Source organism: Gastrolobium bilobum, unplaced genomic scaffold, assembly GCF_033153095.1.
Source record: "Gastrolobium bilobum isolate Gb01-03AN ecotype WA unplaced genomic scaffold, APGP_CSIRO_Gbil_v1 utg2897, whole genome shotgun sequence".
Taxonomy (NCBI): domain Eukaryota; kingdom Viridiplantae; phylum Streptophyta; class Magnoliopsida; order Fabales; family Fabaceae; genus Gastrolobium; species Gastrolobium bilobum.
Window position 1 is genome coordinate 1 of NW_026895454.1, and position 67406 is coordinate 67406.

A 67406-nucleotide genomic window follows, 5' to 3' on the forward strand; every position below is an offset into this window, starting at 1 on the left:
TATGTTATGTTGTGTGCCTTGACTAGTTCGTATTGCTAGTCTTCTCTGCGCGTGGGCTTCACGCGCCACCTTCTGCCGGCGCGTGAGCACTATTGCGAGGAGGCTTCGGCCGGTCTTGGACAGAGAAGCTCGTCTTCTCCTCCTCTTTACTACTCGGATCTGTGGTTGGTTCTTTGTGAGTTACTCTAACTTTGTGTCCCGCACCTCTTCTTGATTGGTGATAAGACTCAATTTCTCTTTTATTCGGTTTGTCTCTTTGTAATTTGATGGCAGCAAACCCTCCAATTCATTCGGAGGTCAAGTCTTCATCTCCTCCTTTGAGAAATTCTCCCAATATCATCTCTACCAATATTGGGTCCATTACCTCTTCAAAATTGAAGGGATCTGTTAATTACAAGAACTGAGCCACCTCTGTTCGAGTTTGGTTCTTTGGACAAGGATATGGGAACCATCTCACAACTAAGTCTACTGATGTCCCTAAGGAGGACAAGTCTGATTGGGAAAAGATTCGACAACCAACTTCTGAGTATCCCTGGCAATCCATTGATCCGATTGTCTTGGATATCTTTTATTCATTTCAAACTTGCACTGAAGTGTGGGGGGAAGCAAAAAACCTCTACACTAATGATGTTCAGCAGCTCTATTTCATCATCTCTCAGTTTATGGAATTGAGCAAATCATCCGACAATCAGATGGAGACATATATTGGCAAGAAGTCGCTCTTTGATGCACATATTTATATGCTGCTACTGCATGCATCGGAAACAGGTGAAACGTCTCTTTATGGTTGCCACACTTTCTGGCCTTCCCGAAGAATATGATAATGTTCGTGATACTATCTTGACTAGTGGGGAGCCTAATCTATCCATAACGTATCAGCGTCTTCTGAATTTGAATAAGAAATCTGCTCCTGCATCGTCTTCTGCTGTTGATTCTACTGCTCTAGTTTCCCGTACTGATTTTCGCGGGCATATTGGAGGAGGACGTGGTCGTGGTAGAGGCCCAGGAGGCCGGGGCCCAGGAGGCCGGGGCCCAGGAGGACGTAGCCCAGGAGGTCCAGTCGGACGTGGTCAGCGACCTCGTTGTCATTACTGTCAGCAACTTGGTCATTATGAGGAACGCTGCTACACCAAGTATCCTCACATGCGACCTTCTTTTGCTGCTAATGTAGCTCAATCGGATACTGCTTCAAATGGTTCAGTCTCTCTCTCCTCTGAAGAATATGCAGCATTCCAGGCCCTTCTCAGGAAGTCCTCTCCTCAATCTCAGGCCTCTGCTTCAGAAACTGGTAATCCTGTTGCTTGTGTTTCTCATTCTGCATCACTTGGTCCTTGGATATTTGACTCAGGTGCTACTGATCACCTCTGTGGTAATAAGGAACTCTTCTCTTCCCTTACATATTCTAATAATTTACCCTCTTTTACTCTTGCTGATGGAACTACGGCCCCCGTTCATGGGATTGGACAAATCTGTCCAACCTCCTCATTGACCTTGACATCTGTCTATTACATTCCTCACATCCCTTATAATTTAATATCGGTTAGTAAATTGATCAATTCTCTTAATTGTATTGTCACATTCTCAAATCATTCTGTTTCTGTGCAGGACCCGGGTACGGGAAGATGATTGGAGTGGGCCGTGAGTCACGGGGTATGTTCTACCTTGATGTGCCGAGTCCTTCAGTTGCTTGTTCTCTCATAGAATCTCCACGGCTCATCCACAGTCGTCCCGGGCATCCTAGTCTTGCGAAATTGCAGAAGATGGTTCCTCTTTTATCCGGTCTTCAAACTTTAGATTGTCAGTCATGTCAGCAAGGAAAGCACATACGCTCCTCCTTTGCTAATCAAGTCAATAAACGAGCTGATGCTCCTTTTTCAATTATTCATTCAGATGTTTGGGGTCCTAGTCCTAGTGTGTCTATTTTAGGTTTTCGGTATTTTGTCACCTTTATTGATGATTTCTCCCGTTGTACTTGGATTTATTTAATGAAAAACCGTTCTGAGTTGTTTTCTATTTATCAAAGGTTTTCTGCTGAAATTCATACTCAATTTGGTGCTTTTAATCGTATTTTACGTAGTGATAATGCTAAGGAGTATGTTTCTGTTGACTTTTCTCACTTCTTAGCCACACAGGGTACTTTACACCAAACCACTTGTCCTCACACTCCACAACAAAATGGAGTAGCTGAACGTAAGAATAGACATCTCATTGAGATTGCAGGACTCTTCTTATTCACATGCATGTTCCTCTTCACTTCTGGGCTGATGCAGTCCTTGCTTCTTGCTTTCTCATCAACCGCATGCCTTCATCTGTGCTTAATAATGATATTCCTCATAACTTATTGTTTCCAGATGTTCCTCTCTTTCCTCTATCCCCACATGTTTTTGGTTGTACCTGTTTTGTTCATGATCTCACTCCTGGTAAGGATAAGTTAACATCCAAAGCCTTTAAATGCATTTTTCTTGGTTATTCTCGTCTTCAAAAGGGTTATCGCTGTTACTCTCCTGACCTCAAGCGTTACTTAGTTTCCGCGGATGTCACCTTTTTTGATCAACAACCCTTTAATTCTATCCCATCTTCATTGTCACAGGTTGATCATGTTCTTCCTGTTCCTTTTCTTGACTTGTCTTTGCCAGATGCAGGTGCTTCTACTCCAGATAAGCCATCACCTATTGCTCCAGTACCTAAGGACCGTCCACTTCTCACTTATCAGCGTCGTAAGACAGTACCTCCAGTCGACTCGACCCCTGCTGACTCATTGCCCTCTGCAGTTGATTCTTCCCTTCCGGATCCTTCACCAGAGGCTCTTCCCATTGCTCAAAGAAAAGGTACACGTACTACTCGTAACCCTTATCCTCTTTATACCTTCTTGAGCTATGATCGCCTTTTTGCTCCTCATTTCACCTTTGTTTCTAGTCTTTCTTCTGTTTCTATTCCTAAGACCACAGGTGAAGCATTTTCCCATCCAGGATGGCGCCAAGCGATGCTTGATGAGATGACCGCACTTCATACCAATGGCACTTGGGACCTTGTTTCTGCTCCTCCAGAGAAGTCTATAGTTGGTTGTCGCTGGGTGTTTACTGTGAAAGTTGGACCTGATGGCCATGTTGATCGTCTCAAGGCACGCCTAGTTGCCAAGGGTTTTACTCAAATCTTTGGCCTTGATTATAGCGATACATTCTCTCCAGTCGCTAAGATGGCGTCCGTCCGCCTATTTCTTGCCCTTGCTGCTGTTCGTCACTGGCCACTCCTTCAACTTGACATCAAAAATGCCTTTCTTCATGGTGATTTACAAGAAGAAGTTTACATGGAGCAACCACCTGGTTTTGTTGCTCAGGGGGAGTCTGGGAAGGTATGTCGTCTTCGAAAATCCTTATATGGTCTCAAGCAGTCTCCTCGAGCATGGTTCAGTCGCTTCAGTTCTGTTGTACAGGCGTTTGGCCTAATTCGCAGTAAAGTTGACCATTCTGTATTTTATAGGATTACATCTCCTAACAAGTGCATCTATTTGTTAGTCTATGTTGATGACATCATCCTCACCGGAAGTGATCAAGACGGAATCCATCAGTTAAAACAACATTTATTCAGTGCATTTCAAACAAAGGACCTTGGGAAGCTGCGTTACTTCTTGGGAATTGAGGTGGCGCAATCTAGACAGGGCATTTCTATCTGTCAAAGGAAGTATGCCTTGGATATCCTAGAGGAGACTGGTATGTTGGGGTGTAAACCAGTTGATACACCAATGGATCCTAATGTTAAGTTATTGCCCAGACAGGGGGAGCCGTTATCTGATCCTGGACGTTATCGAAGGCTGATTGGGAAGCTCAATTATCTTACTGTGACTAGGCCAGATATTTCTTTCGTTGTCAGTACGGCCAGTCAGTTCCTTGATTCCCCTTGTGATTCACATTGGGATGCTGCTGTGAGGATCCTCCGATACATCAAAGGAGCACCAGGAAAAGGTTTGTTGTATTCGGATCAGGGAAATACAGAAATTTGTGGTTACTCAGATGCCGATTGGGCAGGATCACCCTCGGACAGACGCTCTACTTCTGGTTATTGTGTCTTCTTCGGAGGAAACTTAATCTCATGGAAAAGCAAGAAACAACCTGTTGTTTCCCGATCTAGTGCAGAAGCTGAGTATCGTGCAATGGCAAATACTACCTGTGAGTTGATCTGGTTAAAGCAGTTGATTCAGGAGCTTCATCTTTGTGAACAGAAACAACCCATGACACTCATCTGTGATAATCAAGCTGCGCTACATATATCCTCTAATCCTGTTTTTCATGAGAGGACCAAACATATAGAGATTGATTGTCACTTCATTCGGGAAAAGATTCAGTCAGGAGAAATCAAGACAGCTTTTGTCAACTCGTCTAATCAACTAGCAGATGTTTTCACTAAAGCTCTTAGAGGTCCTCGGGTTGAATACATTTGTAACAAGCTTGGTGCTCATAATATATACGCACCAGCTTGAGGGGGAGTGTTAGAATATTAGATATGATATGATTAGATTTGATTAGATATGATTGGATTCTGTCTTATCCGTAAATAGTCTGACTGTATTCTGACTGTGTTAGGATTAGGTTTGGATTAGGTTTGGGCCTTACACTTAAGCCCATTAGGGTCTCTATATATTGTAACTCCCTGACACAGATCAATATACAACGTATTCTTTTACATTTAACTGGGAGAAAAAGAAAGCTCAAGAAAGGCAAGAAAAGCCATTGGAGCTCTCACCTTATGCAAAGATTCCATATCCGCAGAGGTTCAGCGAGGAAATCAAAAAGCAGCAGTATTCCAAGTTCCTTGATATTTTCAAGAAGCTGCAAATCAATATCCCGTTTACTGAAGCCTTGGAGAACATGCCCAATTACGCAAAGTTCATGAAAGATCTTCTATCACGAAAGCGTAAGCTACAAGAATGTGAGACAGTGACGCTGACAGAGGAATGCAGTGCCATTATCCAGAAAAAGTTGCCTCCAAAGCTTAAAGATCCAGGAAGATTCAGCATTCCATGCAACATAGGCAATATAGAAGTGAAAAATGTTCTTTGTGATCTCGGTGCCAGCATCAACGTGATGCCACTATTTATGATGAAGAAACTGAGGATCACTGAAGTAAGGCCAACCAAGACAATAGTTCAACTGGCTGACCGCTCTACAAAGCAAGCTTATGGCATTATTGAGGACATACTGGTAAAGGTTGACAAATTCATCATTCCTGTTGATTTTGTCATCCTTGATATAGAGGAAAATTCTACTATTCCTATGATCTTCGGAAGACCTTTCTTGGCAACCTCAAGAGCGCTGATTGATGTACCGAAAGGCGAGTTGATCTTACGGGTAGACGGGGAGCAAGCAATTTTCAAGTTCTTTGATAAAGAAGTTCCCTCACCTATAATTCAACCGGAAGATCAAGTCTACTATATTAGTGAAAAGAAAGGAGAAGAAGAGCACAAAGAGAATTCTTCTCAAGAAAGTAAGCCAAAGGTTAAAATGGAGAAGCTCAGGAGCAAGGGAAAACACGTAAACACAAAATTCAAAGCTATTGAGCCTACTTCATCTCACTCGTATGCACAAGAGTACTATGGGAGGACACCATTTCTGAATGATAGTGCTTGGTCATCACCAAGCCCATGCTTTGAACCACCATGAACATAAAAGAGGTACGTCAGGCTCATGACGTAAAACAAGCGCTTGTGGGAGGCAACCCAACTATATTTTTTATTTTCCAACATTTTAGTATAGTATTTTAAATTTAGTTTAGCTTATTTTAATTATTCTTAGCATAGTTTATTTTAGTCATATCATAAAAATCAAAAAAAATAAAAACATTGAGGTTAATAATCAAATTCTGTTGAGATGGGCTTTCAGGTGTAAGTGGGATTAAAGCATACACAGGTACGCAACTCTTATTCATTTATATGTTTTGTGTATGATATTGAGCAGAATTATTGAGGTGGAAGAATACACAGTAGAGATGAATGCAAGGAATAGGAAAATATGGAGAAAATTTTCTAAGTATTGAGAGCTTAAGCCCTTAAAGGAGGCTTAAGCCTCCAAAAAAGTGACATTTCTCTCGGCCCTAGCGCGCTTAAGCTCTCTGAATCGCGCTTAAGCGCGAATCACTGCGCTTAAGCGCGCTCATCTTTGACATTATGCATACTGTTAAAGTATTTCAGTTCTATATACTCATTATTATTTTCAGATGCATCTGAATATAAATCTGGGAATTGTTATGTGGAAATTGCACTAACTTTGCAAACATGTTGGATACTCGAATACTAATGCTGATATGGTTGCAGACACTACACAGGATGCTGATAGAAATGATATTGCACCCACTACTGAAATTGATGAGGATTGACCATTGTCTCAATGTTTAGATTCTTTTTTCTTTTGTTGATTTTAGTTCATGTTGATATGAGATGTATATTGAGACTGATCTTGACGTGACTATGATTTTTTTTTGGATATTACATGCTGACGTAGTTTCTTTATCTGTGACATGTGTGCAGAGTACAATATCAAATTTTTCTGATTTCCTGCTTAGGATTCTTTTAGATTTAAGTTTATTGCTGAGGACAGCAAGATTTAAATCTGGGGATGGGTACCATGCAATTCATCAGACCATAAACTTCACATGGTCGGAAGAAGAAACTCTTGATTACATGGAGTACACAGAAATATCCAAATTACAAATGCAGTTTTTCAGGGGAGTTTCTCAATATTATTTTCATATTATATGATTTTAAATATATTATTTTGATTTAGTATTAGTTTATTTTAAGGTCTTCATATATATTAGTTAGTTTAATATTTAAGTTTTTTTTTTAAATTAGTTTTAAGACCCCTTCCATCTTAGTCAATAAATAATTAGTGGATCTTAAGAGATTTTCCATTGTGCTTAATATGGATGCATAATGAATAATTACATGAAATTGGTTGATAGTTGATATCAAGGGTATAATGATGTAAATAAATTTTATTTTCGTACATAAATGAGCGTCAGTTAAGCATGCTTCATAGTTCACTGGAATAAGAGAAGAATAACTAGAGTAATCAAAGAGAGAGTGGAAAAATAAGTCTCACATCCTTAGCCGTAAACTTTTGAGCCTAAACAGAATTTTTTTTGTGGTGTGAACTTTACTGTTGAATCACACTAGAACTTGTTTTGTTTCTCTTTGAAATGGTATGTAGTATATGTAGTATACAATTGTTGAATTGATAGAGGCAGTTCTTTTTAAAAGCTAAATAGCCAAATAGCCACCCTGAAGGTTTATTCTTAGATTAAGCCCTTTTGAGCCGAGGCCTATTTGTTCATTGACAATACATTATGAATAGCCATTCCATACACATCCTCACCTGAACTGATTAATTTTCAAAATTAAATGAGGAACTGGATAGGATTGAAACAAAAAAGAGAAAATCAAACTCTAAGTGTATGGGAGAAAAAGGTGAAAAGAGGGAAATTGCCACAAAATGGTGGAAAAAGGAAATAAAAAGAAAAAGGTTGAACTGTTTATCTGTACAAAAACAGAAAAAGAAAAACAAAAGGAAGAAGGAAAAGAAATAAAAGACTTATATTATATGAATAAGTGGAAGAAGAAAAGAGGAGGAAAATAAGAGAAATCTGTTTACTATATGTTGAACAGTTAAACTAGTTCCTCTTTGAAGTTGAATTTTGATCAGTTATCTTAAGCCACTTACCCAGATGATTCCTTTCCTTTTACCTAAGCCATGTTACAACCTTAACAAAGACCTCTTGATTGACTTTGTATACTAGTAACACTGTGGAGAGTGAGAATATAAACAAGCTTATGGTAGTGTTAATTTAGTGAAGTAAGAGTGAAACACATACCCTTAAACACTGAATGTGAGTGAATAAATAAAAATCCAGTGAGAGGGTGTTGTGGAAATTAAATTGTACTACTCTTTCTTTTGAGAACGCATGTTATGATTTTATGACTGGTGAATTATGACTGTTTGCTTGAAATTGATGTGTCATTGATTTTTAATAAGTCTGAATACTTTGATATCTCATTATTGATCAGTTTTCTACCTGTTATTCATCAAGCATGACTAGCCGTCTCCAAACTTTCCCATAGTTTTATTCTAATTAATTGCTGAGGACATCAATGTTCAAATCTGGGAATTGTTTGATAAACCTTTAGTTTATCTTGTTTAATGGACTAAAATAATATGAATTATCTAGTTGAACAAGTCAAAAATTAGGGTTTTAAAATGATAATCATGAACATTATCTGATTGTTGGAACTAATTAATATATTTGTTATTTTTAAAGGGATTTGATAACAAATGATTCAAATATGAAGATTTAGATAAAGAGAGATCCAATCAGAAAAGAAGATGAATCAAGGTGAAAACAATAAGATTGAAGATCTTATCAAGTTGTTAGAAGTGGGAGCTTAAGCCCCCATTCACAAGCTTAAGCGCCCAGACAAGTCCAACTTAGGCCCATTCAAGTTTTCTACTGCAATACGAACTCTTGATCTATTTAAACACCATTGGGGACCAGAAATACATAACTTTTACATTGCTAAACAACTCTTGGGTGCTTGGAGGCTGAAGGAACGCAGAGAAACATCAGATTCATGTTCGTGAGCGGCGGAGACGGATCAACGTCAAGTGTTCACTGGAGATGTTGAAGATCCACCAATCACTTATGGAGTTTGGGGGAGCTTTTCTATTTTCTTTTGTTCTTGATTTTGCTATGTCCGGCTAGTTCTTTAAGTAGTTAGGGTTAGATGGACTTTAGTCGATTTATTATGTTTTGAACAATTCGCTGTGTTAATTTTCCTTTATATCATGAATGAAGTTATCTGTTTTTAATGCTTTATATAGGCTTGAATCTTATATAATGATCATCGGTGAATGCATGACAATAGAAATGTTGGTGTGTGATCCATATCTGATAACTTCATCGTAAACGTTATGATTCTAGGGATAGACATAGGGTTTGCGTAATCTTTAAGATTCTTGAATTTAATGCTTGCATGCTTCGGGAATAACCGGGGAACTAGGGTTCTTCCAATATTGTAAAGCTTTTAGAGTAACAAGGGATTGAGCTCTAATAACATGCGAAAGAATTGATTAGATTGATACTAAGGACAATTAACATTAAGAAGGAATTCAAACGTAATAAGGAGATTAAATGAAATCGAACCCCTAGCTACGTTTTTATTTTATTAGTTAAATCACATCTTTAATTTCTTGTCTTTAATTCTTGCAAGTAATTAGCTTCAATATTTAATATTTTAATTTTGCAATTCAAATCCTGTTTTCGAATACAACTTCGATTGTCCAACTTAAGTTGCGATAGTGAATTGGTGCTTGAACCGTAATCCTCGTGGGAACGATCTCTTACTTAATCATATATTACTTGTACGATCGGTGCACTTGCCGTGAGTAGCAACAGTAATATATGTTTCAGATCTCTTTTGCCATCCGTTGCTCTCTCAATATGTTGGGGGCTACAGATTTAGTCCTAGGGCTTCAATCCTACATCACATTGTATCAACTGTGTGCAGAGTATTGAACAGCTAACCAAACTAATCAGTGCTAAAGAGAGTACAATACTTTTGAAGTTCCCTTGGAATCATCAATTAATCCACACAGAAATGGAAGCAACTACATCACTTACTCAAGCTCTTGCCGAAGCGCATCAAACAGCTCTCTTTTGGTCTGTTTCTCAGCCCCAGGGGTGTTCAGAACCTTACTCTGTTCAGCCATCTTTATAGTAGTGTTCTTGAGCTCCTCCTGCAGAAAACAAAACACCACAAACTTACAAAATAAACTTTGCGAACATTTGAGAACTTGTAAGCCAATCACAGTAAAGTTCTAAGCAAATGGAAGAAAATTAGACACATAGACATACCATTAGAATTTAGAAAAAGTTTTGTATGCGAAATAAAAAAAAAAATTGAAAAAAAAAAAAACGGATGGTAGAATAGAAAGTACATTAGCTTTGAGCTGGTTGATGATCTTCAATCTGAGGGCATCAATTGTGCCGTCGTTCATCAGCGACTCCAACACATCTTCAGGAGTGATTACCGAGGAAGAAGCCATACGTAAATGTCGAACCGTAACTGTCGATGTCTTATCGATTTTACGCGTGATCGAACCGGTTTTAAAACGCAATAATGTATTGATGGGTGTACTGTGAGTTTGAGGAAACGAGGACAAACCGAAACTCTGAAAACCCTAATCGATGGACGAAGGAAGAAGGCGACAACGGAGGGAAAGCAATATGGTCAGTTACACAGCTGGCAGTCGGCCAGTCAGGCCCCCAACTCCTAAATTTTATACTCCCAATTAATTAATCAGAAAAATATTTTTCTGACAAGTAGTTTAATGGACTTAATAATTTTATTAAGTGGGAAAAACTGTAAAATATAACTTAAGGGTTTAATATTTGTAATTTTATTGTAGAACATTTTTACCTGCCATGTTCACATCAAATTAAGTAGATCCTATTATCTTTTCTCTCTTTCTATTTTTATATTAGGACTCATTTATTTTTATTTTTATGTGAATATTATATTTTTTTTTTTTTGAAGCAGAAACATTTTTCCTTAATTTAAAAATAAAAAAGATTGTCAATATATTTGTTTTTGAAGATGAATTTCACACGTATTTTTATGAGACTATTATTTTTTTATTTATTTTTTTGTATATTATGAGACTATTATTTCGAGAGTACTATTACGTTTACCTATGAGCGGCATATTTATAAAGGTGTGCATGACAACTATTCTATTCCCTAGCATTGTTTCTGAAAAGAAATAATTCTTTTCTATTTCTGTGCCTTGGAACAATTTCTGAGAAAAAATGTGTTTGATAACATATTCTATTTTTATTCTGAGAATGAGAATTGTGTTTGATAACATAACAAAAAATATAATAAAAAATAATTCCTATTAAATATAAAAAAAAATTGGATAATCACTTTCATTTTCATATGGTGTGGTTGTGGTGGTAATGGCGGCAGGGGGTGGCATGGTGGTGGTGGTGGCGACGGCAGTACGTTAGTGGTGGTGGCAGTAACGTGATGCTGATAGTGGTGGTGGTTGTGACGGCAGTGGCTGCGGCGATGGCGAAGGTAATGATGACGGCGGCGATGGTAGTGGCGGGGGTGGTGGTGGTGGAGGTGACGACAGTGGCTGCAACAATGTTGGTGGCGGTTGTGGTTGGTGGAGTTGGTGACGGCGACAATGGTAGTGGTGACATGGTGGTTGTGATGGCTTCGTGATGGTGGTGGCAGTGGTTGCGACGGTAACAGTGGTGGTAGGTGACAGTGGTGGTGGCAAGGGTGGTGTAATGGTGGCGACGGTGGTGATGGTGGTGGCGGCTGTGACGATGGTGATGGTGATGGCGGCGATGGCAGCAGCGGTGACGGTAGTGGTGGTTGGTGACATAGTGGTGGTGATGGTAGCGGTGGCGTCGTGGTGGCGATGATGTTGTGGCAGTGGCGGCGGTGACAACAGTGGTTGTGATGATGGTGGTGGAGGTTGATGGCGGTAGTGGTAACTGTGGTGGTGATAGTGGCGGCGATGGTGACGTGGTGATAGTTATGGGTGGAGGTGGTAGTGATGGTGGCGGTGGCATCGTGGTGGTAGGGGATGGCGACGACGACACTAGTGGTACGACTGCGTCGACGACAATGGTGGCGGTGATCATGTTGGGATGATGGTGGCGGTGGTGGTGGTGATGGTAGAGTTTGAGAGTGATGAGAGAGATAAATATTTATCATTTTGTGCCAAAGAACAAAAAAAGCTGAAATTTTCTAAATTTTTTTATGTTTCCCAACACAAAAATTAAACCGATTCATCTCGGGAACAAAAAAATAAACTGGTTTTACCAGACAAGTTTTCTATCCATTTCTGATCCCGGTAACAGAAATTAAAAAAAATTAATTCCGAGAAGGTTGTCATGCACATCCTAATTAATTGAACTTTGATATTTTCTTCGGTAAATAGTTAAAGGAAAAAGTGTGTATTTTTTTAAAGAATACACACTTATATCCTTTTAAGAGAGATAAAGAAACAAATTTGGGAAAGAGAGAATAGAGAAAAAATTTGTAATTTAAAATTAAAAAAAACACATTATATTCATCTAAAAGGATGATCCCTTATTTCCAAAAAAAAAAAAAAAAAAAAAAGATGATCCTTTTAAATGACAAATAATAAACTCATAGTTAAATTACTCCAAATGTCTCTAAAAGTGAAATTCGTCAATCAAATTAGTCCTCTGTTAATAAGTTTTAGTTAATATCAGCAAATAACTTAACCACTTAAAGGACATAAATACAAAAATAAATTCTAGAGAAATTAAAATTAAAACTTGGTATATTTATACGGATGAACTGGGACATGTAACAAATGTGAGTTAAAAGTCCATTTAGCACGTCACTACTTAATAGATTTAGAGCCTGGATCTTTTTTTTTTAAGTTAGGAGTTACTTAAAAGCTAAAGCTAAAAAAAAAAAACTTAAAAAAAGAAGCTAAAAGCTGTTTGATAATCACATAAAAGTTTTAGCTTAAAAGTTAATTAAAAGCACATATTTCAAGAAATTTATCTTTCTCTATCTTTATAACTCTTTATTTGAAAAAAGAGAGCACACAATTCAAGAAAAACAGATAAGATAAAAAAAGTTCTTCCTAGGAGCTTTTAATTTTCAGCATTTTTCTTCATTATAAAAAAAAAGCTTTTCATTATAAGAGTTTTTTTCAAAACCTGTTTGGCCTAACTTATGCTTATAAGTAGCTTCTAGCTTAAAACAAAAGATGATCCAAATAGGCACTTAGAGTCCGTTTGTTTGGCTTTCTCAAAAAAATAACTTTTATCTCTTCCTTATTTTAGAAGTGCTTTTTCCAAAGTTAAAGCTATTTATATTTTTGTAAAACTATTTAGTTCTTGAAAAAATATTTGGCTTTTGACTTTTACTTTTTCTAGAAGTTAAAATTTTTCGCTTCTGAAAAAAAATAGGTTTTTAACTTTTTTTTTGTAACTTTTACTTTTTTTAAAAACAAACATCCAAACAATCTAAAAATGAGAAGTGCTTTTTTTTTTAAAAAAAAAAAAACTTTTGTAAAGAAAGAAAAAAGTCTATCCAAATGGGCCCTTCCAATAACAATATTCACTCTGTGTGTTTATAAATTTCAATGTAAATTTCATATGCTATCATTCAATATCTAATCACAGTTTACTTGAAATTCTCTTCCAGCTTGTAAGAGAGACTCTTTTTTAATTTAAAATCTCATTGTTATACTAAATTTTTATATTTGATTAAAGTATCCCACAAGTTTTTTGTATTATAATATAAGATAAGATATTATACTTACTTTTTTTTTATATCTATTATACTTATTGATCTGATTAAAATATCAACTAATTTTCATTTTTTTTCTTTTAAAATTTCAATTTAATGGTGTTAAAAAAAATAGGTGGAATAGATATAAAAAAATAGACAAAATAAAATATCCTTTATAATATTGGACAATTATTTATGGCATAAAAAAAGAAGCTCAGTTGTTATGGGTGGGCTCGAATAGCGAACTATTTTCCTAAAGGCCCATTTAGTTGAACTGACAGAAATGCCCCTCGCGCTCTCCTTCAACCCAAAATCGTCCCAGTCCTTTTCCCTTTTCTTCTCAGCCGTGCCCGTAACCATGTCAGGGTCACACCAAGCCGAACCAACGCATTCTTCCCGAAATGCCCCCATAGCCTTGGGGAATTACCCAGTGCCACTGTCCCCTTCGCTTCCCGCAATCTCGAAGGAAATCGAGCTAAGCAGGGCCATGACGGCTGCTTCAAAGTCAAGCCTCTTTTCTCTATCGAGAAGCGACATTCTATACGAGGACGAGTGGCTCATGGCGGTTAACAAGCCCCAGGGAATTTACTGCGAGAGCGTGCTTTCCTCCGTCCCAGCGCTTCTCGTTGCCGAACCGTCGCCGGAACTTCATCTCGCTAATCGACTTGATCGGGACACGAGTGGCGTTATGGTTATAACAAAGTCGCACAAGGTAGCGTCTAAGCTTGTGAAGGCCTTCACTGACCACAAGGTTAAGAAAACATACATTGCCCTCTGCACCGGCCCACCTCCAAAGTGGGAAAGGGTAACCGTGAGGTCAGGTCATGGTAGGTCTAAATTCGGTGTCTGGCGAGTCTACGCTGCTTCAGATGTTGGTCGCACGCTACCGGGTGGGTCGGTTGTCCGTGCCATGGAAACTTCGTTTGAGGTGTTATCAATAAACCGAAAGGGGAGGTTCAGGGATGTGTGTGACTCTGAAGGGAGTGGTACTGTGTTGGTAGTAGAAGAACAAGCTGTGAAAGATGATGATAATGATAATGATAATGAGATAGTGGTGAGAGCGTATCCTCAGAGTGGAAGAACGCATCAGATTCGGTTGCATTGTCAATATCTAGGGATTTCTATAATCGGGGATGTGAAATATGAGGGTGTGTATGAGTGGAAAGGTACAACTTATCATGCTCATCACCTTCATGCCGAGACCTTGTCATTTGACCATCCTGTCACTGATCTTCACGTTATGCTACGTGCACCCCTCCCACCATGGGCTAACCAAGCGTTGCAACCTTATGAAGTTAAGGAATGAAATTACCTAATTCGATCCTTCCTGTCAAAATACTAACATAGTCATAGTAGACTTGAGAATTTGGTTGCCTCTTGTTCGTAGGTGATGAGCTCCTCCAGCCAGAGAAATTTTGAGGTTCTTGCTAAATGATTTATGTCAACGAGTTGTTCTTGCTAAGTGATTTATGTCAACAATTTGCTATAATAGCTCTGCCTCTGTTTCTTCAAATAATGTCATTTATGTTATGTTTTTAGTACCAGGGTTAGTGCTTATTACTGTTGTAATGTTCATATGAAAACAATTTACTAATGTTTGCTAACGAGGGGTTTTTCAATTAAATTTATACCGCTATGATATATATATATATATAAAGCATAGTTGATCTTGTGTGGACCACTTCAATAATGTCTCTGGTTGATATCACTTGAAACTTGAAAGACATGCCTTGGCAACTTGCGGAACAAATATATAACCTATAGATCTCTAGATTTAACCTAGAAGTCAAATGACTTTGCTTATACTGTTTTTACTTCTTGACAAGCATCTTATCTTAGAATAAAAAAAGAGTTTACGAAAGTAATTCAATTTTGATTTGTCCCTTGAAACTGAGCCGTTGTTTCTTTGCACGAGGTTCTGGTGACATGCTTTTGAATTTGATGACTTCATCTTAGATATAATAGCATTATTATTATGCGGGTTCAATTCAAGCAACTAAGCAAGCATTTTTAATTATTGAAGAGGTCATGCTTCTTTGTTTAACTTGTATAGAACTTTTAAGCATCCAACAACTGGTATTATAAAATATTTACTATGAGTCTACAGATTTTTATTTTTATTTTGCTACAGTTTGAATTTATACTTATTAAAGTGAAGGTGAAATGTGTATTTGTACCTATCACCATACTCTAATTAAACAAGTTGAGTTCGTTTATACATGGCCCATCGAAAAAGGATAAGAATTGATTTGACAATTATAATACCTATTAATCAAAACTGCCAGTTTACTAATTCAATGTGGGGATAAATCTGTTAAATCCAAATCCGTCGTTCAAAACAACCAGTTTTGTAGATTCTGATGGCCATGCAAGCTCCCGTTGTATTTTTATGGTTTTGGGACAAAGCACTTTCTAGATGTATCTCTGAGGCTATAAAACTCGTGTTGAATTCTGCTATATTAGCTCAAGAAGTTTACTACATAATTTTTAACTGTGGCATTTGGAAATGGGTGTGCTGAGCGAGGGCCTTACACAAATTCTGATCCCTGTGGCTGCCTTAATTGGAATTGGGTTTGCTTTGCTTCAATGGCTTTTGGTCTCAAAGGTCAAGGTCTCTGCTGCTGATCACTCTGATGCAGACAACGGATATACAAAAAGCTTAATTGGAGATGCAGAGTTGGGGAATGGTGTTCAGGGTCTTGAAGTTACCATTAAGTGTGCTGAAATCCAGCAAGCCATTTCTGTTGGTGAGCTCTGTCTCTCCCTCATAAGTTTATGATTGGATTTAGCTATATAGTACTAGCAAACTAAAACTTGATCTCCTTTTAATATGTTCCCAGGAGCTACTTCGTTTCTGTTTACCCAGTATAGGTACCTGACTGTCTTCATGGTAGTATTTGGTGCAATAATTTTCCTCTTTCTGGGCTCTGTGAAGGGCTTTAGCACCAAAAGTGAACCTTGCGCTTATAATGAAGGCAATTTTTGTAAACCAGCACTTGCTAATGCTGTCTTTAGCACTGTTGCCTTCTTGCTTGGTGCTCTAACCTCTGTCCTTTCTGGCTTTCTCGGGATGAAGATTGCAACCTATGCCAATGCTAGAACAACTCTTGAAGCAAGGAAGGGAATAGGAAGGGCTTTTGTTACTGCTTTTCGCTCTGGTGCAGTGATGGGATTTCTTCTTGCTGCAAATGGCCTGTTGGTGCTATACATCTCCATCAATTTATTCAAACTGTATTATGGAGATGATTGGGAGGGACTTTACGAGTCCATTACTGGCTATGGGCTTGGAGGTTCGTCAATGGCACTCTTTGGAAGAGTTGGAGGAGGCATATACACCAAAGCAGCTGATGTTGGTGCTGACCTTGTGGGGAAAGTTGAACAAAATATCCCTGAAGATGATCCACGCAACCCAGCTGTATTTACTTGTATTCCTTTCTTATTAATCATTTCCATTCATCATCAAAAAGTCCTATTTGTTGTGGAAGTTTTGGAAGACTTTCATGGTTGATAAGTTGTCATTCCAAGCACACAATTTTCTTATCTTCTATTGAATATTCCTTTTCTAGTTATAAATCTTGTGTCTCTGATGCAGAATTTCTGAAAAACTGAAGTCATCATTTTTTCATTTTGAACTATAATGAATATATGTTCTATTTCTAGTCACTAAATTTTCTGAATCTTTTCAGGTTATTGCAGACAATGTAGGAGACAATGTTGGAGATATTGCAGGGATGGGTTCCGACTTATTTGGGTCTTATGCAGAATCATCCTGTGCAGCTTTATTTGTTGCATCCATATCATCGTTTGGACTGAATCACGACTACACGGCTATGTCTTATCCTCTTATCATAAGCTCAATGGGAATTGTGGTTTGCTTGATTACTACTCTTTTTGCAACTGATCTGTTTGAAATAAAAAATGAGAGCCAAATAGAACCATTCTTGAAACGGCAGCTTCTTATCTCTACAATCTTAATGACTGCTGGTATTGCCATAATCACCTTCTTTGCTTTGCCATCAGAATTCACCCTCTATAACTTTGAAACCAACAAGGTTGTCAAAAACTGGTATGACCGATTTTCAATTAACCTCCTTCTTTTGCCAGCATCTTTATATGATTCAATTGTAATCATATGAACTACATAATTACAGGCACCTTTTCTTCTGTGTTGCAATTGGCTTATGGGCTGGACTTGTAATTGGGTACATTACTGAGTACTACACTAGCAATGCTTACAGGTGAGCTGCCTTCTCAATCTCATGATGGAAATTATAACTTGCACAGTTTCTTATGGTCTCCTGGTCTGTTGCACAGAATCCCTTTCCTTCAAGTTTCTGAGTACTCTAAAAATTCCCTAAAATTGACATTATACAAAATTTTCAGGAAGTTGGATTTTGTAAAAGGCTTAAATTTTCTCATAACCATTAACTTTTATAGACCTACTCTGGTGGTGAATTAGATATTCAGATATTTCACAGTTAATTTGTAAATTGCAGTCCGGTGCAAGATGTGGCAGATTCCTGCAGGACTGGAGCTGCTACAAATGTGATTTTTGGTTTGGCACTGGGATATAAATCAGTCATCATTCCCATATTTGCTATTGCTGTTGCTATCTATGTAAGCTTCAGCCTTGCTGCCATGTATGGAATTGCTGTTGCAGCACTTGGAATGCTCAGTACCATCGCCACTGGTCTTGCCATTGATGCTTATGGTCCCATTAGTGATAATGCTGGAGGTATTGCAGAAATGGCTGGAATGAGACATGAGATACGAGAAAGAACAGATGCTCTGGATGCTGCAGGAAACACCACAGCCGCTATAGGCAAGGTAACTTGTTTTCTAAAATACAATATTTCAATAGCTAGCGGGAAAAAATTGTGGATTTTGATTCCCATTATCAATTACCTGAGCCCTTTGACACAAATTACTGGACTATAAGACTAGTAAAATACCTTAATTCAACGTCATATACTGGCTTGTATTGAAGTCTGAATCGCTCGTGCCTTTCTAATAGGGTTTTGCTATTGGATCAGCTGCACTCGTGTCTCTTGCATTGTTTGGTGCTTATGTGAGCAGGGCAGGCATCAAAACAGTGAATGTGCTGACACCAAAAGTTTTTATTGGTTTGATTGTGGGAGCAATGCTTCCCTACTGGTTTTCAGCCATGACAATGAAGAGTGTTGGGAAAGCAGCTCTCAAAATGGTTGAAGAAGTTCGTAGGCAATTCAATTCTATTCCTGGTCTTATAGAAGGAAGAGCAAAACCTGATTATGCATCTTGTGTAAAGATTTCCACTGACGCCTCACTTAAGGAGATGATCCCACCCGGTGCATTGGTTTTGCTTACACCACTTATTGCCGGAACATTCTTTGGGGTAGAAACTCTTGCTGGGGTTCTTGCTGGCTCTCTTGTTTCTGGTGTGCAGGTATCCGGCGTTATATTTGTTCTATTCCAAGTTGGCAACATTTATGTTATTTTTTAGGTATTTAGATTTTGCTCTATTCGAATGAGCCTAGGTATTAATAGTCAAATTTGTTAAGATATTTTCGTTTCTTCACAGGTGGCAATTTCAGCTTCAAACACCGGTGGTGCATGGGATAACGCCAAGAAGTACATAGAGGTGAAAATAAGAAATCATATGTCACCATTTAACTTTTGGTTTGATAGTTTTTACAGATCTAGAGCTTGCAAATGAAGAGTTCTGTAAGGAACTCATTGCATTTTGTCTTTTTGGATTGACTATTGTACCTTGTTTTGGTGCCTATAGGCTGGTATAACCGAGCATGCTATATCACTGGGTCCAAAGGGCTCAGACGCTCACAAGGCAGCTGTCATAGGCGACACTGTTGGGGACCCTCTCAAAGACACTTCGGGGCCCTCGCTCAACATTTTGATCAAGCTGATGGCAGTTGAATCATTGGTATTTGCTCCATTCTTCGCTGCTCATGGAGGCTTAATCTTTAAATTACTCTGATTTGGAGCTGTTCATGCAATCAACTAAACCCAGTTATACATATGTTCAATACCATGTAGTGGAGTTGTGTTGTGACATTGATAGTGCTTGCTTTTATGTAGTACATTGTTTGCTCTTTTTTTTTTTTTTTTGGTGAATTACATTGTCTGTTTTGATTTGACCAATTATATATCAGTAATCAGGAATAAGATTAAATGATGTATCTTAAGAGTTGAGAGTAGGATGCCAACGTTAATTATGAGAGTAATAATAAATATTTAAGGATTACGCGAGATGTGTGGGAGTATAATTAAACCAAGCAAAAGTTGGATCTTCGAATATAACTCACTTGTGTTCTGTAGTGTACAACATGGAACACACTAGAATAATAAATAAGTGTGACCCACGTAAGCATGAAGAAAAGTTTCTGTGATCCTGCATCACATGGTGCTTGCCTCAAAAAGGAAAAAAATGAAATATGGATGAAAATAAATATAAAAATAAAAATAATATAAAAGTGTTACTTTTTATCTTATTTGATAAAAGTAGCATTAAGTATTATATGATCCTGGACCACCCTAAGCTTTTCTAGTAAGCGAGGTGGGAGAAACTGTTGTTCAGTGTAGTTTCCGAGGTGTCAAGTGGCTTCTAATTTAAGCATCATAATTTCCTAAACAATAATAATAAAATGAATGCCGGCAGCACTCTGATGGTTTAACCATGAATAGTTGACCCCATCTTTTGTTTTATTTTCCTTTCCCCTATTGAATCGGAAGTTAGTGGTTGTCATTATGTTATTGGGTGTCTAGCATTCAAACTTTATTCAAGGATGAACTGTGATGACTTACCTCCAACTCTACGTATAATTTTCCATACCAACCTCCCCCATCCAAAATAAATAAATACATAAAAAATACCATCTGCCCGATCCAAACCTGTTTTCCATAGAAGGCAAGACTCAGCTATCTTTTCCAAGTTTCTTCTGACCCCCTTTTCAAGAGATGAAAGATCGAGACCAGTTTTTTTTTGTTTTCCAAAGTTCTCAAGTTTGTTAAATTGTTGGCAGCAGTTCGATAAAAAGAAAAGAAAAGAAAAGAAAAACTCGGCTGATAAAATTGCAAGATATGTAATGAAATTTTACGAATTTAAAAAGAAAAAAAAAAACTAGGCTGATAAAATTACAAGAGATGGAATGAATTTTACGAATTTAAACACTCTATTTTTTTTATCCTTTTTTTCCTCCTTTCTTTTTCTGTGAGACTTGCGGATTTTTTTTAAAAGCTCATCTAAAGATTCTTGAAAAAAAAAATATTGACAGTAATTTATTTGATTTCATCTACTTAAAAATTATTTTTTGTGCCCCTCAACTCAAGACATATATTAAGAAATAAAATTAAAATATTTAATAAACTCATATATATATATATATATATATATATACATATATATATCTTAATCTTTAATTTTTGCCAATTTAAAAATTATAATTTATTAAATCATACTTATTAATTTTTAATAAATTATAACTATTAGAATAACAAAAATTGATAGTTAAGATTTGATGTCAAACTTTTTAATTTGACACAAGTGTTAAATTATATATATATAGATAACTTTTCTCGTGCAAGATAAATTTCATTTCGTATAAACACAAGTTTAGGTGGGCCTACTTTTTTTTAAAAGAAAAAAGATAACACATTTTTCTATGCATGCGTAGGAGAAAGAAACTCTCTTTATGTTGCATAAAAGTTATATTTTCACACACACATATATATATATATATATATATATATATATATATATATAGGGTTTTATAAGAGTTATGTTGTAGGAAAAGTGATTGTGTTATGTTATAGAGATTCGTTTTGCGTGCCGGAGTTTTTTTTTTTTTTTTTGCTGCGGGTCCCACAAAATGTTGTGTGTGTAGGAAAATTTTTGTGGTCATGTTAAATGATAGATGATAAACCCATATATATATATATATATATATATATATATATATAAAACACCGTCTGTGATTTTTTTTAAGGATAAGTTATATTTATAAATTAAAAGTTTACAATCTATATTATATATTATAGGTAGTATATACTAAGTAATATGTAAGAATTTGTATTATTCATAATATATAATAATATATAATATAATTTGGAAAAAGTGTGTGTCAATTTAAATAACATAATACTCTGTACTTTTAAGAGAGAGACATGCACCTACTTTCTCTTTCATGATTTCTATTTGTCTCTGTCTATCTCTATTCTAAAATAACATAACTTATATCAATTAAAATGACAAACACCAAAATCATATAATTTATAAAAATTTATAAATTTTGAGTTTGTATGTATATCCATTTTCTTTTTTTCTTTTTTCTTTTAAAGAAAAAGGAGCCAAGAGTGGTTGAGTTTGCCGAACACTCAAGAGTGTGGGTGTCCATTACTGAATCTTCGAAAATGTTAAGGCCCTGATGGCAATGCCGTAAATAACTGAAGGTTTTGGCTTCCGTGCACAAACCAATACAGTACCTGTATTTACCAATGATAGTGTGCCGCATCACAGCAATGACAAGCGTTAAACACATGGCACCCCAACATTGGTTAAATCCTACCACGTCTCATCCACGTCATACTCAGCCACGTCAATTTCCAATTTTACCCACTGCACTGAAAAACAGAAGCAAGTTGAGCCGCTATATAGAACCCGAAGCTCACTCTCTCAAACTCCAAGTAGGTCTTCATTTCTCTCTCTATCTCTAGTTCAGTTCCGTCCATAGCAATGGCGCTGTGGGTGCGATACCCTAACCTTCGCTCTCTCATTCTTCTTTCCCTCTTGGCGATCGCTTCTGCCAAGGTCTTCTTCGAGGAACGCTTCGATGGTATCCATCCTTCTTTTCTCTCTCTCTCTCTCTCTCTTCATTTCCTTGCACTAGATCGTTAGCTTTAGTTATCGGGGGTAGATTAAGGATTTTCAATTTTTCGTTGTGCATTTCTTTGTGTTGAATTTGGCATTGTTTGTTAAGGATCATGGCTTTTTTGTGTGTTTGAGCCTCGATCTGAAGGTTTCGTTTGTTCGATTTGTATTTTGAGTGGGACATCAGAGTCCGGCTTGAAATGTCATTGTTCAGAGTAGATCTGGGAACGTGTATACTGTTTTGCTTGTTATTTTTTATACGTTGACTCATATTAGTGCTGATGTGGTTTTGGAAAGAGCTTTTAATGGTTTAAGCATTAACCCCAACACCCATTCCCAAAAGAAATTGGATAGATGGGGAGAGCATAAGAGCCTCTGGATTTTCGTTCTGCTACATTTTTTTTCCTGGTGAAATTCGCCTTTGATCATGGTTTACTGTGTAGACAGTAGTTACAGTGAACTGTAATTTTTGAAGCTGAAATGCGTCTTCTTTCTGGAGATGCTTATTACTCTGAATTGGGTTCGTGGAATAAGGGATGGTAGTTTTTTACTTAAAAGTGAGAGTCTCTAGCATGTCTAAGGAGGTGAATTTACTTCTTCAGAATGCTGCTGTTAATAGTGAGCTTTTTATAAATTGTAGATATATTGCTTTTATCTATTGGATTGTACATTGCCTTTAAAATTCCTGTAAGAACTTTACTTTTTGTTTTTAAAATATTCTTAAGTCCATGCACCTCCAAGGATAGTCCACATTCATGGTTCATCTGTATCTTTTTATCTTGAATCAGTATTTTTTCCATTTTTTCTAACTCGTTTGCTTTTACATTGGGGTGAATGCTAAAGATGGATGGGAATCTCGGTGGGTTAAATCTGATTGGAAGAAAGATGAAAACTTGGCTGGGGAGTGGAACTACACCTCTGGCCAATGGAATGGAGACTCTAATGACAAAGGTAAACAAAATTACTATGTTGAACAACCATGTATTATGGCTGCTGATTTTTTTTGCTTAAAAATTGATACTAAGGTAGGTTCGGATGAATGTTTGATATCTCCGCAGGTATTCAAACAAGTGAAGATTACAGATTCTATGCTATTTCGGCTGAGTACCCTGAATTCAGCAATAAGGATACGACACTAGTCTTCCAATTTTCTGTCAAGCATGAACAGAAGCTTGACTGTGGTGGTGGTTACATGAAGTTGTTGAGCGGGGATGTTGATCAGAAGAAATTTGGTGGGGATACTCCTTACAGGTGATTTATAGATCCCTTTTGTTTTGTTGCTCTCTCGCTATGGATGCCAATAGACATGGTAAAATAGCTTATTTTTTGACATTTGTTGTTCTGTTGCAGTATCATGTTTGGCCCAGATATCTGTGGTTACAGTACCAAGAAAGTACATGCTATTCTGACCTACAATGGGACAAACCAGTTGATAAAGAAGGATGTTCCTTGTGAGACTGACCAACTAAGTCACGTGTACACATTTATCCTCCGTCCAGATGCAACCTATAGCATCCTGATTGATAATGTGGAGAAGCAATCTGGTAGTCTCTACGCTGATTGGGATCTTCTCCCTCCAAAGGAAATCAAGGATCCTGAGGCCAAAAAAGTACTTTTCCACCTACTGGTTTTCTGTTTTAGTTTCGGTTTTGTTATTGATAATTTCTAATCATAATATACTCACAGCCTGAAGATTGGGATGACAAAGAGTATATTCCTGATCCTGAGGATAAGAAACCAGAGGTGATACCTTTTCTAGAAAAGCCTCTTATGTTTGCAAGTGTACTATGTGATATTTACTGACATCCTGTATTTGTAGGGTTACGATGACATCCCAAAGGAGATCCCAGATCCTGATGCCAAGAAGGTAGGTATTCATCAGTTTGATGTTTCCCATTGTTTTATATCTCACATTTTATTATAGTTACTTATTGGGCTAATTGTTGCTGTAGCCCGAAGACTGGGATGATGAGGAAGATGGTGAGTGGACACCACCTACCATTGCCAACCCTGAGTACAAAGGCCCATGGAAAGCAAAGGTTTGTGGAAATTGTAATCTACGACATATTGGCATGTTTTTGGGAATGAATTTGTTTTCTAACTTTGCATGCCACATCTCCGCAGAAAATTAAGAACCCCAACTACAAAGGAAAGTGGAAGGCACCAATGATTGACAACCCAGGTTTATTTTTATCCTTATGACTTAACTCACAATAGCAGTAGTTATATAAGTTTTTTGATAAATAACTAATTTAAGTGCTCTTCATCCACTTAAAAAAAAAAAAAAAAAAAACTCCTCGTTAAACCTGACTAGCGAGTGTGGGGTGGAGGCAATTCTTGTACGCAGCCTTACCCTTGCATAATTGCAAAGAGGCTGTTTTCTGGATTCGAACCCATGACCTTTCAGTCATGAAAGAACAGTTTTACCACTGCTCCAGTTCGCCTCCTTGCTCTTCATCCATTGAATTTAAAAACTTGACTTTTAACATTTGAAAAAAAATATTTATCAGATTTCAAGGACGATCCTGACCTCTATGTTTTCCCTAACTTGAAGTATGTGGGCATTGAACTGTGGCAGGTATACTCTTCATTTTGTTTATTTCACTACATTTGGTTGATCCTTTTGGATCAAAAATCTGACTAGCAAGCTATTAAATTTGCCAGGTGAAATCTGGTACCCTGTTTGACAATGTCTTAATTACTGATGATCCTGAATATGCTAAGCAACTGGCTGAAGAAACATGGGGCAAGCAGAAGGATGTAAGTTGTTTCTATTCATTTAACCTTTTGGCCTGAGTTATATCGTTGAATGATATGATCTCTTCAATAAAAATATGTTCTTACAGGCTGAGAAAGCAGCATTTGAAGAGGTCGAGAAGAAGAGAGAAGAGGAGGTAAATTTGGATTTTGAATGCATCTATTAAATTTATCATTTTATTTTTACTAATTATGTTTGGAAAAACATAAACTTCTCTTACGCATCTCATATTGTGAACTCTTCACCAGGAATCAAAGGATGATCCAGTTGACTCTGACGTAAGTAGAACTAATGATTCCTAAATTTTGGGTCCATATCATCAGTTACACTGATTCTAATTAAGTTCATATCCTCTATAGGCTGATGAAGACGAGGAAGATACTGATGAAGCTAGCAATGACTCCGACGACGCTGAATCAAAGACTGAAGCTGGGGAAGACGACGCTGAAACCAAGGAAGAGGATGTACATGTAGGTTTTTTTCATCCCCTTAATATCACTTGAATCAAGCTTGACAAAGGATGTATATTTAATAAATCTCTTTGCTTCTTTTATTTGCAGGATGAGCTTTAGGGAGTCTGCATAGCGGATAGAGAGTGAGCGAAAGTTATTCCGGAGAAGTGGATGGATGCAAAGCTCTAAGTGCACCATAATTACCCCCCTTTTCTATATATCTTTTTAGTTGTAGTATTTTTCTCCTAGATAAGCGAACCGGTGAAAACTGCAAGCAAAAACTCGAGCTTTTGATCCAATCCCATTTGACTATTTTCAGCTGATTAGAACAGACAAAAATATCTCTTTTGAATTGATCTTTTTGTGTTTCGGTCAATTGTGTTTCCAATTATGAAGCTGCCTCTAAATCTTATAAACTGCTGCTAAAAGATTTTCTTTGTAAATCGTTTTACTGGAATTTGCTGAAAAGTAGGATAACATCCTAAGCTAGTTGAGAGCTAATAGAAATTTTACGTATCAAATAACATGTTGCGAGATTGCCCACCGATGGCTAAAAAGAAGTTAATTTAGACGAGCTGGCAATTAAGTAATCTATCAATTAAGTTAATTTACTCCTCTTTTACAATGTGGTTCATATTTTGCTCTAATAAATTAATTATTTTAAGATTTCTTTCCCCAGTCTCTACGGTAGTCATAGGTGGTAGCCTCGTAGGTACATTTAGGAAAAAAATAAAATAAAAAATCTTGAATATTTTAATGGGTTCATTCTTTTATTTGAGACGGATTTTCGAGATTATCGGTACTTCTTATGTTTGCTTTAGAAATCATTTGTAATCGCTGCTTTAGACTGTTAGTAAAAATGTGTGATTGTGCACAGCATAAACTGAAACTATATATTGAAATATACTGTATCCGTTTGATTTTGACATTTAATTGATTATGGTTTAGTTTCATAATTAAATTTACGGTTATTATTTTAAATCAATTTAAACCAGTTAAAACAAATTAATGCACATAAATACACATCACTGTACATCCATGTACATCAAAATAAATCAATGCATATTCTAAAAGTGTTACCTTACCTACCAAAAAAAAAAATAAGTGTTACCTAAAGTTTGTTTTGTAAATCATTAATAACTTTAACAATATTTATTTTACCTCTCAACGTAAACAAATAAAAAAAAGTATTTAATTTATCTTTCAACTTAAACAAGTAAAAAAATAAAAATATGAAACAAATTTACGAATATTTACAATTTGAGTTTGAATTTTGTATCCGCACTTACATAAGCTTAAGACTATACGATAAACCCTAACTGGCGAACAATCACCATTTAAGATTACATATAGCCGTACAATACTTTTGACAACCGTGGATGGATTGAAAAAATAAAAAGGATATTTTTTTTATATTACAGGAGAAAAAAAAATATATCCCCTACATACTTATCAAAATTATATCTTTATTTTTTATTTTATTTTTTTAAAAGTGTTCACACCACGAATAAAAACTATGAGAATCATTTTTCCCAAAATAAAATTATTGTACATTTTGGGGGGAACGTTAATTTCGATATTAATCGAAAAGGTTGATCAATTAAAGAATGTAACAAATATTTGAAAAGGAGAGAAAGAGAGAGGAGAAGAGGGGGGTGGATATTTACCATACCTGTGAGCAAAATGGTCAAAGTAAAAAACTCAGATGGAAAAACAGATTAGGCTTGTGTTGAGCAGCCGTTGTCAATAGTACAACAATTTATCATTTCTGCTTCTCTAAGAAAAAGTCTATAGCTACTAGCGCCACAAGGCATGCATCCTCTTTTCCGAAAGCATTCTCCATATATAATTATAAATAAACCCACCACTTTAGCCTTTAACATTCACCGTTTAGCAAGAGATACCCTTGGAGGAGGAACAAACAAAACACACACAATCCAAATGTCACATAAGCGACAGAAATAAACTATTTACAAAAGGAACGAAACTAACAAAGATCATTATATGTCTCCGCCAGTTGATTTTGGCTTCTTCACTATCAAAACAGGGCACTTCACATTCTGTGCACAGTGATTGCTCACGCTTCCTAGGAAAGCCCTGCAATTCAACATCCAAAAGCTAAATTAGTAACTTATACAATTTACACACACAGGAAATACAAACAGACTTAGGGAGTAGCTAGGGACTAACCTCTTGATGAGACCATAGCCATGGCTTCCCATGACTAAGACATCAGCACCCAACTTTTGAACCATTTGACATATCACATCCCTCGGGTCGCCATTCTCTACCCTCGTCTCCACCTTAACCAACAACCATTATTAATATTCACAAACTCAACAGAGAAAAAAGTTGTGGAGGACACATAATCTATAATTTATAGTAATTCCTTAGTGGACAACTTAAAATGAAGTAACCTACATTTTCAAGATTGTCACACAATTTCTTAGCTTTCTCTATGACACAATCGGCCACTTGTTGGCTATACCTCTCCATGGTTGCAGTTATCTCAGACGAAAACATGTATCCTGAAACAGAAACACAGAGAGAGTTTGCCAAAGTTAACATGATCACAAGGTTAATTAAGGGTTAAGGGTCGTTTTTCCTTACCCATACCTGTACCATCGAAGGCTGAATAAACGGCACGAGGGGGCTTGACGTATAAGAGGATAAGGGTATCTTTGGAATTTTGGAAACATAGGTTTTTGAGACACCATGAGAGGGCGTACATGCTTTCCTCTCCTTCATCGACGGCCACCATGATCCGGCGTTGGTTTTCTGCCATGTCAGCCATTTGGGAGTGTGCTGATTCGTTAAGCTCTGAGATGAAAGGATAACTCAGAAAGAACACGCAAAACACTGACTGAAGTGTTGTCAGATATTGAAAATTGACCGCTCTTCTATTTAATATATAGGATGTTTCACATAACTATGTGAGATGGATAGAGTATATTATATATAGCAAAATATACTCTTATGTTGTCGCAGGAGAAATTTTTTTTTTCTAGACATACATTGATTTTTGTGTTTTTTATTTATTTTTATAAATAGGTGGGTTCCATAATAATTGTCTCTATAACATGAGATAACTTCTTTCTTTGTACTCTTATGTTGTAAGAGAGCATTTTTTTCTCCTACACATACATTGATTTTCGTGTTATTTTATTATTTTCTATTTTTTATTATAAATGAACGGGTCTTACACATAATTATCTCTATAACATGATATTGCTTCTCTCCTGTTGCATGAATTAATATAGTCCATTATATATTAATGGTGCTATTTACTTTTTTTTTGACTTGTTCTTAATGTGAGGTGACGCGAATCTTGATATATTTTCCGGAACAATGGGTTGTTTATTGAATCTGTCGGCGGATACAGGGACTGAGCTTCTGGTTTCTGGTATTTCAACACAGTGGGCCTTCAAGATTATGATTGCACACTTTAACGTTGAATAAGAAAATTCAATCTATCCATACTGGAGAATTCTATGTTAGATAACTTGTTCTTTTTAACTTGCCAGTTTCAGCCACCTCGCCTCTGTTTTTTTTTTCCTCAGCTTTCTAAATTACAAACAAGCCCACAGAATCCTATGCCCAATGGTTTCACTTTATTACTTTCAAAAAAAGAAGATAATAATATATTTTTTACAAATTATGAATATCAGGTTAAATATTATATACTTTATATAAAAATTTAAAAAATATTATTTATTAATTTTTATTACTCAATTCATAATTTTGAAAAACAATACTAAAATAACTTCATTTAATAGGTCCGAAGCTTTAACATTCAGGAGTAGGAGTGATAATCGAATTAGAGGCTTTTGGTTCGCCTTGTGAAGGCATGAGTTTATATGCCTAAAGTTGGTTGTTGAAATCAGACTTGAACTTGTATAAAAGCTCGTTTAATAAAAAGGCCTCAGGCTTCAATTCAAAAACTCGACCTTAGAGCTTTTCAGACTGGTCTAGTATATTAATTTTATTTTATTTTTTATTTTTTATACTATTTGTAATAGCCATTTCTCTTTCCTCAATCCATTCACCCTATTTTATTGATTAAATTTTTTTTTTTGAATAGTTTTATTCTATAGTATGCTATTTGGATATACATTGAATTTATGAATATTTATGAAATTACTAGTGTTGTTAATTGCACATTTTGTTTAGATAAATTTTTGTTTCTCATTTTTTTTAAACAGGCTAATAGACTAAATAAGACTTTTATTTTTTGTAAATGAGTCAGGCCACAGGCCGATACTTATATTCAGAACAAGTAATAAGCTTGATCAGGCTGACACAGGAGCTATAATTCACTTTTTTGGTTTTTGTTAATTTTTTTGGCAAAGCCGCGTTACAACTTTCATGATGTGATTAAGGCTACACGCGACATTTTTTTTTTAAAAAAAAAAAAAAACTACATGCGATAGTTATTTTCTTTCATCTTTGATTTGTTAATATTTTGTTTTGTTTTTTTAGCTTCCCCTTTAAGGCTCGTTTGATAGATAAGATATGATAAGAGCAAATAGGATAAGAGGACATGATAAGGGGAAGGATATGATATGGGCATAATAAACTCATATCTATCCCATGTTTGATGTACACTGGATAGATAGTTTGATATCTTATCATGTGTTTGAAGCCAGCCAAATAACGTCAGGATATGATAAGTAGGCAAAAATACCTTTTACAATATACTTTTATATACTTTGTTTTTTAAAAAAATTCTCTTAAATTATTTATATGTTAACTTCTATTTTTAATTATTCAAAAAAAATTAACTTCTCTTAATGAGTTGGTCAAGTATGCCAACTTCAGGAGAGCTATGCCCAACCCAGAGTTCCTTGCAGCCAAATTCCTTAGGGGATTGAATGAACAGATAAAGGAGAAGATAGCTGGGACTGGAGATCGAGACATGGCCTCTCTAATTAATCAGTGCCGAAGAATTGAGGAGATGATTCAGAGACGCAGTAGAGGCAAATCTTCTCAGCCAGTTAAGATTGAAGAAAAGAAAGCTGGAAACTCGAGTGGATATTGGAAGAAGGGTAAAGGCAAGAACTTAAGTGTGAAACCACAAAATAATAAATTCAAGAAAAATTTTAATCAAAAAGGATTCGTAGCAAAGCCGACCAACCCTCCCAAGTGTACTAATTGTGGGAAGGATCACTGGGGGGCATGTCACAATAGTCACCTCATTTGTTATAGGTGCGGTAAATCAGGTCATTATGCTAGAGATTGTTATCAAGCGGGCGGTCAGACCCAAATAGTTCAAGTCGTTACCACAGCACCAACCACGGGAAGAGTTTATACAGTTGATGCAAAAGAAGTTGAGAAGGCCCCGAATATGATTAGAGGTACCATTTTTATTGATACTTTTGACTTTAGGGTCTTGTTTGATTCAGGAGTCACACACTCCTTCATTTCTGGTCAGGTTGCTTTTGCACTTAACTTGCCTATGTTTGAATTCTCTCCTCCAATGGAGGTCACAACTGCCACGAGGGAGAAATGTCGTATTGATGTGTATTGTAAAAATGTGAAATTCATGTATGAGGGGCGTGAATACACTATCGATTTGTATTGTCTACCAATGCTAAGCCTTGAGATTATTTTGGGAATGGATTGGCTAGCTAAGTATGGTGTAATGCTTGACTGTTGTAGCAAGCGAGTCATTGTACCTCGAGACGAGGCTAATTCCACTACCTCTACCTTTACCTCTGTTTTGCAAGTAAGCAAGGCCTTGAGGGAGGGATCTCAAGGTTACATTTTTATGGGTGTTGTGGAAGAGAAGAAAAAGACGGACCTGTCTAAGATTCTGGTGGTCAGTGAATTTATTGATGTATTTCCTGAGGAAGTCACCCAGCTACCACCTGAAAGAGAGATCGAATTCTCCATTGATTTGATTCCAGGCGTAGGACCTATATCCATGGCTCCATTAGAGTTAAAAGAGCTAAAAACGCAACTTGAAGACTTGTTGTCTAAGCAATTCATTAGGCCAAGTGTTTCACCTTGGGGAACACCAGCTATATTCGTCAAGAAGAAAGATGGACCATGAGACTTTGTGTTGATTATAGACAGTTGAATAAAGTGACAATCAAGAATAAATACCCTTTGCCGCGAATTGATGATTTACTAGATCAGTTGAGGGGAGCTTGTGTGTTCTCTAAGATAGATTTACGATCCGGATATCATCAAATTCGGATCAAGCCAGAAAATATACCCAAGACTGCATTCAGGTCGAGATATGGGCATTATGAGTACCAAGTGATCCCATTTGGTCTCACTAATGCTCCAACAGTATTCATAGATTACATGAATAGGGTCTTTAAGCAGTATTTGAATCAGTTCGTTGTAGTGTTTATTGATGACATATTAATTTACTCTCGAAGGGAAGAAGAACATGGAGATCATCTAAGGATTGTGTTGAATATACTTAGAGAGAAAAAATTGTATGCTAAACCATCTAAGTGTGAGTTTTGGCTGTCTGAAGTGAAGTTCCTTGGCCATGTCATTTCTGCGGACGGTGTTGCGGTCGACCCGAGTAAGATTGAGGCAGTGATGACATAGGAGCGACCCAAGGATGTTTCTGAAATTCGCAGTTTCCTTGGATTGGCAGGGTATTACCGGAGGTTCATTCAGGGGTTCTCTCAGATGGTGTTACCCTTGACTCGCCTTACCAGGAAGGACACATCATTTGTTTGGACTCATGAATGTGAAGAATGCTTTCAGGAGTTGAAGGAAAAGTTGACAACCGCACATGTGTTGACTCTTCCTGATCCTAAGGGAGTTTCGAGGTGTATTGTGATGCCTCCAAGCAAGGGCTTGGATGTGTACTTATGCAGGATAAGAGAGTGGTTGCTTATGCATCAAGACAGTTGAAGCCACACGAAGGGAATTATCCTACCCATGATTTGGAGTTAGCAGCCGTTGTTTTTGCCTTAAAAATATGGAGACATTATTTGTATGGTGCAAAATTTGAGGTGTTTAGCGATCATAAGAGTCTCAAGTATTTGTTTGATCAAAAGGAGATAAATATGAGGCAAAGGCGATGGATGGAGTTCATTAAAGATTATGACTTTGAACTAAAATACCATCCTGGAAAAGCCAATGTAGTTGTCGATGCTTTGAGTAGAAAGTTTGTGAGCTTTGCTAGTATGATGATGGAAGACTGTAAACTGATAGAAGAATTCCGAGACATGCATCTGAACATGATTGCAGGTGATGAGAGCATTCAAATAACAGAAACAAAAATTCAAAATGAGCTGATTGAGAAGATTCAAGAAGCCTAGAGACATGATGATGGTATAGAGAAAATAATAGGGCAGAAAGATGTTTCTTGGGGGGATCATGACTTAGTACTATTTCAGGGTAGAGTAGTAGTCCCCAAGGGTCAACTAGTAGAAGAAGTTATAGCTGAAGCACACAAAGGGCGATTTAGTATTCACCCCGGGCCACCAAAATGTATCAAGATTTAAAGAAAAATTTATCTGGATTCCAAATTGAACCAATGTGATTGTACCTGCGCTTAATATCATAATGCGATGTTAACAAACCGGTTCTAGAACGGGGTGTTACACAGCCCACCTCCATCAAATCCACAACAGGCAAATGAGCTGTTGAGTAATGAAACAATGAATGCAGCAACCAGTGGCACACAAAGCAGATTATTGGCCTTCATGAGCTCACCTGGTTTTAGGCCACCAAGGTCTGCCTCAAGAAAATGACCTGCTGCTGTATATGACCTGGGAGTAGTGCATGAGCCAACTGAGAAGGGTTTATTATTATGTGACTTACTTTTTTTGAAAATTCTGGCCATTATGTATTTGGAGGCCTTATTATGTCAATGTTTTCTTTGTAAATTTTGGCCATATTGTATTAGAGGCCTTTCTTTTAATTCCTGACAGTTGGCTTTATTTTGTAATGCACTATTGTACATCCATGTCTTCAAATATAATGATACTCAAATCATGTTCAAGCTATTATGTTTCACAGGGTTGATGAATGTTTAAGTTTACCATTTTTGATGTTTTTTAACTAATATACGTAGTTGTAGTTCTTGTACATCCATGTCTTCTGGTTTTTCTATGGTTAGGGACCAATAAGGGCCCCGTGCTTTTTGTCAAGGACTAAAAACGTCCTTGTGCATTTTGAGAGGGACCAAAATGGCCCTCGTGGTTTTGACAGGGACCAAAACATCATCGTCTCGTCTTCCACGGTGTCTCACATCTAAGCCGCGTCAGCAAACTAACGTGCCAACTGTGCACCGTTAGTTGGGCCGTTAGGTGGAAGTTAACAGAAGGATGAACATGACATCTTTTTTATTATTTCAAGGATCAATTTGTCCTTTTTTTATTGCGAGGGACTGAAAAAGACTTTGTGAATATTTCGAGGGTCTAAAAAGGATATTTAGTCTAAATATAATTACAACTACTATCATTATAGCCTTATCCAGTACACCGCATACCTATATTGGAATAAAAAGAAAATTCCCTTGTTTCGGACATTGGAAGAAAAATCTTATATCGTATAAGAATAAAAAGTTTTGTATCAAATTTTATCATTGATTTAGTTAATGACTTAAATATTTAATAAATTAAAACTATTAAATATAAATAGAATCAACTAAGAAAATTAAAAATGTAACTTTAACCAATGTGAAATCATCCTGACTCTATTAACATATTAAAATTGTCATTTTCTTTCACTTATTTTGTCAATCAAACTCAGCTCTTTTTGAGTTCACATCTTAATTACTTTCATAAGCTTCGATTGTTTGACCGTCTTTCTCCCTAATTGTATAATATAAACTCATCCATCTCCTTTGAATAATTTAGTAATGGGTTCGCTTTATTTATAGTTAATGTAGATAATAGGTTAGATTATATATTCAATTTTTATTTGTATAAAAAAAATAAAAATTATCAAGCTTAATTCGGGTTAGGTAAAAAACTACGTCCACCAAACCCTAACTGGCTGAGCCGGTTACCAGTCTCTCCCCATTGTTCGACCCCCACAGTCCCACTGCTAGATAGTAGATACATCAAAATCAAATTGTTGCAGCGAACCTAACACTAAAAGATCATACAATCCTTCATCTCTCTCTCTCTCTCTCTCTCTCTCTCTCTCTCTCTCTTCACTCTGTTTTTGGGGTTAGATCTTTTGTACTGAAAACTTTTGAGCTTTGTTTGAGTTTTGAGAGATTGATATTTATCGGGAGTGGAGTAGTATTCAGAATCGATCATAAAAGGCGATGTTTTTGTTTGATTGGTTTTATGGGATTCTAGCATCGCTTGGGTTGTGGCAAAAGGAGGCCAAGATCTTATTCTTAGGTCTCGATAATGCCGGAAAGACTACCTTGCTTCATATGCTCAAAGATGAGGTTTCTCATCCACTTTACCCTTTTTTCTTTTTCTTTTTTTCGTTTCGTCACTGTCATTCTCCTTTTCTGATTATTTGTGTGTTCATTCGTCAGAAACGGCCGTTAAACCGTTCTGTATATCTCCCTGCCCTCGCAGTGTGAATTGCTTTGTGCTTGGAATAATTATAAATGCTGTATTAATTGCTTGGGATAATATTTATTCGGAATTAAAATGCTTTTTGTACAATTTAAATATGAGATGGAGTGTTTCAAAAATGGTTACATGGCTAACTGGATATATTCCTGTATATTGACATGATTTGGTCTATCTTTTCTTTGACATCAAACGTCTTTTTAAGTTTTTTTTGGATTTTGTTTATTTTTTTTCAACAATTATTGTGGTTTTGGCAAGCTTGACACATTGACAGCAATTGGCTATATTCCTGTATATTACCATGGTTTATTGTGGTTATATTATGGTCCTGATTTTTGGTGTGATGTTTTTATTATGGGAATTGGTTTGGCAGAGATTAGTCCAGCATCAGCCAACACAGTATCCAACATCGGAGGAGTTGAGTATTGGGAAGATCAAGTTTAAAGCTTTTGATCTCGGGGGTCACCAGATTGCTCGAAGAGTCTGGAAAGATTACTATGCCAAGGTCTCTCTCTCTCTCTCTCTCTCTCTCCAAAGACACACACACACACACAAACTCACACTTTTGTGCGCATATTTGCAAGTGCATCCCAAGAGGGAGTCTAATGCAAGTCAATTATGCACTTTATGAAAACACATGATTGGATGCCACTTAGCTATGATAGATATATTAGGAATTAAGGATTAAGTCTTGCTTTCCAATATAATATAGTTTTTGTGTACATGCTAATATGCGGTGATCATGTTGCAATTGCAGATATTAAGCTGCACAACAGGTTCGACTCAAAATGTGTGAACTTGTAGTTTTCGCTGTTAGCTATTACAAAGTTTTCTCCCTATTCTCATTGCAGGAATTGCACTATAATGATCAAGTTGTTAATTAAAATTACTCTCCAGTTGCGGAATATTCTAATATATTGTAGAACTGTTATCTATTAAGCTGTGTATGGCTAGAGCTAAGTTAAAGGATTGCTGCCTTCATAATCCCAGCTAAACGGTTATTGTTTATCTGATTCATGGGAGGCAGAAATTTTACATGGTAATTCGCTGATAGTGCCTTTTCTCTTTAGAAGGTTGCTAATAGTATGTTATCAGACATAGCTGCTTCAGAAGCAATATTTCCTATAGAATCTCATTGGGCATATTATACACTTAAATCAAGGGTTACTCGGATACTCATGCTTTAATAATCTTTGGCATGAGAAGCCGGCATCATTTTGGGAACTCATGCTTTAATAATGCTACCTTTTTCTTTTTTTTCCCCTCTTTAGAAGGGCTACTAACAGTATCTCATTAAAAATATTGATTCTCCTAACAAATCTAGCATTCTCAGAAGTTGGTTTCTTTTTTTTCTTTTTTCTTTTTTGGTAATTAAGTTGGTTCTTAGTTGTTTCTTGCATTATTGTTCTCAAGCATTAAATGTTTATGATTTGGTACATGCAAGTATGTACATGCAAGTATGTACACTCAAGTAGTTCTCTTGCTTGAGATTTATTTTTTACTCTCTCTCTTGTTACTTTAAGATGATCTAGAGTAAGCTTCATCTTTCTTTGATGCAGGTAGATGCAGTGGTCTACTTGGTTGATGCTTATGACAAGGAAAGATTTGCTGAGTCAAAAAAAGAGCTAGATGCTCTCCTCTCTGATGATTCTCTGGCTACTGTCCCTTTCCTTATTCTTGGGAACAAGATCGACATTCCATATGCTGCCTCAGAAGAAGAGTTGCGTTACCATTTGGGCCTGATCAATTTCACAACAGGCAAGGGTAAGGTAAATTTGTCAGATTCTAATGTCCGTCCTATGGAGGTATTCATGTGCAGTATTGTGAAGAAAATGGGTTACGGAGATGGTTTCAAATGGCTCTCTCAATACATTAAATAGTTCATTAGTATTTAGTAAAATATAGCTTGGTATCTCATTAGAAGTTTATTCCTGTAGTTATGAATTGTAGGTGTTCTTAGTTCAAATAGCTGTGAGAGAAATTGCAGTATATTTCAGATATATTTTTTGCGATAATGACTGAGACACCGCTCCCTCTTTCATTAATCCATCGTATCATTTGCTCCGAAGAAAAAGAGAGGGCTATGATCTATACAGGAGAACACTTTTTCAACATCTGTACAACAAAAAAAGCACAAATGTTCTTGCAGATAGTTGTTTGAGATTGTGAGACAAATCATAAAATCTATCACACGAAACAATGTTTCGCCGCAATTTTTTAAACATTAGCTTCTCTATAATTATACTTCAAAAGTAATTTTAATTTATCATTCAAATAAAATTAACTTTTGAAATACTATTTGTAAAAATAAGTTGACATTAATTTTTTTTTAATTTTATCTATATCAATTGTTTTTAAGGTAATTATTTTAATATTTAAATCTAATGGATTCTTAATAGGTGTTTAGTAATCAATTAATTATAGAAATTGACATTTTTTTTTCAATTTTTGAATATGAAAGTTACAAAAAGTGTTTTTGTTTTCAAATATGTTAATCTAAACACATTGTTATCTGTATCGTAGTCTGATAAACCAGAATTGCTGTGGCAAAAATCGCAACCTCTGTTTATATCAATAGACAACCTCTGTTTTTCCTTTATCATCAGTGACCTACATTAATTTTTGTGAGTTTATAAGGGGAATATACATGTGCGTATCATTTTTTTGAAAATTTTAATGGAGAAACAGAGCTAGAAGCAAAAGGTGATAGTGGGACTGAGGATCTAATACGTCAATGCAAAACTACTAACCACAAGCTGAAAACTGTCTAATTTCCGTCAAGACGTGGATTCTTATCCTATCACACGCACACAGCTTTCAGCTATATATTTTCAGTTAAGACAATACAGAACAACTAACCATATAGCTGAAAACTGTGTATTTTCGGTCACGACATGGATTCTTCAGTTAAGTCAAGGCAAAACAACTAACCACATTTGAAAACTGCTTATCTTCAGTCAATACATGAATTCTCTTAATATGTAAAAGCATGATATGCAAATAAAGAAAAGTTTGATACGATTTAATTATAAGATAACATTGTGATTTTTTTTAAAAATTTGATTTAATAAAAAGACTTGAAACCCTTTAGTATATAAAGATAATAATTTTGAAACTGAAATTCTTAAAAGTAGAAAGTAAATATACGTAGGCCTTATTGATGATTTTGAGGAAAATTTCTTCAATGCAACGAATTCGATCCTCCTTTTTCCTAAAAAAGGATTTTTTTTTTTTATTTTTACTCAAGTTTTTCTTTATATCCCAAAATTTTACCTCTTTTGGTATGAATGTACCTATATCCGCTGAAGGTTTTCTCGATTTTGAGCAGCTTCTTATGTATTTTAAATCAGTGCAAAATCCAAATTGAGCTTTTATTTTCTTGAATAATTAGACACGTTTTATGCATGTACCATCATATGCATGTACAATTTTCATCACCAAAAACAATTTTTTTAGCCCATAAAAATCGCGGCTAGTAAGGGCCCCAGAAAAATAAGAACATGCCCATCAATTTACAATTATATTTTTTTTTTTTTGGTAAACAATTTACAATTATCTTTAACATGTTCTCATTTTACTTTTTTAAGATAATAAAATAAAAAAGCAATATTTCAACATTTTCTCTCTTTAAATTTATTTTTTTCAATAAAACAAGATATAAGGATGGTGTATAAATATTGATGCGTAGGTAACAAAGCCTAACAAAATAGGAAGTAGATGAATTGTTTACTTTTGAATTATCTAATATTAAATTCCAAGTCTTTGTTTTTCACAGTCAGATTATTTGGCCTGTATCCATCTTCTTGTGATTTCAATGAAATGACACATCATCTTAAATTCTTAAGCATTCATCAAAATTCTTGGATTTGCTCGTCTTAAATTCTTAAGCATTCATGAAAGTTGTTAGATTTATTTGGGTCAGAGGTTCAAATTTGGTCCCAAGCAAGCAAATTTTTGAAAAAAAATTTAGGAGCCATAGAACGTGTCTCTCCTTAAAGGAGAATTAGTTTCATCCTTCTTCCGGTAACAAAGTTTAATGCATAAGGGTAGCTTTCAGAAATAAGGTGATGAATGGGGATACCCGTTATACCAAAAAAAAAAATTCTTAAGCATTCATTGCAAACGTTTATCATTTCTATAGGTTACAAAAATAACACGGATTATGTTAAATTTTGGCTGTTAATCAAGAGAAATGTGGCTTAATACTTCAACAAATGGGGATGTAGCTCAGATGGTAGAGCGCTCGCTTAGCATGCGAGAGGTACGGGGATCGATACCCCGCATCTCCAATTCATTTATTCTTTTTTCTTTTTTCTTTTTTCTTTTTATTGAAGTGATTATTTCTCTACATTCTTTTAATTCATTGATTTTATTTTTTGTATCAGTCGATTTGTCTGCATCCGTTACCTATATAAACTGGTGCTATTCGTTCACCAATCTCTGATTCACTTTCTTCTTTCCTATTACTATCCAGTTACAACTTGATCATAAAGACAAACAACTGAGGAATTAATACCGACCTCATCCCATTCATATTAAGTGCTTTCTAGTAATCTTATTCAATCTTACGTACATGTTCATAAATCAAGAATTTAATATTTATTTAAAGTATATCTACGCATAATTTCATTTTATAATATTTAAAAAAGACACGGACGATGGAAATTGGAATGTTTCCTATTTACTATGTATGGTAGAGTAGAGATTTCTAATGAAAATACCAGGGGTAAGAATCTTATGTCATTGAGCATGTGTTCACACTGCCACGTGTCTACTCTTCTATGCTTTTCCTGAACAGTCTAAAATCTCGTCCTGCCTATAGTGTGTAGACTGTCCTAGATGTTTCTCATTGTTTCTTGTTCTCGTAAAATATCAAGAACAATCTAGAAAACTAGACTCTGATCGAGCCTCTGCTATATATAACCTTAACGTTTAGTTTTTTACCTCCAACAAACAAAGAAGATATACGAAACAATACATTATCTGACTTAATTTTCTGCAGAATGGCTTCTACATTTAGAAATATGATGTCTTTTCTGTTTGTGGTTGTAGCATTGTCCCTTACCGTTAGCACAACCAATGCCTTAATGCCGTACACGAGAACCCTTTGGGACATGATGCTCCAATCTGATGATCCCTTCAGAATTCTGGAGCAAACCCCACTCAACATCCCCAAAGGCCTTGAAACTCTGGCTTTGGCGCGTGCTGACTGGAAGGAAACCTCGTCTGCACATGTTATAGCTCTGGATGTTCCGGGGTTGAAGAAAGATGATATAAAGATCGAGGTGGAAGATAACAGGGTGTTGAGGATCAGTGGGGAGAGAAAGGCAGAGGAGGAGGTTGATGGTGAGAAATGGCACAGAGCTGAGAGGACTAATGGCAAATTCTGGAGGCAATTCAGAATGCCAGGCAATGCAGACTTGGATCATATTAAGGCACATCTTGAAGATGGGGTGTTAAGAATCATGATGCCCAAGATTGCTGAGGACAAGAAAAGACAGCCTAAAGTTATTAACATTGCTCAACAAGAATCTAATGCCGAGGATATCAAAGCTACCAAGGCTGCAGTGTGATCTGAATCAATAATATTCAGCTGTTTCGTTTCAACTTTTTTTTTTTTGTTCCCCCCTTCACGTGGAGTGAATAAATTACATGTTGATCTTGGATATAAGAGTGAATGAAGTTGCTTCTATTGTATCTAATTACAAGTTAGTTTCGTATGTGGTGTCTAATACAATAAACTCTTTTTAAAGTACTAAGATGGCTCCTGCAAATCATTGTCCACTTTTGTTCTCTTAACGTTGCATTATATTAGAAGTGTTAACGATGCCCAGCATCTCCAAACCTTTCTTTTTGAGTGTTCATTTCTTTCTAGTTTTTCCTGAAACCAATGACAGAATCTTCTTATAGGAATGCCTAGCCGACGAATATATAATGGCAAATCTATTATCTATCCTGTTGTATGTATGACTTAATTGAGGTTCTCAAGTCGCATACTCAACTAGTTAGATAAGAAGCTCGAGTTGGTGACTAAATATTGATTAATATATTGCTTAACTTATTGTGTCAGTGAATTTGTCCGCATCCGTTACCGATATAAACTGGTGCTATTTGTTAACCAACCTCTGATTCATTTTCTTCTTTCCCATTATTAGACCTTTGTGAGGTGGCCTACTGTATTCAGCTCATATTACCACTTTGCTTACCAAACTGCTAGTAATCAATACCAACGTCATCACATTCATATTAAGATCAGGCATTTGCTTTCCCCTAATGCACTCAATTCTGTTTCCACAAGTCTATACACATGACATTTGCACTCATGCTAAAGGGAAATTTATTCATCGTTGGTTTAATTTCCATTGCAACATTCTGCTGCTACTCAGGTAATTTTGGCTTCAACCAAGTTATCTTTCTAATAATTTACTCTGTGCACTAGGGATTCTGATATTTACAATTGTGATGGAACATGTGTATGCGTGAATAATAATGAACAGAGGCTGCAGAAGGGAAGCTGCAGGGGCAGAGCATGGAAGAGGCCTTATCGTGCTTTGACAATAAGCTCGTAAGTAGTAATAAATATTTGATGGCATTTGCTGGAAGCATGTGGCTTTATGTTAACATCTTTTTGGCTGTTTTTAAATCTTTCACAGATTTATGTTGGGTGTGAAGAAGCATATAGATTAGATCCATCTGGGAATATCAACATACCTCCGGAGGCAACTGATATTTTCTGTAGTGGACCGTGCCTAACCGAAACACAGCTAATGCTTAATTGCATTGATAACATACTCTCCAATTTCATATTCTACAACAAAGCCACTGTACAACAGATGAGATATGCACTGAACGCTGGCTGCAGCTACTCCAGACAAAGAGGTCAGGATGCTAGTTATTTTCCACAGAGATGTATAATATCAGATTTAACTTCCTTTCCATTTTTCCTTCCTTTTTAAAAAAAAATATTTCTGTTTGAACAAAATGTAAGCTACGTGCAGGGAATTTCAATTTGGGAGACTACATTGGAGAGATAAACAATGCTGGCAAGTTACCAATTTTGATTAGATCCTATCACTTCATCCTAGCAGCAGCAGCGGTTTATGTAATGTGAGATGATGTTCTAGCAGTAAGAAACAGATATACTCATTTGACTTATTTACAAGTTTCAAAAGGATAAAGCTTCCTTGTAAGGTGCATGGTATTGTATTGTCAATCTGAGGAAAAACTTCCATTTCAAATGAAATACTACAGTTAGTTAGTGCATTTCTGTATGGATCAACAAAATATCAAACGCAATTACATAAGGGTACTAAAAAATCCTATATTACTCTTTCGGTGTCAGATACTTTAAACTAGTTGGACTCTGCTTTATCTTAAAAGAATTTAAATCGTCCACCAAAAAATATAAATAAAAAGAAGAAACACTTGCCAAAAATATAAGCTACTTTTCTGTGCGCTCTTGAACCAATCCCTACATCCAATTTTGAGTTCGACTTATCCAGACCATTGGTTCCTTTCTAGTTGAAAGCCATGAAATGTTAGAAATGTCCGGAATTGGTTTGATTGGTATTTCTTTTGTAATATACTATAAATTAGATTGGTGGCATCCTCCAATCTTCAGGACGCAATACTTTGTTTATGTCACATTTTGGGTCGACCAAAAGACGAAGCTATTCCTTGCGACTATCCTGTTGCACTCTGCCCTGGAACTTTCTTGATGCCGCCTCCTCGCATCAATACTCTAACTTTTTCAACTTCATCCCATTTCCCTTCTTCTGCATAAATGTTTGACAACAACACATAATTTCCAGAATTTCCTGGTTCAAGATTAATGAGCTCTTTTGTTGCAGTTTCTGCAATTTCCCTGTCACCATAAGTACGACAAGCACTAAGCAGTGCACCCCATAAGGCAGCAGTTGGCTTCATGGGCATGCTTCTAATCAAGTCATGAGCTTCCCTCACATGCCCACAACGCCCAAGTAGGTCAACAACACAGCCATAATGCTCCAGTTTTGGACAAAGCTGAAACTTTACAGTCATAGAAGCAAACAGTTCACGCCCTCTATCCACCAAACCTGCATGAGCACAACATGCCAAAACTCCTACAAAAGTGGAGTCAGAAGGGGTCATGCCTTCTCGTACCATCTCCTCAAACAAGTCAACCCCAACTTCACCCTTTCCATTATACGCCAAACCCGATATCATTGCGTTCCAAGAAACAACATTTTTTCGAGGCATCTCATTGAAAATGCTCCAAGCAACTTGCAGATTACCACATTTACAATAGAAATCCACAAGCGAATTTCCCACGGCAATGGCGTCTCTCAGGAACCCCTCGGCATTTGCGTAAGAGTGGATCCACTCCCCAACATCCAAAGCTCCCAGGCGAGCACAGACAGGCAGCACCGTGACCAATGAGGCCTCATCTGGTTCAAAACCCTGCTCCAACATTTCACGAAAAATATCAAGAGCTTTCTCATCCTTCTTACTCTGCGCTAGGCAAGAAATCATGAGATTCCAAGAAACCACGCTCCGTTCCTTCATCTGTCTGAAAAGCTTCAAACCCTTGTCCAAATTACCCAACTTGCAAAACCCACGAATCATCAAGTTCCAAACAATCACATCTCTCTCACGCATTTCGTCGAACGCCTTGTTAGCATCCTCCATTCTCTCGCAACACACATACAACTCCACAATCCCAACACGAACGGAACCGTGGCGTGCGAACCCAAGTCTAATAATATGGGCATGAACACACTGGCCGAGTTTGTAGTGAGAGAGATTGGAAATGGACTTGAGCAAAGGGGCGAAAGTGTACTCATCGGGGAAAATGCCGCGGTTCTTCATGAGGGAGAAGAGGTGAAAGGATTGGTCGAAGGGTGAGCATAAAGAATAGCCTTTGATCATGGAATTGAAGAGGAGAATGTTGGGGTTTTGGGTTTGGGTGAAGATGCGAGTGGCGTATGGCATTCTGTGCAGAGCGCCACAAACGGAAACAAAGTGAGCGAGGATTTGGTTGGATTGGTGAAGGCCATGTCGGAGGAAGTGGGCATGGATTTGGGTGAGTTGAGTTCGTGTGTTGCCACCGTGAAGGAGACGTAGAATTTTGCGCTCAATCTCTCTGCTCATTGGGATTTGATGATTTCAAGTTGAACAACATAACACCTCTTTCTCATATCTCAACTCAGCTTCACTTTTTAGTTTTAGACACAAATGAACTCCATCAATGCCGTGACTACTCGTACACAATAAAGACGTTTGGACATGTTAATATAGTTGAAAAGGCTTGGAGGAGAATTGAGAACTGTAGGTACAATTAAGGTTCATCACTTTATTTCATCAAGATAGGGTGTTTGGTCTAGTGGTATGATTCTCGCTTCGGGTGCGAGAGGTCGCGAGTTCGATTCTCGCAACACCCCGTTAAGGTTATTAATTTTAATGTGAATTGGTTAAAAGAAAGCCAAAAAATAATAATTAATTTAATTGCTGTTGACGGGTTTCAAAGGCTTCAGCTAAATCCGATCCTCTTTTCGTTATCTTTGTGATTGATTATGTTAGTGCCTTGGAATCAGGTGGTGACATTGTGTTTCTTTCAAGTAATCTTTTTTTGGTAAATGTAATTATCATGTTTGTTAGAAGGAATAAATTACGATTACCGGATATCCAAGAATTACCGGTAATTTGATTTATAAAGAAAAGTCACTATTCAGATTACCAAAAATAATATAGTAATTCAGAATATCAAGTAAAGGGAAAGCATAACAATAAATTTTGAGACAAAAATATCCCAATACACATAAAAATCTAGACCCAATCTATCAATTACAAAAGTAAAAATAGTTTGGGGTTATTTTTGTAAAATAACCTCATATTCCAAGTCATATTTCGTTCTAAACCAAATATGGAATCAGTAATTTTTACCCAATATTCCCGGTAATATTTTGGCAAACCAAACACCTCTTTCGTAAGATTCCAAATAAACTCAATTTCTACTGTATTCCCATTAATCATGATTTCCGGTCACCAAAAAATTTCTCTTGTACCAAACACACCCTTAACTATACTTCATGGGAAAAATCCTTATCTTTTTAAAAGATATAATTTTGTGTCATTTTAAATTTTAATCATTGATTTTCATAAATTAACTATTAGAATTTATTGATTTTTATTACGAATTACTAATTAATTAATAAATTTGACCCAATAAAGCTTAATCATTGATTGACGGGAAGTTATATCCTTTAAAAGGATAATTATTTTTTCTGCAGTCGATATAATTAAGTTATCTAATTATAATTTATTACAGGGTTATAATAATTTTTTCATTTTTTTTTAATTTTTAACCCAAAATAATATCATTTTTGGTGTGAAGTAGATAGTTTATCTACATTTACTGCAGTCAATATATATATATATATATATATAATGTTTCTCATGTTATAAAAGATAATTTATCTCATATACACACATAAAAGTGTGTGGGGGTCATGTTAAGAGGAGAAAAAATATGGGTCCCACACATTGTTATGTATATAAGAGATAAAATTATCTCATACAACATAAGAAATATTAATCCCTATATATATATATATATGAAAAAGATGTTTCTATCACGGGAAATAATATTTATCTCATGTAATTCTAAAACAACATCGTTTTGGGGTTTAGGTTTAAACATAAAGGATATTTTGGAAATTTTATACTTTTCTTTATATCATTAATTTTACTAAAATACCGTTTATTTTAATTTTTAACCCAAAACTAGGTCATTTTGGGGTTGTATGATATAATTTTATATCTTGTGACAGAAGAAAAGTTAATTCTTATATATATAGGGGCAGAATCGTTTGATATCACTATCAAATTTAAAGTTCCACAGCTTATCAGAGAGTCGTCAGATCAAAAAAATCAACAACTTTAACTTATAAGCATATGTCACCGTTAATCTTTTTTTATCTAACAGCTCTTAGATGAGATGTCACACTTTTAGTTTGACCTATGGTATTTTTTTATCTCATATATCGCTGTTGTTTGTAAAAATTAAAAAATCACATGGACATGTCTGATAAAAAAAAAATATCCTTTCACAAAGCAACATGTACGATAAAAAAAGCCATGTAACAAAATACAGGGAATTGGTAAACTATTCCCTTGTATTTATGGTTTTCAATTCATGCACACATTGTTCTCCCCAGTTTACCTTAGTATTTTTATTTTTACTTGTAATAGTTTACCTTAGTATTTGATGGCAACTGAACTGAAATTGCCTTTTCAATGTCAGGCGTGGACACTGAAAAAACTTGCATCCGGGTATGGAATATGTAAGAACCCGCACCGTTAATTAAGGAATTTAATTAATAAATTATGAGAAAATAGGAAATGATTCCATAATTGACCCTAATAATTATTATGAGGCTTTAATAATTATAGTAATTGAGTAATAATGCTGAAAGTCGCTTTTCAGAAGAAAAGTGAAGATACCGGTTCTGCTAGTCGGTATAAATGCGTACCGAAAAAGTATCCCGAAAAATTAATGTAAGTGCATGATAATTACTAGAATACTATGTAGGACTTGTAAAACGAGTTTCAAGTCCAAATAATGAGAAATGGTGCTAGAAACCGGTACTGGCTTGGAAAAGCGCGTACTGGAAAGGTGCTCAGAAAATTATAAGAAAAATATGATAATTCTTTGAAAAATGTGTAGTTTCAGAATCCAAAGTTTGGGATTAAAATGCTAAGCGTAGCAATTAAAGTTAATACTGTGTGTTTAATTGTTAAGTGTCTATATATAGGCTTGTTAGCACAAAACCCTAGGCCATAACTCATTCTCTACGTGAGTCTTCAGGCTGGCTAACTGCTGAGTACTGTTCCATTGTGTTCCTCTTCCATTTCTTGAGCTTTGAGGCAACTTCCTTCACAAATCCTTCTCCTAAACACTTGGTGTGGGGTGAGAGTAGCTTTGAGGCTGTGTTGTTGACCCTGTTCTGTGTTGGGGTTGCTGTTTGTGAGTGTTGGAGGGGCTGTCCTCTTGAGTTGAGGTGGTGAGAGTCTTGTTCTTGGCTTGTGAAGCTCCAAGAAGCTTCCTTTGTGTGGAAATGGCCAAGCTTTGGTAGCATTTTCGAGTACCTTTCAAGTGAAACTTGGAGAGGCAGAGTGTGGAGCTTTACTTCTGAGTTTTGAGCCTTGGTATGTTGTACCAACCTTTAACTTGAGTTTTATGGCTTAAAAACGGTACCTTGATGCATCTAATGGCTAAAAGATGATAACTTGTTGTTGGGTAATGTTGAACACACCTAGAATTGCATGTTTAGGTGTTTAAAATCGGTAAAAACCCAACCTTGGAAGGATATCTTCACGAAATGCAGTTTCTGCATTCTGTCGTGAAATATCTGGATATGTGCCCGAACAATATCCGGATATTGGATATCCGGATATGGGATTTGGACATCCGGATATTAGATATCCGGATATGGGATTCTGGATATCCGGATATTGCATATCCGGATATGTCCAGTGAGATATCCGGATATGGCATATCCGGATATGGTCCCGAGGAATATCCGGATATTCTGGGATTTCGTAGAACAGTAGCTGTGCTGTGTGTACAGTAGGCTATTGGGGGTTTGTGGACCCTAGATTGATGAAGTTGAACTTCTGTAATTAATGAACTAAGTCAGAATCGTTGTGATTAAGGACTTATGGCTTGGTATGGAGCCTTAAGACGTAAAACGTAAGGAAAGACGTTGTCTTTAATTTATAGGCTTGTGTTGCATTATTATTGATATAGTATTGGTCCATAACAGATTGTGAATCTGCTGTGTTTTGACTTTGAGCTGTGGACTCTTGGCTTTTGGAGTTAGCTTGCAAGGTAAGCTTTCGTGTCCTCGGTTTAGCCATGTTGTGGTTCCACCATGTCCCGTTGGGGGTATGGTTGTATGCATGCTGTGTTACATGCTTTGAATATTTGAAATGCTGTTGAGCTTTATGTGTAATGGCTTTTAATATGCATGTGTTGTTTCATCTTGACGGTAACCTGAGTATGTAGCGTCATACGAGATGGTGATCCGGGGTGAATGCAAGTAGCGTCTTGCACTAGTGTGGGTATTTAGCGTATGTAAATCCTGCATTTCTCTGGCCAGTAGAATAGAATTGACATACATGGCATGATTATCTGCTACATTGCACTGTTTTAGAACTGATGATGATATCTGCTTTTAAAAAACTTATATTGCACATGTAAGTGAGCTTGGGGTGGAAGATCCTTGAGGACCCCTCGTCTTACTGAGATTTCTTGTTTAGAGATCTCACCCCACGTTTGGGGAATGCTTATTTCAGGTTCTGGTAGTTTGGTGACTGATGCCTCTGGTGGCAGGAGGCCAAAGCTTAGTTGATGATAGTATGTTGTTTGCTGCCATGACTGGATATGGATGTTGTTTATGTTTTCCGCTATTTATGTTTATGTTGTTATTGAGACTGATGTTGGGCATGTTGCCTTATTTGAGTGAGCATGGGGATTGTCCATGACACTGTATGTTAGTGCTTTTGATTTGGAGTTGTATAAACTGTTAGATGGTCCGGTCTACGTTGTTGTAGTTCCGTGACTAGAGCCACACTTTTATTATCTATGATTATGAGGTATTTCAGTTAGCTGTTTTATTGCAATTACATACAGACGATGTTTTATTAATTGATTAATAAGCAAGTTGGTAATGATAAGGACATCATAATTGGAAAGAAAAAGATATTCTGCATTTTTAATTAAGCGTTGCTTAATACGATAGTATGATAACATTACCGGATATATACGGGGTGTTACAGAATACTTGGAAGAAGTTTTAGAAAAGTGAATTACGTTTTGATTGGGAAGGTTAGTTATGTTCTTGGATCTCCTCAAAACCTATCCTCTCTTGTACGATGATTTGAATTTGGCTCAGGCTTTCACTTTTTTTTTCCTTTCTTTCATATTTTACTAAATAGTGGGTGGATATTTAATTTGAGGAGGGATATTCTTACTACCAAAATTTTCTACTACCAACTCACTACCTATCTAATCACTATTGGATTAACATTTTCTCTTTTTTCAAAAACTTTTTAGCATTCTTTCTCCTTGATTCAATGGTGATTAGATAAGTAATAAGTTAGTAGTAGAAAATTTTAGTAGTAAGAATATCCTCTCTCGTTTAATTTAACTCAAATCATAATTTTCAAAACAATGTACATGTATTGGTTTTCCAACCATCTTTGACCAATGTTGTAGTTCACACGCCTGCTTCTCCTGCTACGGGTTGAATTTGATGACCAAAAAAGCTTCTGCAGCAAATATGGGGTTTCTGGTTAGCCCTTAATTCAATGGTTTCCTAAGGGATCTATACGACCAAAGAAGTGAGCCCTTTCCCGTATGTTTCAGTTCAAACTTTGTTCTTTTATAATCAAATGATGTAGCTTAGTTGACACATGAGAACTGAGCATATAAGGTGAGAACATGTATTCGATCATCTCCAGTATCATCTTTGAAAGGGGTTTAAAGTCATAATCTCAACCCGCCTCTAATAGGATTACCTCCTGTGAAGGATACATGTAATTGATCCAGAAAAAAAAAAAAAAAAAAACTTTTGTTCTTTTATTGTTATGAAACAGTGTCAGAAATTCAACTGATATGTATTTGTTGCTCTTCATCCGTTGCCCGCATAACACCAAATTGTATGTGCAGTGCTTTAGGTATGATGGTGCACGTACTGCAGAAGCCCTTGCCGTGTTTGTGAACAAGGAAGGAGTTCTTAATCTGGATGGATACTTTTCTGTTTATTGAATTGTGCTGTTGGAGGTCTATATTTCTCTGATTTAGTGCTTATATTATGCATGATATAAATATGAATATTCTAAAACAATTTATTACTTTTTTATGCTTATTTTCCCACCACTTAAGTTGTTGTGATTGTGAGTTTTAAGTGTTCTTTTAGTTAGATTGCAATCTCGTGCATATAGGACTTAATAATGTTAATCCTTCCACAATGATGGCAAAGTTTATTGGAAGTTCAAGGAAGGGTCTGGTGGTGATATGTCAAACAGTCAACACGTTCAATTAGCACAAATTATAATTGACAATGGTTTGGCCAATAAACAGTCAATAATATGAAGCAACAACGGATTTGCAAATCAAAGAAATGGTACTCCACTTTAAATTTTCTGTAATGAACTGACATCTGATCAAGCTTTCAGCATTGATTTTAATTTCGATTACTCATCCGTGTTAGTCCCAGTGGTACTCAAGAAGGGGGGTTGAATTGAGTAGTAGCACCTATCTCTCTTTTTTATTTTTATTCAAATATAATTTTTAATATAATTTTCTAATTTTTGCTAATAAAAGGAAATCACAAGAATGATGCACAAATAAAAAAAACACAATGATTTCTACGTGGAAAAATCTCCTAGGCTCAATAGGAGTAAAAAACCACGACCCACTTGGATTTCAATCCAATGGGATTTAAAAAAAAACTTCACTAATTTCAATGAGCCAAAATACTCAAGTACAAGTAGATCCTAATCTACTCTTGAGGCACACTACTTTGATTCAACCCTTTAAATCAAAGTTTACACTTATCCACCGATAAGCCCACACCTATTGTTACTATCAACAATAGCAAGTCTCCACACACGGAGAAAAATCAACTTAAAATGAACCACCTTACTAATACTTCTAGAAAAGCTAAAAGGTGACGATGAAGCACTTAAAACCTAAGCTTGTAAAAAAAGTTAATAAAGAACACAAGTCTTAGGCTAAAAAATTTAGATCACATTTGCTGCTTCACTGTGAGACTATTGGAGCATGGGTATATATATAGTAAAAAAAAATTTCATAAACTTTTGCTCCCATGATAATGCTGTTTAGACTTTATCCTTATCTCTTAATTTCAAATTTTGATTCTGCTCTTTATCTTCAATTGACTGCAACAACTTCAAGCTTTATCTTATCTTCAGATTTGGAATCTCAACAACCTTTTGATATGCTGTAACCACCCAACAAAAATCATCCTGTTTTTGATCAACAAATAAGGTTGTTAGGATTTGTAATTTAATTATATCAATTGTGTCATCATTAAAATATTTTAAAGCATAGGGTGCAACAAATTCCCCCTTTTTGATGATGACAAACAATTGATGCCTTAGAAATCCAAGTAGCTTGACAGATCAATCCAACATTGAAGTTCAGCAATAACAAACTATTTTCATAGTCAACGAGCTAGTTTTGTATATAGCAACAACAATGTAGCATGTCATGTGATCAAGTTGAATAATTGATACCGAATCCAAAATCAGATATTCAAACAATAGTAATTAAACAGTGATAATGTTGACAAATTCAACTAGTAACCAACACTTAATTAACTCAAATAAGGCATCTTAGTTTCCCCCTTTTTTGACATCATCAAACTTTGGAAAATATTAGGCATAATGGAGCAAGAGATGTATGAGAAAGAGTAAAGCAAATGGGAAGCAGCAGAGCACTTTGCAATGGCATGGTGTATTTTGCAATATTCATGATAGAAGACACTCAAGTGTTTAACTCACAATTTATTCACCTTCAAGGATGCTTCATGGACTTGTAATTCATGATCTATGAATCCTTTTAACCAGAAAAGTGCAAGTAGAATAAAGTTTATGAAAAATTTAAGCATGAAGGAAAAGATGATAGGAAATGGAAGGATTAAAGAACTCTCTTAGTTGTTAGAAGCTGGGAGTGTTATTGGCAAGATGACTCAGGTTGCAAAGAACAACAAAAAAATGACATTTGTTTGGATGTTGTATTATGCCATGAGACAATTAACATTTGAAGCTTTCTCCCTTTTTTTTATAACTTTTTTTTTTCTCGTTCTTCTCTTCTTCTTTTTTAATCCTCTTCCCCTTCTTCTTCTTCTTCTTAATTTTTTTTTTTCTATTCTCCTTCCTTTTTTTTTTTATCATCTTCTTCTTCTTCTTCTTTTTTGTTCATCTTATTCTCCTTCTTCTTTTTTCTTTTTTTTTTAATCATCTTCTCCTTCTTCTTCTTCTTCCTCCTCCTTTTTTTTCGTTGTTCCCCCTCAACTTGGCATGTGGATCAAAGATAAATAGGATATATATCTGGACATACTCTTCACAATATGATGTAAGTTTTCTGCTAATACTAATGGAACAAAAATATGCAGAATTATCTTTCTGCTCATGAATGGTTAGTATGATGTCAAATAGAGATTAGAAAAAGTAATGGGAAAAAAGTGAATGACAGTCATCAATAAATCAGAATGCACTTTTCCACCAAAAAGAAGCAGATCAATTATACAAGTTTTGAAGTACCTTTTCACTCAGTAGTGTTTTCACTCAAAACTTGGTCACCTAACTAACATGTTTTTCATGAGTATGCATAACAGTACCACATCCATTGAATCATGCTCCACACAGTCACCAAATGCTATGGAAATCTAGGTGTATAGTTAGAAGGACCTAGAGTTTGTCTTGTGTAGGTGATGTTGTCTTTATAAAGTGGAATAGGGTCTTCTTTTTTAAAAAAAAAATATAGAAGTGATGATAAGTATGCAGACGGGACAACAAATTTTTGGTTCTAATTCAAGCATCCATATTGGGGGTCACATAAATCCTTATGTAGAACTAATCAAGCCTAGTTCTAGTCTCAATTTTTCAAACCTATCTCTATTTGACGGCTTAGTGAAAATATCTGCTATTTGAAATTCAGTGGGACAAAAATTCAACTTGATTAAACATTTTTCTGTACAATCTCTCAAAAAATGATGCCTAATGTGTATGTGTTTTGTTCTTGAATGCAACACTGGATCTTTTGATATACTTATAGCACTTGAGTTGTCACAAAGGATAGGCATACAACCAACATTTATTCCAAAGTCAATTAACTGTTGTTTTATCCATAACAATTGAGCACAACAAAGGGCAGCAGAAATATATTCAGCTTCAGTAGTGGATAATGCAATATTATTCTGTTTCTTTGAACCCCAAGTAACCAAGCAAGGACCAAGAAATTGAGCCATACCTGAAGTGCTTTTTCTATGAACAAGGTCACCTGCAAAATCTGCATCACTATATGCCACTAGATCAAAATTAGCACCCCTAGGATACCATAATCCTAAGTTATCAGATCCTTTTAAGTATCTTAATATCTGTTTAACAGATTTCAAATGGGATTCTTTGGGATTGGATTGAAAACGTGCACATAAGCCTACACTAAACACAATGTCAGGCCTACTAGCTGTTAAATATAAAAGTGATCCAATCATACCTCTATACATTTTTTCATCCACACTTTTACCTTCTTTGTCCTCACTTAATCTATCTACAGTCCCCATTGGAGTCTTGTGCGGCTTAGAGGCTTCCATCCCATATTTTTTTAGAAGGTCTTTGAGGTACTTTTGTTGATGAATCATTGTACCCTTGTCACTTTGAGAAACCTCTTGCTCCATTATGCCTAATATTTTCCAAAGTTTGATGATGTCAAAAAAGGGGGAAACTAAGATGCCTTATTTGAGTTAATTAAGTGTTGGTTACTAGTTGAATTTGTCAACATTATCACTGTTTAATTACTACTGTTTGAATATCTGGTTTTGGAATTGGTGACTAATAAAAGGAAATCACAAGAATGATGCACAAATAAAAAAAACACAATGATTTCTACGTGGAAAAATCTCCTAGGCTCAATAGGAGTAAAAAACCACGACCCACTTGGATTTCAATCCAATGGGATTTAAAAAAAAACTTCACTAATTTCAATGAGCCAAAATACTCAAGTACAAGTAGATCCTAATCTACTCTTGAGGCACACTACTTTGATTCAACCCTTTAAATCAAAGTTTACACTTATCCACCGATAAGCCCACACCTATTGTTACTATCAACAATAGCAAGTCTCCACACACGGAGAAAAATCAACTTAAAATGAACCACCTTACTAATACTTCTAGAAAAGCTCAAAGGTGACGATGAAGCACTTAAAACCTAAGCTTGTAAAAAAAGTTAAAAAAGAACACAAGTCTTAGGCTAAAAAATTTAGATCACATTTGCTGCTTCACTGTGAGACTATTGGAGCATGGGTATATATATAGTAAAAAAAAATTTCATAAACTTTTGCTCCCATGATAATGTTGTTTAGACTTTATCCTTATCTCTTAATTTCAAATTTTGATTCTGCTCTTTATCTTCAATTGACTGCAACAACTTCAAGCTTTATCTTATCTTCAGATTTGGAATCTCAACAACCTTTTGATATGCTATAACCACCCAACAAAAATCATCCTGTTTTTGATCAACAAATAAAGTTGTTAGGATTTGTAATTTAATTATATCAATTGTGTCATCATTAAAATATTTTAAAGCATAGGGTGCAACAATCCGCACATGTTAGAACTTTTGCGTATGTTAATGCCGTCAGTCTGCAATGCAAATGCAGATGAATTCACTCGCAAGAAGAACATCTCGTCTAGCCTTGCTTGATCTTATGATTATGACGACGGAGGACACGTTGCATTAAGTTCTGTTCTGAGAGACAGGATTTTTAATAGTTGAGAGATATAACATGTTTTAAGTGAACATGCATTAACCTATGTAAAAAGTGTGTCATTTGAAAGGATGTAAAGTTGCGTCATTTTAAGAGAGTGAAAGAGATAGATAAAAGAGAAAAGAAGGTTGATAAAAAAAAATATGTATATCTCACTTCTTTATAAGAGTAAAATGACACAAATTGTGTCATTTAAAAAGATAAATATTTTTCCTTCCCATAAAGTAAAGCACAGATTTAGTTTCATCTGAGAAATTGTATTATAAACCTATTAGAATGACTTCGGTTTAATTTGGAAATTTTTGTAGCCTTGTTCATGATTGTCTCTAGAGGTGGCAAAGTGGGCGGCCCCTCCCGCCCCGCCCAGCCCCTCCCCGCCATCAACCCGCCAAAAAATGAGCCAGCTCGTACCGCTCCGCTTTTGAAAGTAGACTGAAAAACTCAGCCCGCCCCGCCCCGTTTGACGAGTTGAGCGGATTGGCCCGCCAGCCCGAGCCTATTTTACACTGACCCGCCTATGCCCGCCATCAACCCGCCAAAAAATGAACTCGCCCCGCTTCGTCCCACTTTTGAGATGAGTTGAAAAACTCAACCCGCCCCGTTTGACGGGTTGACCCGCCGAGCCGAGCCCGTTTCGCCGACTCTACTTGTCTCGTTACTTGTGATTTCATTGAGCTATTATTGTTGCCAGCAATGCGGTGAAAAATGTTTAATTGGTCTCCTATCTTACTTTTTGACTTCCATGCCCACATGTACAAAAGCCAGTCGAATCTAGTCTGCTCCATTTCTATTACGAAGAACTAGGAACTTATCATTATGATGACGAAAAACGTGAGGATAGCTCGGTTATGCTTGAAGTACTCATTATAAATCCTAACCATAAAATTTTGTTGAATACAAAGCCAAGAAAAAGGGGAAGGCGAAGGTTTAAAGGGTTAAGGTATTTAACAGGAAGTAGAAGGGCAAAGGAAGTAAAGGAATAAGGGATACAGGCAGCTAACAAGTGATTGAATGACCAACGAAATACATCTTATTTTACCCCCCATTTATTCATATTTTAACTTCTAACGGAAATTTGGACCCCAGTTCAAATTATTTAGTAACCAAGTCCGGATAACGTGGTATGACTTTGCCACAACTTTTGGCTAAACAAATTTAAATGCCTCCCAGCGTATTAAAAGAACTGGGGCCTCCAAAGCGGATTCATATCTCATATTTATTGGCTCGTTTTTTAAATTTTCCACCTAGCAGAGTAACAATCCACACAAATTGTTCAACAGTAACAGTGGGGTACTGAGTAAGAAAACTCGGTGTGCAACCAGCAATATTAGAACGGTAGAAAAGACTTTTAAAAATAGAGATGAATATAGAAGCAACCAAAAAGAAAATGGAACATCTCTACATGGGTTCCATTCCAACTTTATAATATACTAACTTCTAAAAAAAAGTCAATATCAAATAATATCAATCTACTTTATGTCCACATCTTGTCCCATATAGATTTGCAAACATCTTTTGTCTAAAATCCAAAAGTATCTATCATCATGGCATAATTATAAACGCTGCATTTAAACCCCATGAATCGGACCCCAAAATAAAGGGCAAACTTAAAAATCATCTTATCTATTGCCATAATCCCGACAGCTATCTCATGCAACTTGCATATGCAACAAAAAGCTTAGGACGTAATAGATGCAAACAAAAACACCAAGCATCTTTCAATTGTGCTTGCCCTGTTACTCTGGGGCCTGGGCCTCCCCACACCACATGGATTCTGTAATCGTCCCTCCATCTTGAAATTGTAACGATATAAATTGATAGTATCATAGATAATGACATTGCTGGCTTAATTTAGCAATAATCTAAACATTTAAGGATTAAAAATAATAATAAGAAGAAGAAGAACGGAAAGTGTGAACGATATATAATAAACTCCAGCTACTGCACAGCAAGCGTTTAAATAGTAAAATGCTGCGAGTATACACTCTCAGTATATTGTACATAGTTTTATCAAACCTCATATTTCGAATTTTTACCAACCCCATGGGTTATGGAGGATGGGGGTGATGATGATCTAAAAGCTAAAGGATTCCAAAATGACGAAAGAAATTAAATAATAACAACAATAATAATAAGAAAAGAGATAATAATGATCTGTACAAGTTAAGGAAAGCCCTAAACATGAAAATTTACCTGGAGGAAACAGGGTTTAAGGCTCTAGCGAAGCCATTCATAGCCCCATAACCCTTTGAACTAAATCCCAAGCAACCAAGGAGACCCTGCCTGTAAGGCAAGAAGGTCTTTTTTCTCAACTCCTCAGTTTGAGCTCTGTTCGCTTTGTAGTGCAACTCATGCGGCGAAGGTGGCACGCGCCTCTTCCCAACACCATTGGTAGGCTTGCCGCTCATTTTCTTCGAATTTCCTTTGCCAGAAGAAGACCCATTTCTCTTATTATTGTTATTATTATTGTTATTATCACAAGACTTGTCCTTTGAGAGAGGGTCATGGAGATTTTGATTGTTAGCATTAGCTTTCTTGTCCTTAGTGGGAGAGAAGGAAATAGTGGACCAGAACTTGTTGTTACTCCTTCCTTCGCTTTTGCTTCTGAGAAAATCCTTCAAGAAAACCCACCTCTTGGAGCTCCTTCCAGCTGAAGAAGACCGAGAAGAAGAAGCTGAAACAGAAGGAGTTGTCTCCAAAACCAACCCATCATCTTTGTCCCTTTGGTTCTCAACTTCCGAGGAACAACCATTACTATCGTTGTTGATTTTGTTATCCTCATGATCCTCGTTCTCTCCCCACTCCAAAGGCGTGTTGTTCCTGAGAGGAGACATAGATCTGGTTCTTCTCCTCACAGACTTGTCCCTCAGCCTTAGATCTCTACCTCGTACAACAACCTCTGCTTCTGTTTCTTCGTCTTCTTCTTCTTCTTCTCCTCCTTCCAGATCCAGCAAGGGAGCAAGAACCTGCGGCCGTTCCAGGTGGGTGGAGAGCTTCATGGGCCGGATCTGACCGTTCAAGAACAACTCATCGGCCGAGATCATGGAACCGGAACCGGCCGAACCGGATGAACCGAACCGAGCCGAGAATTCGAACTCAGAACCGAGGGGGACAGAAGAGGTGGTGTTTTGGTATGAGGTAGGAGCGGTTATAGCAAAGTGCATTGGACTAGCGGGAGCACTGTAGAAAAAACCGGGGATGAGTCCACGGCCAGGACTTGAAGGAGCACTGACGTAAGGGGTGGAACAAGTGCTGTCAAAGTCTTCGAAGAGGGTTTCGCCATTGTTGGGTTCTTCTGTGTTTGTGTTTTGGGCATTTTTGGTGGGTGTTTGAAGGTCCATTATTTGCTGACAGAGTGAAGGAAGAAGATGAGTGTAGTGTGTGTGTGTGTCTGCAAAACTGAACCTGACTTGACGCGGTGCACACAAAATAAGTAAATAAATAAATGTTTTATTTGCCTGAATTATATTTTTGCCCTTCTCTCTATACTTTTATATCGTCATTTGCCATTCATTATTCTTTCCTACTTTTCTTTTCTCGCTTAACCTAATAATTAATTAATATCTAACTTACTTCCATTCATGGACAAGTAATTGAAAGATGAAACCATGCTGATGCTTGTAAAATCCGAATTAGAGGTTGAGTCGGTTGGATAGTAAAGGAGGTTGGGGAGGTATTTGGTTTAGCCCTCGTCCAAATATCCCATTCTTAGGTATTGGGATAGGTACGTGGAGATTCATTTACTTTAAAATTAATTAAAATATGACATAAATTAATCTCTAGAAAGAAAGTGTGGTATTTTAAGATAAAGGAAAATGCATCTTTTAAGAGAGAAAAAAAGTAATTTAATCAAAAAATTTAATAAATAATTGCCACAAGTTCAATGCTTGTGGTACTTATTTGTAAAAAAATAACCCATTTTAATACTTTATAAAAAAATATCTATTTTAAAGATTAATGTAAGTCTTCTTTGAATTTTTGAAAGATAATAATTTTAAAGAACTGAAATTTCAGAGAAAATTCAAATTGATTTTTTTTTTAAAAGGTAAGAATAAATTTCGTATTTTTTGTTGAGGTCTAAAAAATATTTATTTTTTGTAAAGATAGCAATATAGGATCACTTTACACTTTGAAATGATAAGATTTATTATTATTTACTCATATACAAAATCGGCAATAATTTTCTCGAGAAAATATCATTTTATATTGTGAGGTATCGAAATTTAAACCCTTATTTTAAAAAATAATAATGGAATTTAAAATTGAAAACTTCTCCTACTCCCAAACACAATACAATATAATGAAGATAAAGGTATGAATATGCAATTGAAAATATTTTCTAAAAAAGGTGCTGTTACTAGTCCTGTCGGTACCGGTGCATGAAAATGAAGACAAAACATTTTTTCTTCTTATCGCTAACAATTAGAGATTTACACTATCATTAACGCTAGACAAAGAGCAATAAATGTAGATGTGTGTACACTACTGTACACCTAAAATCTGTACATTAGTTTGGCCTATGACGCGTGTAATCAAGAAAGAGACATAATTTACTATTATCCTATATGATAACCTTTTCACCATTGATTAAACTATGGAAAATATTAACCTCATCTAATAGAAAATAATAAGTATTTTCTACACACTCAACAAAATGTGGAATTTATTTCAATTTTTTTTTTCTTTTTCTGTGCAACGGAATCCACATAAGTTGGTGAGTGTACATGAGATATTTTATCTCATGTTACATAAGAAAATATAATCCCTTAAACCATAGTGGAGTTTGATTAAAAAGAAAAAAAGTAAAAAACTTTAGTACATAGGTTAAGGACATTAAACTATTATTAAAGTTTATTACCATATCAGAAAAAGGATGAAGACACGTCAGCAAAAAAAACAGTTAATTAGTTTATGATTAGTCAGAAGTCAGTTACTACTGAGTTTATTAGAGTTGTAAATTTTCTTCTTCACATGTATCTTTTTTCTTTGGTTTTACAACAAGAAAGACAGTTCATGACAAAGACATGCAATAATGATGTAAGTGAAGTAAAGATCTTTGCAAGTTCATCTGAAGGTTATCGTGGCCGTAACAACATGTATAGAGGCAGAGGTCGTTCAAATACTGGCAGAGGTTATAATACAGTGAACAAGTATTGTACTCACTGTAAAAAAATCAATCATACCATTGATTCTTACTATTTCAAGCATGGTTTCCCTCAAGGATATCGATCAAAGAATCCACAACAAGAGCATTCTGCTAACAACGCCTTCTTGCATGGTGGTCTTAATGAAGAAGTCTATATGACTCTTCCTCCTGGTGTTACAAGTAACAAATCCAATTAGGTCTGCAAATTACTCAATTCTCTCTATGGCTTGAAACAAGCTAGCAGACAATGGCATCACAAACTCACAACTGCTCTAAAATTCTTGGAGTATATTCAATCTTCAGCTGACCATTCTCTATTTACCATTAAGACAACATCCTCTTTCACTATTATCCCCGTCTGTGTAGATGGCATCGTTCTAGCAGGGGACGATATGGAAGAAATACAACATGTTAAAACATTCCTTGATCGCAGCTTTAGAATCAAAGATCTTGGATCACGTCGCTTTTTTTTTGGACTTGAAATATCTCGTTCAAAGAAAGGTATTATTCTAGATCAACGCAAATATGCGTTAGAACTCTTGTCTGACAGTGGATTACTTGGTGCAAAACCTGCCTCAACTCCCATGGATGCTTCTTCAAAACTTTGTCGGTCTATAGGTGAACCTTTGGCTGATCCTTCCCCATATAGAAGACTTGTGGGACGACTTCTATACTTAACTACAAATAGACCAGACATCACATTTTTCATTCAACAATTGAGCCAGTTTGTCTCTGCTCCTACTGATATTCCTCACAAAGCAGCTCTGCGTGTGCTTCGTTATATCAAAAATTCTCCTAGCAATGGCTTATTATTTCCTTCCACTAACTCATTGAAGCTTTCTGGATATTCTGATTCAGATTGGGCGTGTTGCTTGGACACCAGACGTTCTATTACAGGTCATTGTGTATTTCTTGGCTCTTCTCTCATTTCATGGAAAACAAAGAAACAGACCACAGTTTCTCGCTCTTCTTGTGAGGCAAAATATAGAGCATTAGCGTGCTTATCTTGCGAGTTGCAATGGCTAGATTTTCTTCTCAAGGATCTTCATATTTCTCAGTCACATCCTGTCCCAGTATATTGTGACGATGTTTCCGCCATTTATCTTACTCATAACCCCACATTCCATCAACGCACAAAACACGTGGAATTGGATTGCCATGTTGTTCGAGAGAAAGTCACTTCTGGTCTCATTCATCTCTTGCATGTATCTTCTTCTAAACAAGTTGCAGATGTCTTCACTACGCCACTTCTTACTTCTGCTTTTACTGAGGCTATATCCAAGTTGGGACTTATAGATATTCTATGTCCAACTCATGGGGGGATATTACCATATTAGAAAAAGAATGAAGACACGTCAGCAAATAAAACAGTTAATTAGTTTATTATTAGTTAGAAGTCAGTTACTACTGAGTTTGTTAGAGTTGTAAATTTTCTTCTTTATATGTATCTTTTATCTAAGTCTTTATCTCAGGTATAAGAACAAACTTGTACTTGACTTTTGGATCAGTTTTCATAATGAAAGTTTTCTTCAAGATTCATAAGAAAGTTAATTAAAAATATAACATTTTTCAATCATAATTATTTGCTGTGTTGCAAAACGGTTGTTATTGCATGTATCTATTTTTTTTACTTTTTTATAGTAAAAATTAATATATATAAATTAAGGGTTTACAACTTTTGCTGTTGTCGCAGAAGTTGGGAATATGTAACTGAGAGAGAAAAAAAAGGAGGGATCCACAATGTTAAAAAATTAAAAAAAATCTTAAACATAACATTTTGTTTAGTCTGTTGCAAGGAAAAATACTTATGCAACAATAGCAGAAGTATTTTTTCCATAAATTAATATAAAAAGTCTTAAATAAATTCGATTATTGATTTGCTTACATTTAACGGCTCACATATCTAATAAATAAGAATTTTTAAATATAAATAGAATCAATAACCAATATTAAAAATAATCACAAAATCCATTGTGCACAGACTAAAGCTCATCCTATAAAACCTTATCTCACCCTTCCAAGCCAGTTTCGTCCCGAAAAGGCATATCCAAGACAATATAATAATCGCCCAGGAGATGGTTCATTTGATGGAACACAGGAAAGGGAACTGTGGTCTAATGGCGATTAAAATTAATCTAGCTAAAGAATACGATCGTTTGAGCTGGTCTTTCATTAAGAAAGTTCTTGAAGATGCAAATATCCCGACGAGCCTCATACAAATTATTATGAATTGTATTGAAAAACGTCCTCCTTCAGGGTCTTGTGGAATGGGTCTAAATCTGAGAGATTCATTCCAGGTCGCGGTATCAGGCAAGGGGACCCACTATCACCATATTTATTTGTTTTATGCATGGAAAAACTTTCACACCTTATTGCGGATGCAGTTGGTTCTGGAAGATGAAAACCTTTTAAAACAGGTAGAGGGAGGCCTATTATCTCCCATCTTTTGTTTATGATGTCATGTTCTTTGCGGAGGCCAGTCTGAACCAAATGGATGTAATTCAATCTTGCTTAAATGATTTTTGTGAAGCTTCTGGCCAACTTGTCAGCACTAGCAAAAGTGTCATCATGCTCTCGCAAAACACAAATAAAGACCTGGCCAAAGCAATTTGTGACAAATGCAGCTTCAAGAGGGTAAGGAAAATGGGCAAATACCTAAGGGTAACTATTAAACAAGGGAGAGTAACCAAAAGATCATACTTTGAGATTATGGAGCGTGTACACAATCACTTAAATGGGTGGAAGACCAGATACCTCTCCATGGCTGGGAGAGTTACACTAGCTCGTTCAGTCATCTCAGAAATTCGAAGCTTCCAAATGCAGCACTCTCTTCTTCCTGTTACTCTTTGTGATTAAATTGAAGCTCTTCAAAGGAGGTTTATATGGGGATGGATAGAAAATAAAAGGACAATGCACCACGTCACTTGGACTCAAGTCAGTCGACCTAAGAAGTTAGGTGGCCTTGGGATCTTAAACCTTCGAGCCCAAAATACAGCATATATAGTGAAGCTTCTCTGGAATATCATCCTAAATCGTGAGGCACTCTGGGTGTGTGTCTTATTGGCAAAATATGGGAGGGGATGCGACCTTAGAAGAAAGACATCTTGCAAGCCATATGATTCTAAACTCTGGCGAGACTCGGGGCACGCGTGGAAGGAAACACTCAAGATGGCTAAGTGGGAGATTGGAGATGGCTGGTCGATTAACTTGTGGACTGATGATAATTGGACAGGCAGTGGGGAAAGCTTACTTGAGGTGACAAATTCGTACCTGCCTCAAAATGACCTTCCCCTTAAACTAGCAGAATGCACAAAGGATGGAATATGGGACTTCGACTACCTGGGGCAATTTCTGGATCAAAACCACTTAGATCATATTAATAGCATCCTTCCACCGCATCCCTCTGAAGGCGAAAAGCGTCTATGTTGGAATGGGTTGGGGGGTTCTCATAAAAGATCTTCAGTAAAGAAGGCCTATACAAGCATCATGGGGTGGGACAAAGATATCATGCAGTGCTTCCCGTGGAAGAGAGTTTGGGCTTAGAAGGGTACCCAACGTGTGAAAACATTTATGTGGCAAGCATGTCTCAACAGGCTTCCTACCAAGGACCGTACTTGTAGATGAGGCTCAATCTCGCCAAGGTGCCATGTGTGTATAAATCAAGATGAGATTACTATTCACATCCTCAAGGATTGCAAACTAGCAATGAAAGTTTGGAATAGCTTTGTGCACCCGGAGAAGAAAGACACAATTTTCAATCTGAATCCCGAAGACTAGTTCATGGCTAATATTACTACTGACATGGGTAGGAACTGAATACCTGATTGGCACTACTTCTTTTTCATTTCATGTTGGTGCCTGTGGAACTGGAGGAACAGCGGCATCCATGACCATCATTTCTCTCCCTCACTCAACCCGCAAAACATCATATCGCATCATATAAGAGAAACTCTTCTCAGTTGTAATCGGGGAGCTTCACTGGTGGGGCATGACGGTATTAAAAGGCAGATTCCCCACTCATTTGGTGTTGAGCCTTCCTCTGGGATTTCAAGGTAGCATCCTCCCTTAACTTTTGGGTCAAGCTCAATATCGACGAAGCTGTTAACAGTAACTCCATTATGACTGGTTGTGGGGGCCTATTCAGGAATGACAAAGGGATGTGGCTTGGAGGGTTCACCTATTCTATAGGGCGGTGTGAACCCTTCTTCGCTGAATTCTGGGGGATCCTCACCGGGCTGGAACTAGCTTGGAACATGGGGTTTAGAAAGCTGATCATTGAAGGAGATGCTTTGGATAACATTAATGTTCTGCATGGCCCCTCAAACGAACCAAATGATAGTCATAGGGTGCATAGAATCAAAGGGTGGGTTAGAAGAGATTGGGAGGTCAAGTTTAACTATACCAATGGAGAGAATAATGCTTGAACAGATTGGCTTGCAAGGGCTACACTCAGAGGAGCTTTTGGTCTCCAAGTATTTATGCATCGTCCCAAGGAGCTGTTGCAACTATTTGAGGCTGATTGTAGTATTTTAGTTTCATATTAAGCGTAGTTAATTAATCAAATAAATGCGGAAGCTAATCATATTAATTTGATATATTTAACTATTATAATAAAAAAATTAAGCTTTTTCCATTCTACATAATTTTACAGTAACTATTTGTAGGTCAAGTTAGTTTCAATTCTATATTACTGGTTCTTCCATTTATCTTGTTTACCATTAATATAAATGATCATTTACTCATTTCATGAACTTTATCTTATGAGGAGACGTCCTTAAACTTAATGTATCCTTTTAGCCATTGATTACTTCATTATTCCCATTTATGCATGCCCCATTTAAGGCATTACAATTCTTTTTAACATGCATTTTACCAATTTCTATCATGGTTAACTCCTTATAAATTTTAACATGTGCTTTCTAGATAACCTACCTGAACATATCATTATTCCCCATAGATTCCATACAACACCTAATAGACCTTTATCTATATATATACACATGACCTAAGCCATTTCAAGACTTAAACTATTGATTTTATGAAACATAGTTCATACGTCACAACATCTAATGGTTAAAGTAATACAATTGCTTACTAACATTTATGAATAGTGACTATTAATTTATTTCTACGTTTTTGGTTAATTTTTTCGGTACACAGTTTTACCGCGAAATACACAGTATTTTCACTTTTTCCCAAAAAGTGATTTAATTTAAATAATTATAAATTCTCTATAATTATCCTCTTTGAATTATGGAATAATTTCCAAAAATGATAATTGATTATTATTTTATTAACATCGATCTAAGACCCATAACAGTTATTAACTTCTCTGACGATTTTGTGTCTGTTTTAACTTCTCTCTAATTACTTCTGTTAAATGGTGACCTGAACTAAATCCAAACTAAATAGCTCTTTATCTCCAACTTCAGGCTCTGATACCACTTGTAACGTTCGGTAACTTGCAAGGATCAATGATTGTCCTCGCAAACTAACACCAGACTTTTTAGCATTCTTTGTCCTCACTCACACACTTCATGAGAAAACCTCCCAAGAGGTCATCCATCTCAGAATTGCTCAAAGTCAAACATGCTTAACTATGGAATTATTTCGTTCCAGTCTACCAAAATATAGATGCATCTTATTAGTATAGGTAGTATCAATTAATTCTTATAAGTTATCCCCAATTGTACCATTTCATACCAACACAATCTCTGAAATCTTTCTCTTTCGGGTGTTGATTTGATTCATTCATGTATCCCTCAGCTGCAATATTTGGCATGAGCCGCTCATTATCTGTGCCTCTTTTGCACCGGCTATCACTCTCTGTCCTTATCAGCCCTTGGGATGTTACAAGAACCTAATAAAATAAAGAGAAATCTACTCTCGTTCAACAGGAAAATTAAACTCTCCTGCTATAGACAAATATTTTTGAAGTAGGTCCCCTCACTTAATAAAATAAAAAGAAAAAATATGTCATCACAATTTACATGTATGTGCAGGAGAAAGAAACATCCCCGACGGCACGAGAAAATATAATCCTATAAAATAAACATATATTCAGTGTCATAAGAGTACCCACTCCTTTAAAAAAACAGAATTCAAGTATTTATAACCATAAAGAAGAATGAGAAAAAAAAAGTTGGCTATATTAATTGTTTTTATAATGAAAATATGAGAGAATTATTTTATGCTCTTCTCACATCAAAAATTATACCACCACTTATTTTTTTTAATGAATAATAGGTCCCACCATATTATATATCTATAATAGGAGATATCTATCCCAAAAAAAATAAAATCTCTTTTATAATTTTAGCAAGGAGGTACGGAATCTTTAGTACTTTGATAAAGATATTTTCGATTGAACCTAAAATTTGTGACCAAATATTATAATGCTACCACGTGTCCCTTCATTTCAACAGCCATAATAAATAATTCCCGTAATATATATATATATATATATATATATATATATATATATATATATATTTTGTAAAACTCGTCCTTGTTTATATCATTTCATTTAACAATTAGCATGCATTTACTAAAAATAGTAACAGTGAGTCCCTTCTACTTCCAAAATGTTAATCTTCTTTTTCGTGTGAGCTAATAGATATGCACCAGACGTATATCAAATAACAAAAATGGAAGGGCTACGTTTGTATGATTTATGTAATAATTGCTCTTTAGTTGCAACTAATTCTCGAGTGTCTCATGTCTAATGTGATCCGATATAATAGTAATGTATATTTCGACTATTTATATTTGTATCCAATATATTGTTACACTAAAAATTCATGCATTATTACAAAAAAAAAAAAAAAAAAATTATGTGCATTTCACCAATAAAAATATTACATGTCAATCAAAATTTTCTCTCCTTTGCCAAATTTTCTCTCTTTCCTTTGACATATAATGGTCTCATTGATATAGTGCACTGAATTTAGTATAACAGATGCGCCTAAAATTTATTTTCAAGAAAGTAATATTATCTATAATTTGATTTTGATTCAAAATAAAAGTCAATAACGGCTTACAACTGTGCAGTTCTAAAATTTTAGTAAAATTTCAGGTGATGGAATTTTAATAAAAAGTCAAGTATTTTTCTTTTATAATCTTAACCCGGCGTTATAATAAAGTCGTATCTTTACATTATCTTAAAAAGAAAGTCATATTAAACCATTAAAATGAGTTAGTTAAGTGTTATTATTATATTAAAGAAATTTGTATTTTTTATATTTATATCTTATTATAGCTATTATTCATAAAAAAAATTCTCCACTGTAATAATTGAATTTTTATTTTCCGGATAATGTTCAGTGGTTTCTGTTATATAATCATACGATAATCACGGAATCATTTTCTTGAAACCATCATTTTGAAGAAGGATGTCATTCAATGCTTCCAGTAAATTAATGCTTGCAAGTTATAAATTGACGCTCACATTCGAATGGGGTCACATCAGATAGAATTGAGATAAGTACTTACCAAAGAGAAATTAAGCGTTGACTCTACTATTTTTAAGAAATATGGTAAACAATATTGAAAATGTTATTTGATAATTTATAAAAATATTTTACAAAGTCGTGATGACAAAATTGTCACATTGTGAGATAAATCCTTTATGCAATATAAGAAGAGAATTTTGCAATACACATATTCTCAGGTGAGCTAAAAAAAATAATTAAAATAATATGAGTGTAACACTCTTCTAACATTGCATAAGAAATATAAATCCCATGACCCAAACATTAGAAAGCGTTGAACAAGTAAGGCGCAGGT

General features: G+C 35.9%; 10 protein-coding genes, 3 non-coding genes and 1 pseudogene across 14 annotated transcripts; 10 read left to right on the plus strand and 4 right to left on the minus strand.

The window, feature by feature from the left end:
* Window positions 1–4694: 4694 nt before the first annotated feature.
* LOC133312575 (uncharacterized) lies at window positions 4695–6369 on the plus strand (the record flags this gene model as incomplete). Its single annotated transcript, XM_061513802.1, has 2 exons — window positions 4695–5328; window positions 6308–6369. Coding segments are annotated over 2 exons (696 nt in total), but the record flags the coding sequence as incomplete, so codon positions are not given.
* Window positions 6370–9374: 3005 nt separating this feature from the next.
* Window positions 9375–10224, minus strand: LOC133312626 (uncharacterized). The gene is made up of 2 exons (XM_061513863.1): window positions 9984–10224; window positions 9375–9782 (listed from the first exon to the last, which is right to left on the minus strand). Exons 1-2 carry the CDS (start codon window positions 10089–10091, stop codon window positions 9663–9665), a joined length of 228 nt encoding a protein of 75 aa, XP_061369847.1. The 5' UTR covers window positions 10092–10224; the 3' UTR covers window positions 9375–9662.
* Window positions 10225–13693: 3469 nt separating this feature from the next.
* LOC133312545 (pyrophosphate-energized vacuolar membrane proton pump-like) lies at window positions 13694–19506 on the plus strand (annotated as a pseudogene).
* Window positions 19507–22014: 2508 nt separating this feature from the next.
* LOC133312553 (calreticulin) lies at window positions 22015–25806 on the plus strand. The gene is made up of 14 exons (XM_061513772.1): window positions 22015–22163; window positions 23042–23149; window positions 23257–23449; window positions 23549–23807; window positions 23885–23941; window positions 24018–24065; window positions 24151–24237; window positions 24323–24380; window positions 24709–24776; window positions 24863–24958; window positions 25045–25092; window positions 25205–25234; window positions 25316–25426; window positions 25517–25806. The coding sequence occupies exons 1-14, from the start codon at window positions 22064–22066 to the stop codon at window positions 25526–25528; spliced, it is 1275 nt and encodes a 424-aa protein (XP_061369756.1). The 5' UTR covers window positions 22015–22063; the 3' UTR covers window positions 25529–25806.
* Window positions 25807–27246: 1440 nt separating this feature from the next.
* Window positions 27247–28234, minus strand: LOC133312580 (universal stress protein A-like protein). Of its 2 annotated transcripts, none has more exons than XM_061513817.1 (4): window positions 28025–28234; window positions 27830–27936; window positions 27599–27711; window positions 27247–27505 (listed from the first exon to the last, which is right to left on the minus strand). In XM_061513817.1, exons 1-4 carry the CDS (start codon window positions 28200–28202, stop codon window positions 27409–27411), a joined length of 495 nt encoding a protein of 164 aa, XP_061369801.1. In that variant the 5' UTR covers window positions 28203–28234; the 3' UTR covers window positions 27247–27408. The 2 variants fall into 2 exon arrangements, with proteins under 2 accessions (XP_061369801.1, XP_061369793.1); XM_061513809.1 differs by having other exon boundaries at window positions 28019–28234.
* Window positions 28235–30233: 1999 nt separating this feature from the next.
* Window positions 30234–31460, plus strand: LOC133312436 (uncharacterized). The gene has a single exon (XM_061513628.1). The coding sequence runs from the start codon at window positions 30234–30236 to the stop codon at window positions 31458–31460; it is 1227 nt and encodes a 408-aa protein (XP_061369612.1).
* A 2957-nt stretch (window positions 31461–34417) lies between these two features.
* LOC133312428 (GTP-binding protein SAR1A-like) lies at window positions 34418–36989 on the plus strand. Its single transcript, XM_061513618.1, has 3 exons — window positions 34418–34784; window positions 35291–35422; window positions 36477–36989. The coding sequence occupies exons 1-3, from the start codon at window positions 34656–34658 to the stop codon at window positions 36795–36797; spliced, it is 582 nt and encodes a 193-aa protein (XP_061369602.1). The 5' UTR covers window positions 34418–34655; the 3' UTR covers window positions 36798–36989.
* Window positions 35901–36018, plus strand: LOC133312633 (small nucleolar RNA snoR83). The gene has a single exon (XR_009751717.1). It is a non-coding gene; the product is annotated as a small nucleolar RNA snoR83 (small nucleolar RNA).
* Window positions 36990–39133: 2144 nt separating the features above from the next.
* Window positions 39134–39206, plus strand: TRNAA-AGC (transfer RNA alanine (anticodon AGC)). The gene has a single exon. It is a non-coding gene; the product is annotated as a tRNA-Ala (tRNA).
* Window positions 39207–39844: 638 nt separating this feature from the next.
* LOC133312528 (22.7 kDa class IV heat shock protein-like) lies at window positions 39845–40767 on the plus strand. Its single transcript, XM_061513742.1, has one exon. It carries the CDS (start codon window positions 39921–39923, stop codon window positions 40488–40490), a length of 570 nt encoding a protein of 189 aa, XP_061369726.1. The 5' UTR covers window positions 39845–39920; the 3' UTR covers window positions 40491–40767.
* A 131-nt stretch (window positions 40768–40898) lies between these two features.
* Window positions 40899–42131, plus strand: LOC133312534 (uncharacterized). The gene is made up of 4 exons (XM_061513755.1): window positions 40899–41303; window positions 41415–41482; window positions 41571–41796; window positions 41916–42131. Exons 1-4 carry the CDS (start codon window positions 41225–41227, stop codon window positions 42026–42028), a joined length of 486 nt encoding a protein of 161 aa, XP_061369739.1. The 5' UTR covers window positions 40899–41224; the 3' UTR covers window positions 42029–42131.
* Window positions 42132–42361: 230 nt separating this feature from the next.
* Window positions 42362–44096, minus strand: LOC133312598 (pentatricopeptide repeat-containing protein At1g09190). Its single transcript, XM_061513822.1, has one exon. It carries the CDS (start codon window positions 44044–44046, stop codon window positions 42601–42603), a length of 1446 nt encoding a protein of 481 aa, XP_061369806.1. The 5' UTR covers window positions 44047–44096; the 3' UTR covers window positions 42362–42600.
* Window positions 44097–44264: 168 nt separating this feature from the next.
* TRNAP-CGG (transfer RNA proline (anticodon CGG)) lies at window positions 44265–44336 on the plus strand. Its single transcript has one exon. It is a non-coding gene; the product is annotated as a tRNA-Pro (tRNA).
* Window positions 44337–56664: 12328 nt separating this feature from the next.
* On the minus strand, window positions 56665–57816 carry LOC133312444 (uncharacterized). Its single transcript, XM_061513640.1, has one exon. The coding sequence runs from the start codon at window positions 57814–57816 to the stop codon at window positions 56665–56667; it is 1152 nt and encodes a 383-aa protein (XP_061369624.1).
* Between the last annotated feature and the right edge of the window lie 9590 nt (window positions 57817–67406).

What these genes read in the sequence shown, in the direction of transcription:
- LOC133312626 (XM_061513863.1), bottom strand. Translation starts at nt 10,091, where the DNA reads ATGGCTTCTTCCTCGGTAATCACTCCTGAAGATGTGTTGGAGTCGCTG. An exon ending in TCAACCAGCTCAAAGCTAAT is followed by an intron (nt 9,783 to 9,983) that starts GTACTTTCTATT and finishes TGTTTTCTGCAG; the next exon opens with GAGGAGCTCAAGAACACTAC.
- LOC133312553 (XM_061513772.1), top strand. Translation starts at nt 22,064, where the DNA reads ATGGCGCTGTGGGTGCGATACCCTAACCTTCGCTCTCTCATTCTTCTT. An exon ending in GGTGGGGATACTCCTTACAG is followed by an intron (nt 23,450 to 23,548) that starts GTGATTTATAGA and finishes GTTCTGTTGCAG; the next exon opens with TATCATGTTTGGCCCAGATA. An exon ending in ACCAATGATTGACAACCCAG is followed by an intron (nt 24,381 to 24,708) that starts GTTTATTTTTAT and finishes AATATTTATCAG; the next exon opens with ATTTCAAGGACGATCCTGAC.
- LOC133312580 (XM_061513809.1), bottom strand. Translation starts at nt 28,202, where the DNA reads ATGGCTGACATGGCAGAAAACCAACGCCGGATCATGGTGGCCGTCGAT. An exon ending in CTTCGATGGTACAGGTATGG is followed by an intron (nt 27,937 to 28,018) that starts GTAAGGAAAAAC and finishes TTTCTGTTTCAG; the next exon opens with GATACATGTTTTCGTCTGAG. An exon ending in GGCTATGGTCTCATCAAGAG is followed by an intron (nt 27,506 to 27,598) that starts GTTAGTCCCTAG and finishes GTTGAATTGCAG; the next exon opens with GGCTTTCCTAGGAAGCGTGA.
- LOC133312436 (XM_061513628.1), top strand. Translation starts at nt 30,234, where the DNA reads ATGCCCAACCCAGAGTTCCTTGCAGCCAAATTCCTTAGGGGATTGAAT.
- LOC133312428 (XM_061513618.1), top strand. Translation starts at nt 34,656, where the DNA reads ATGTTTTTGTTTGATTGGTTTTATGGGATTCTAGCATCGCTTGGGTTG. An exon ending in TTCATATGCTCAAAGATGAG is followed by an intron (nt 34,785 to 35,290) that starts GTTTCTCATCCA and finishes TTGGTTTGGCAG; the next exon opens with AGATTAGTCCAGCATCAGCC. An exon ending in GGAAAGATTACTATGCCAAG is followed by an intron (nt 35,423 to 36,476) that starts GTCTCTCTCTCT and finishes TCTTTGATGCAG; the next exon opens with GTAGATGCAGTGGTCTACTT.
- LOC133312528 (XM_061513742.1), top strand. Translation starts at nt 39,921, where the DNA reads ATGGCTTCTACATTTAGAAATATGATGTCTTTTCTGTTTGTGGTTGTA.
- LOC133312534 (XM_061513755.1), top strand. Translation starts at nt 41,225, where the DNA reads ATGACATTTGCACTCATGCTAAAGGGAAATTTATTCATCGTTGGTTTA. An exon ending in AACATTCTGCTGCTACTCAG is followed by an intron (nt 41,304 to 41,414) that starts GTAATTTTGGCT and finishes AATAATGAACAG; the next exon opens with AGGCTGCAGAAGGGAAGCTG. An exon ending in CAGCTACTCCAGACAAAGAG is followed by an intron (nt 41,797 to 41,915) that starts GTCAGGATGCTA and finishes AGCTACGTGCAG; the next exon opens with GGAATTTCAATTTGGGAGAC.
- LOC133312598 (XM_061513822.1), bottom strand. Translation starts at nt 44,046, where the DNA reads ATGAGCAGAGAGATTGAGCGCAAAATTCTACGTCTCCTTCACGGTGGC.
- LOC133312444 (XM_061513640.1), bottom strand. Translation starts at nt 57,816, where the DNA reads ATGGACCTTCAAACACCCACCAAAAATGCCCAAAACACAAACACAGAA.